Genomic DNA, 72,089 nt, shown 5'->3' with positions numbered 1-72,089 from the left:
AGTGCAACTGTAACATTCCTGACTGCCCGACAGACGGTAGCCTTGGAAACGTGCTCAGCGTCACCAATATTATACAGAAAGCTCCCGTTTGCAAAAAACCGAAGTGCAATACAAATAATATGTACAGAACTGAGAGGATGTCCGCGATGTGTCACATGAGCAATATTAGGCCTGAGGATGTTATTCACATAACTTATAGATTGTGCTGAGAAACGGTAACGTTCGCACAGAAAATCATCAGGAAATGATAAAATGTCCAAACGCGCTCTAATCACTCTCTCCCGGCGGTGATCTCTGCGGAGAATTTGGGCTTCACGATCTACTGGCTCTTCAAGGAAGTGGCACGCCATGTCCGACACTTCCTACTGTCAGGTTTCCGACAAAGAGGCGGGGACAGTCAGGGTTAGTTGTAGTAAACCTGCTAGGGGGCAGGTTAGCTTCACGGCGTGTGTCGTCATAGTGACTTGTAACGTTGGGTTGTGTTGTGTGGTTGAGAAGAGGCGGCAAAACACCTAGCAGGCTAGGCGGAAGGATACACACCCACGCTGGTATCAGTAATCCACGGTGGTTCTTTAATACGCATTCTTCAGCAACCGTATAAAAGCCCGGCTGAACGGCTGCGGCTCAACAACAAAATGCCCAGCGTTCATACAACCCAAGCGTTGCAAACAAAACAAAAAAAAGGGTCTGGAAAAGAAAACATAAGTCCGTCCCTCGTTAAGCACGAGCGTGAAGGCACGTGTCCTCATAATCCCAGAGCGAGAGAGAGAGCAGTGGCACACACTGATGACACCATCAACCCTCGACTTGGGTGTCTTAAAGGGACACCACACCATAGTGGCTGTTACATATTCCCCCCGGGTTAAACAAAGGCTGTCCCCAGCCGAACACAGCAAAGGTACAGTTCAAACTTAACCAGCCTCCATACATGGTCAGCAGGATAAGACGTTAAAACCAAAATAGGGGAATGTACAGTCCAAAATTGACAAACTGGCATACATGACAGTGTCCCACATGGTGAATGCCCATTCAAATAAATGTCAAAGAAAGAAAATAAACTTAGGATAGCCAGGACAATGACAGAATGAAATTCCCTCTTATTGGTACATTGCGTTTCCACCGTTTTCCCAAAAATTGCAACAGTAAGCATGAACAAATCACCACAACATGAAAACAGTGCCAACATGAATCGTAGAAAACTCAAACAACGGTCCTGTGACAACAGTAGACCACATGAAACACATCAGAAAGCAAACAAGGTCACTTTATGTCAAATCTGTCAGTATGAAAAGGGTTGGTCCACCTATTGACTGACCAGTCAGCGGTGACCCTAGGAACTCGTCTTGGTCTGAGGTCATAAGAACCTCTAACAGCACACCCATCGGCAGCAGGAGGTGAACTGTTAACCTCTGTCTCCAGAGCAACATCAGCAGTCTCTTGGAAAGAGTTCTGGTCCATGACAAGCGGGGCAGCGTCAGCACAGTCAAAGTCAGTCTCAGCAGGGGCGTTGCTAAAGACCGCGGGAGTTGCGTCAACCGCGTCACAGTCAATGCGGCCCGGGACTGAAAGAGCAGGAGGCAAACTGCTGTCCGGGACACTGAGATCCAAAGCTGCTGTAACATTTAGCTTCGCACGCTGGCTAGACAAAGCTGAGTCCCAGGTATGGAATGGTTGCATGTTCGCAACATGAAAAACTCCCACTCTCTCCCCAGTGTCCACTGTGGTGAGAGAGTAATTCACATCCGACATCCTCTTGGAGATGCGGTAGGGACCCGTGTAAAGCGGGGCCAACTTAGCAGAGAAGTTGGACGATGCATCTGATTTTGGGTGTGACTTTACCCTGACGAGGTCCCCAACTTCATAAGAAACCGTGCGACGTCTCAGATCATAGTAGCGCTTTTGCCTTTCATGACTCTCTCCGAGCACCAAGCGAGCATGTTCGTGAGCATCCCGAAGCGAAGCTCTCAGGTTATCTGAGTGGGACGTTTCCGGGTCGCTCAGTCCCTCCCAGGAGGGTTGAGTGACAAGGTCCAAGGGCGTGTCCAACTCTCGCCCATACAGCATCATGGACGGGCTCAGGCCTGTGCTCTCGTGAGGCGCAGTGCGCAGTGCAAAACAGATCTGGGGAAGATACTTGTCCCAAGAGGTGTGTTTATCCCCAACATAGGCTCGAATGGCTGTTTTCAAAGTGCGATTTACACGCTCAGTTGCATTCGTTTGAGGATGGTATGCAGTTGTTAGTCTGTGTTCAGTCCCAAGAGTCAACAAAACATGCTCAAAGAGTTCACTGACGAAAGGCGTTCCCCTATCAGAAATAAGGTGGGAGGGAGAACCATGTCGGGCAAAAATGTCAGTAATGAACTTGTTCGCAGCAACTTGAGCAGTGGCTTCTCTCACAGCACTCACCTCGACCCATTTTGAGAAATAGTCCACAAAAACAAGGATATAAGCATTCCCTCTTTGTGTGCGGGGCAGCGGGCCAACATAGTCCACCCCTGCGTACTCCCATGGTCTTTGTGGCTGGATAGGGACCATAAGGCCTGCTGTTTTTCTTTGACTCGGCTTAGTGGTTTGACATGAACAACATGAGACCACATACTTTTTCACGTCAGAGTTCATGTGTGGCCAGAAGAATCTGAGACGCAAGCGTGCCAGCGTTTTTGCAATGCCCAGGTGTCCAGCTGTGGGATGATCGTGGTAATATTTGAGCAGATAACCACGGAGGGCAGTAGGAGCAAACAGTTTAAGCTGCTTGAGTGGGTGGAGACCACACTTTGTCTTTGGGTCGAGGAAATAGAGGAGACTGTCATGGACAACGTACTGTTCCAGATCTTGATTATTCTCCCCCGTTTGTTGGTCAGTTTCCAGTTGATTGAGCAACGGGCCTGTGACCGGGTCCTCAAGCTGCAGCTGACGAACATGCAGGCGGTCCGAAACAATCACAGAAGGTAGAGCACGAAGGTCCATGCTCCCAATCACGGCATAGGGAGGGAGAAGATCAATGGGGGCATCCACATCAGGTAGAGGATTACGGGAAAGGGCATCGGGCACCTTATTACGTTCTCCAGGTTTGTGGATGATGCTGAAGTCAAAGTCTTGAAGGCGCAGAGACCACCGAGCAAGCCTGCCAGAGGGATTCGGTCGAGACATCAACCACTTGAGGCTGCTGTGGTCGGTGTAAATGGTTACATGCAAGCCTTCGACATAGGGTCGGAAATGTTCCAAGGCCCAGATCACGGCCAGAAACTCCTTCTCTGGAGTTGAGTAGGGCTTTTCCGATTTGTGCATAGCCCGGCTAGCAAATGCTACAGCAACGTCTTTGTCATCCTCATCTTTTTGCATTAATGCTGCCCCAAGACCAGCATCGCATGCATCAGTGTGAATGAAGAATGGACGCGAAAAATCTGGGAACCTGAGGACCGGCGCTGAGGTTATTGAATGTTTCAGAAAGTCCACAGCTGCCTGGCACTTGTCATCCCAGTGAAACTGCACGTCCTTTTTAGTGAGGGCGAAGAGTGGCTCTGCATGGCGGGCATAGTCCTGCACAAAGCGGCGATAGTAGCCAGTCAGGCCAAGGAACTGTCGCACCTGCTTTGTTGTGGTCGGCACTCTGAAGTCAGTCACAGCTCTCACCTTGTCAGGGTCAGGATGAATGCCAGCCGGCGTAACCCGATAACCAAGGAAGGTGAGTTCTGAAAGGCAGAATTGGCATTTGCTCAGCTTTAAAGAGAGGCCAGCGGACTGAAGCCTACCAAGGACCTCTTTTAAGTCAAGCAGGTGTTGCTCAAAGGTCGGTGATGCGACAACAATGTCATCTAGATACACCGCGCAGGACTTATAAATCAGGCCAGCTAGAACATTGTTCATAAGCCGCTGAAAAGTCGCAGGGGCGTTACACAGGCCGAAAGGAAGGACTCTGAACTGAAACAGGCCACAGTGCGTGATAAAAGCAGTCTTTGGTTTAGCTTCTTCAGCAATGGGGACCTGCCAGTAACCTCGAGCGAGGTCTAGTGTTGTGAGAAACTTCCCTCTCGACAGAAAGTCCAGTGATTCATCCACTCGCGGGAGTGGGTAAGAATCCTTCACGGTCAGCTGATTCAGACCACGGAAGTCAACACAGAACCGTGGTTCGCGGGGGGGTTTGTTCACAATGACCACGGGGGCTGCCCATGGTCCTGATGCAGGTTCGATGATGTTATCCTGTAGCATTTTTTCCACTTGCTCTTCTATGATTTGCTTTTTAGCTGGTGAGGTGCGGTATGGTGGCAAGTTAACAGGCTTTGCATCCCCAGTTACAATGACATGTTCTGCCAGAGAAGTGCGACCAAGGTGGCCATCAAACAGGTCACCAAAACTATTTAATAACTCCAACAGATCTTCCCGTTCCTCAGAATCCAAGTTAGCTTCTCCAGCCTTATCATGGAGCTGCGGGGTGTTCTGCAGGGTCATAGTTCCACACTCAAGATCAGCTTCCACAAAGCCATTTTCAAAGAGTTCATCAAGACATGGGGGATTATCATCCATAATTACAGTTCTTGTTGGGACATGTATTGTCAGTGAAGTGCGAGTCATGAAGTCCATCCCAAGAACAAAGGGGGATGACAGGTCCTGCACTATCACAAACCGCTGATAGACTCGCTTGCCCATAAATCCAATGGTCAGCCAGGTTATTCCTAATGGACTGCAGTTGGTGCCATTGGCCAGTCTTATTGGGGGAGAATCCCACGGATTCTCTAATGACTGGTTTCGGTGTCTCTTAGATAACAGGTCTGCATTTACTGCTGAAAGAGATGCTCCTGTATCTAGTGTGGCATCCAGAGCCGCCCCATTAAAGTTCACTTTAACTCTGAGAGGGGTGTTCCACGATGCTTGCGAAGTTCCATCTTCAACGTGATTGAGCACTGGTGGCACACTTTGATTTGACAAAGGCGATGAGGGCTGAGTTATTGGTTGGGGGGAGGGTTGCCCCTGTGAAACACTCTCCCCCCCCTGAAGTTTCCCGGCCTCCTGCCCGTTGCTCTCGTCTCCCTGACCCCGCCAGTTTCATCTGGATCCGCAGGCTGAGTTACTGGATGTTGGTCAGGAGACAGCGTTTGGGGAAGCTCCGGAGCCATCCTGGGAGAGTGTCGAGCTCCCTGAAAATCAGTGGAACAGTTAGGGCACGAACGAGAGGTAACACCAGGCATGGCACATTTGAAACAGCGGGGTCCTCCCTCAGCTCTGTTTTTCGGCTGAGCTCGGGAGGGCCGTGAAAGGTTAGTACCAAGAACAGAATGCAGCTCGTGGGCACGCAGCACTAGATCAATTACTGACTTTACAGGCGTTCCGTACAGTGCTACTCTGTACTTCTCCACTGCGTGTTTACAGATGAGCTCAATTTGCTCCAGTTCAGATGGTGGGTTCCTCAGTCTCCTAAATTCACTGAGCATGTGGGCAACAAACGTTGGCAGAGGTTCTTCGGGGTGCTGGAAACAGTCCAGGATGCCTCTCAAAATCTGCTCCTGGTTGTCAGCAGGCAAGAAGACGGTTCTGAAAAGTTCACAAAACTTAGCCCATGTAGATACGTGAGGAATGAGCACATTAGACCACTTTCTTGGTTCCTTAGCTAGGAAGTGTGGCAGCTCTCTGAGGATTTGGGCGTCTGTTAGGTCTAAGGAGGTTTTATAAGCAGCAACAGACTGCAGCCATTCTTCTGGGTGAAGGCTGCCATCATTAGCGAACACCTTGGGCTCCAATTTAGCTTGGTGCAATGCCGCAGCAAGGACTCTGGTTGTATTAATTAGCTCCAGTGAATCTGAGTGAGATTGTGACAAGGCTCTGGCGGGCTGTGTGGGGCCAGGTGTTGAGATAGATTGCTGCGTTTTCCTGGTTGGCAGGCCTGGCACATATGGGGTAGAGGAGGCCTGAGGAAAAGGGTGAGTAATCTGGGCAGCTGGCACTTTTGGGACTGGTCGTTTTTGTTGAGTCCACTGCTCCAGAATATTCCTCTGGAGGTCCAAAGAGTCATGAAGACACTGCTGAAGCATATCAACCTCTGCTTGCAGACTTTGCACTTTATGCCCAAGGTCAGCAGTACTATGTCTGGCAGTAAGTCGGTTGGGGTGTAATATAAAGTCTATATCATCACACATGTCATTCAAGTCAGGATGAGTAGCCATAATACACACTTATCAAAGACCCAAATCTATACAAGGTAGCAGTTAAGCAGAAATCAACTTCAGTTCTGGTCACACAAAAATATATGAAACGTGAATTCTGAAGTTTAGCTACACAGCTGACTTTGAAACCTGGAAGTAGAAGGAGTAAACACCCCGGATCAAAAGCATTTAGGTGTAAAATAGATCCAAACTTACGAGTAGCTGTGTATGAGTAACACTTTTTCAAGTCAAATGCACTTAAAACAGCATCTCAATAAGAACAGTTAAGCCAGTGAGAATCAATAGCAAATCAGTTTGAAATATAGGCAGCGTTTTTTTTTTTTTTTTTTTTTTTTTTTTTTTAAAATATACACTCACAACATCAGTCGATTTTCCAGAGGACTCCAAACTTGTCCAGTCCTGACACGGCATAGAGGTTTGTCCCGTGGAAAAGTTCCCACTTGCAGAGACCGTACGAACGAAGCAAAGTCTGCAGCGTGAGCTCAGCTGGTGAGGAAGAAAAATCCGGTGCTCTTCACTTCGCATACATGCACTTCAGAAACTATGAAGAAGCGGCATCCGTCTCACGTCCAAGTAGCGTGAATCCACGTTAATCCAAAAATGTCGCAGTAAAGGCGTTCAGCAGATGACGATAATACATCCCGAAAACAGCGCTGCGGCGGCTTCACTCGTTGCCGTGGAAACACACCTCCATGATCCGGCGAATCGGACGTCCGCGTCGAGGCCAGCCTGGTCTGTTTCCGCGAAGTATGGCGGGCTACTACTAGATCTACTTTGCCGCGATGTACCTTTTAGTGTATCAATCATCAGCTGCTCAAAGATACTGCATACTGAGGTCCAAGAGAAGATGTTCGGGCGCCATTTTGTAACGTTGGGTTGTGTTGTGTGGTTGAGAAGAGGCGGCAAAACACCTAGCAGGCTAGGCGGAAGGATACACACCCACGCTGGTATCAGTAATCCACGGTGGTTCTTTAATACGCATTCTTCAGCAACCGTATAAAAGCCCGGCTGAACGGCTGCGGCTCAACAACAAAATGCCCAGCGTTCATACAACCCAAGCGTTGCAAACAAAACAAAAAAAAGGGTCTGGAAAAGAAAACATAAGTCCGTCCCTCGTTAAGCACGAGCGTGAAGGCACGTGTCCTCATAATCCCAGAGCGAGAGAGAGAGCAGTGGCACACACTGATGACACCATCAACCCTCGACTTGGGTGTCTTAAAGGGACACCACACCATAGTGGCTGTTACAGACTCACTCAGGCTTCAGCTGAACTCGCTTTGTGAAACCGAAAACCCAGAGTTTTCGTTAACTCAGGGTATACTTACTCAGTTTTTCCACTAAACCGGCTTCCTGAAATAGGGCCCTGACCTTTGTCGGTAGTTTTCCCCTTTTAGGCAACAGAACATGTCCCACTTGAGTTTCTGTAGTTTGGCAGAGGCTTAAAGTCATTTTTACTCTTGTAGAAGGAAACACTGTTTTATTCCTACAGAGAAATGTGTAGTGGACTCCGCCACCACTTGCCGATACTTATTAGGGTGTGACCCTAACTTGTGAACAGGGATATTCCTGCTGTGGTAAACTGTTCAGTGTAAGTGATGTCCTGTTTTCATTTACAGATTGTCAAGCTGCAGCTTTGCTTTGCCTGGATGGATTTTTGGCTGCAGGCCGAGGTCCCGAAACACCAGTGCTTGTTTTAATTTGTTTTAGACTGGTTTAACTCGACTGCAAAGAGCTGAAGATTATTGTGACAGCTGTGGCTGTCGATGTTGTTTTGTTTATTTGTTTGTTGTTTTTCTTCATTGTATCAGTAGGCACCAATGTGTGTACTGATTGTAGTTGAGAGTGGTTTACTTTCTTCTTTTTTTTTTTAAAAAATATCGTTGCAGACAGCAAAGGCACTCCAAGGAAACGTTTCTTTTTCTTGCCGCTTTTGCATGCACCGTGGTGGTGAGCTTGGGTGGAGACGGCAATGATGAATTTCCTTTTTATAGTGTTTTGCCCAGTTGGGGGAAGTGACTATATACTTACAGCTCCATCCTATTGAAATAGGTACCTCCCTCAAGTCACATATTTTATTTAACTTTAGCAACATATGAGGAAATCAGGGGCAGCTCAAGACTTAAAAACCTGAACTACATGCTGGCCTTAAACTCGCTGCTTTATCAGCATCAAGGCGTTTATTTCTTTTCAGGGTTTTACTCCTGCTAAACAATAATCTCACAGATGAACTCAAACTGCACTGATTGTTTCAGTACGACTGTGAAAAACAGCCAAACACACCTGACTGCAGTCTTTAGCTGATGCCCAGTGTCTGATATTTTACACAAATTAGAGTCCGAAATTAAATTAATCACCAAGGTAACAGCTTTCTGCTCCCAGCTAACATCAGAGAAATCCCGGAGACGCTGACGAGCTTTCATGTCTTCATCAACAGAGAGGAACCTGAGCTCAGCACACATGTCCGTACCTGAGCCGTGTGAGTGTGTGTCGGGTCTCCGGCTGATATCCAGCAGTCTGCGCTGACGCTGGATCTCCTCCTCATACTGGAGGATGGTTTTCTGAACCTCGCAGAAGATTTGTTGACAGACAGCAGCCAGCCTCTCCTGTATGAACTCTCTCAGAGACTCAGCTGAACACATGGCTGCTTCAGCTGCGGCGGGTGTGTAGTAGTGACAGTTAGTGACGGTAGTGACAGTTGCTACTCTGCTGAGGTTTGCTGTAAGCGGTCACGTGGGGCGCTCATATCCTACGGATCTCCGCATGGGACATTAAAGCAAAAGAAATGAGGGGGTGTTTTGTGGGATTCCGCAAACGTTTTAAATTATTTCCAGTTTAGTGATGTTATTTCACAGGGAACAGAACCGGTTATTTTCTAAACCTAAAACCTGGGGTTAGGTTAATTGGTCATTCTAAATTGCCCATAGGTGTGAATGGTTGTTCATCTTTATGTTTTAAACCACCGGTGTCGAACTCTAGGCCTCGAGGGCCGGTGTCCTGCAGGTTTTAGATGTGTCCTTGATATAATACAGCTAATTTAAAGGTAAATAACCGACCTCAACATGTCTTCAAGTTCTCCAGAAGCCTGGTAATGAACTAATCATTTGATTCAGGTCTGTTGACCCAGGGTGTACCATGCATCTCACCCCATGGTAGCTGGGTTCATCGTCGGTTCAAGATGGCGCCGAGTATGGCAGCCTCGTCGCGAGCTCCCCCAAGCAACGGCTTTCTTCTGTGTTTTATTTTACTTTTCCTTTATTTTTTCACGAGCAGCACTTGTCTCCTTGTGTACGACCGACAAACCTTACTGGACATAAAAGACGGTCTTTCTAATAACTTTCCGGAGTTCAAGTTTTGCAACACGGACGCTCCGTTTGCAGACCCCCCATTCATCTCACCTGAGACGCCTTTGTTCTCTGGCCCTGGAGGCCGCAAACGCCGACGCAGAGGGAGAAGATCTGGCGTTCTGGTTCGACTGAGACGGCGCACTTACAGACCACCGTTACCCAGTTTATTACTGGCTAATATGCAGTCTCTGGAGAACAAGCTGTGCGAGCTTCGGGCACGGATCTCATTCCAGCGAGAGATGCGGGACTGCTGCGTGATCTGCCTCACAGAAACCTGGCTATCGGACAAAGTACCGGACTCCGCAATACAACTGCCGGGGTTCTCTGTGCACCGCGCGGACAGGTCACAGGATCTTACTGGGAAAAGCAGAGGCGGTGGTGTGTGTTTCATGATCAACAACAGCTGGTGTGATTATGCGAACGTGCACCCGGTCAAATCCTTCTGCTCACCGGACCTGGAGTACCTGATGATTAAGTGCCGGCCATTCTGGCTACCGAGGGAATTTACAGCAGTGATTATTACGGCTGTTTACATACCCCCACAAGCCGACACTGACCGTGCACTCAGGGAACTGTACAGCGCGATCAGCAGCGAGGAAACCGCACACCCAGAGGCAGCGTTTATCACAGCCGGAGACTTTAATAAGGGAGACCTGAAGAAAGTCTCACCAAAACTCCATCAACACATCCTTTTCAACACACGTGGAAACCGGCTACTCGACCACTGTTACACCTCTTTCCGGGATGCGTACAAAGCCCTCCCCCGCGCCCCATTCGGCCAATCAGATCACTGCTCCATCCTGCTCCTGCCCGCCTACAGGCAGAAGCTGAAACGGGAAGCTCCAACCCGGAGGGCGGTGCACTGTTGGACGGACCAATCGGAGTCTGCGCTGCGGGACTGTTTTGATCACGCGGACTGGGAAATGTTTCACGTGGCCGCCAGAGACACTGATGAATACACAGACTCAGTCTGTGGATTTATCAGGAAATGCGTGGAAGATGTCGTCCCATCCAGAACAGTCAAATCCTTCCCAAATCAAAAACCCTGGATTAACGGAGATGTTCGCGCGGCACGGAACACCGCCTTTGCCTCCGCGAACACATCGGACTACAAACACGCACATTACCAACTCCGGAAGACGATCAAAGCAGCCAAACGTGAGTACAGGGACAGGGTGGAGCAACAGTTTGACAACCCTCGGAGTATGTGGCAGGGACTAAACACGATCACAGACTTTAGAGGGAAAACCAGCACACCGCAGACCACGGCCTCTCTATGTGAGGATCTAAACGTATTCTACGCTAGATTCGACACAGCGAACACCATGAGACCGGACAGTGTGCGCACCGCGGATGACGTCAGTGCGCACACTGTGTCTGAGGAGGATGTGCGGAAGTGCTTCAGGAAGGTGAACGCACGCAAAGCTACTGGTCCGGACGGGATTCCCGGCCGCGTCCTCAGGTCATGCGCGGCTCAGCTGGCTGGAGTGTTCACGCACATCTTCAACCTTTCCCTCTCTCTGTCTGTAGTCCCAGCCTGCTTCAAAATGGCCACCATCGTCCCTGTATCCAAATCCTCCACCATCTCCTCATTGAACGACTGGCGACCTGTAGCCCTGACCCCCATCGTAAGCAAATGCTTCGAGAAGCTGGTCAGGGACTTCATCTGCTCTGCACTACCCGACTCACTGGACCCTCTACAGTTTGCATACCGCCACAACAGGTCCACTGATGATGCCATAGCCCTGACACTACACACTGCCCTGTCACACCTGGAGAAGAGAGACACGTATGTGAGAATGCTGTTTGTAGATTACAGCTCAGCATTCAATACCATCGTTCCCTCGAAGCTGGACAGGAAACTGCAGGATCTAGGACTGAGCAGCTCCCTCTGCAGCTGGATCCTTAGCTTCCTGTCTGACAGACGCCAGGTGGTCAGACTGGGCAGCATCACCTCATCCCCCATCACACTGAACACTGGTGCTCCACAGGGGTGTGTACTGAGCCCTCTCCTGTACTCACTCTACACCTACGACTGCACAGCCACTAACAGCTCCAACATCATTGTGAAGTTTGCGGACGACACTACAGTGGTGGGTCTTATCACCAACGGTGATGAGACGGCTTACAGGGAGGAGGTCAGCGCCCTGACCCACTGGTGTCAAGACAACCATCTCACCCTCAACGTCGCAAAGACAAAGGAGTTGATAGTGGACTTCCGGAGGTGCAGAGAAGTACACACCCCCATCACCATCAACGGCGCTGCTGTGGAGAGAGTGAGCAGCTTCCGGTTCCTTGGTGTACATCTGGCTGAGGATCTTACGTGGTCAGTACACACAAACAAAACAGTGAAGAAGGCGCAGCAGCGCCTCTTCTTTCTCAGGAGACTGAAAAGATTCGGCATGAGCCCCCGCATCCTCAGGACCTTCTATCACTGTGCCATTGAGAGCATCCTCACTGGATGCATCACCACCTGGTTTGGCAACAGCACCGCCTACAACCGCAAAGCTCTCCAGCGAGTAGTGCGGTGCTCTGAACGGATAATTGGAGGTGAGCTTCCCTCCCTCCAAGACATCTACAGGAAGCGCTGCCTGAGGAAAGCGGGGAGGATCATCAAGGACTCCAGTCACCCCAGCCATAAACTGTTCAGACTGCTTCCATCAGGAAGGAGGTTCTGCAGCATCCGGTCCCGTACCAGCAGACTGAGAGACAGCTTTTTCCATCAGGCCATCAGACTGCTGAACACGTCATAGACACCTCAGCTTCACTACTGGAACTTCAACATTCAACATCACTTGTTTTGCACATATTCAACTCTGTATATTTTATATATTTTATTATTATTATTATTATTATTATTATTATTTTTTTTTAACTATTTAATTTGTAAAAATGTGCATACACACACACGCACACACACACACACACACACACACACACACACACACACACACACACACACACACACACACACGTAGGAAAATATTTAGTATACACATCCAGAAATGCATACACTATTATATATTGTACATATATTTATTAGTTTCAGGTTGGCCATTCTTGTATTTTGCTCGTTTGTGTTGTTGTTTTTGCACATCTCTGTTGCTTGTGGGGCTCGCACACAAGAATTTCACTCGCATGTGCTGTGCCAGTGTGCCTGCACATGTGATGTGACAATAAAAGTGATTTGATTTGATTTGGGATACACTCCAGCCACACCTTCTTTACCTAACACAAAGAGAAAGATCACATGCGTCCTCATTACGAGAGGGATTTGTTGGTGTGTAGTAAAAGCGCAACACTGATGAATATTCTCATAACTAACATATAACTTAAGGCCCTTTACATTTGAATGCCTTTTGACATGGACCTCAAACTTACACAGACGGACACAAAACTAAAGAAACAAAAAAGCTTCAGTGTCAAACTAGCTTTACTTTCATGGATCTGTAGCAATTTCACCTGATTTATCACTCAGAGTCAAAACACACAAATGACTCATTCATTTATTAACAGAAAAGTACAATCAAGTTACCTACACCACAAATTAAGTTCACATGAATAAAATGAAATTATTTTCATGGGTTTACTCCAGCTAAGCTAATGAAACAAACAAAGATGTCAATATTGGCAAAATATAAATTTGTTGAAGTCAAATTATATTATTAAATAAGAAATTAATCTATGAAAGGCAATAAATAATGGTTCAACCATTCTGTTTACTTATTATTTTAATATATCTCTCTCGTTTTGTATTACTTTTTCTATACCTGTCTACATGGATTTATCATTTTCAAACACACAAAAACACGACTTAAACCACAGAACACATTAAAACCCTTTCAAATATATCATGAAGAAAGCTGAAAGCTACAAAAACAAAAAGTAGAGAAACATGTCAACACAGGTGAAAATACAAGTCAAAACTAAGACCACAACAGTAACTATGGCAACACCAGCACAAACTTTACCCACCACCTGCAGTTCTTACTAGAGTGACTGTGACTTTGTCTGTGCCTCCAAAGTGACAGTCAAGTTAAAGTGTCAGATACGAGGACATCCAGCATGTTTTGCAACTGCTCTCCATTGAAAACAATGATCCACATTTATATCAGGTAAGGTTTGGGACTGTTATGGTCTCATTGATAGCTGTTAATTGTTCAATCAGTTGTTTAATCTCTGCCTCTCTTCCACAGCATGTCTTTATCCTGTTTTCCTTCTCTCACCCCAACCGGTCGCAGCAGATGGCCCCGCCCCTCCCTGAGCCTGGTTCTGCCAGAGGTTTATTCCTGTTAAAAGGGAGTTTTTCCTTCCCACTGTCGCCAAAGTGCTTGCTAATAGGGGGTCATATGATTGTTGGTTTTTTTCTTTTTTCTCTGAATTTGTTATTGTAGAGTCTACCTTACAATATAAAGCACCTCGATGTGACTTATTTTGGTGCTATATATGTAAAATTGAATTGAGATGAATTGAACTGAATTCATGGCTGTTACAGTTATTAAACAGTAGAAGTAGAAACAGGACATAAACCGTACAATGTTTTGTTCTCCCCCCTGACCTCCTCACTTTCTTCTCCATCATTTGTGTAAGTCAGCAGAGGTTGCTGTCAGATGAAACAGAACTATGGATCCTAATAAACTGCACACAGACAAAGCCTGTGCAGTGACGTCCACAGAAGGACAGTGTCTAAAGTGTTGAAAGAGACGCTGCAAATCAAAACAAGAGACTAGAGCCTATCAGGAAAACTAGTGAGTGGACCTCTGATTAAAGAATTTCTACCAAACTACAACTGCAGCTGAACAAATGAGCTGTTGGTGGAACTTTACACTCTGAAATATTGAAAGATTCAAAGGATGAGACAGCTCAGCACAGCATGTTATTAACTTCACACATGAAGTGGTTCAGTCAAGTCAGACTTCAGTTTTGCAGCCACCGTCCACATCCTGCTTCTTCAACTGGTCGTCACGGTAACTCTGGACTTTCCTCCAACGAATCCTGAAGTCTGTCAGTCCTTCTGACAGCATGAGGCCTGACAGCTGGACAAAATGTGCAGATGATGAAAAACATGAAGCATAGTTTGAACTTGTGTCAAGTTTGTGTTGGTGACTGAACTGCTGACCTGCTGTGAAACCTGCTGCTGGATCTCTGTGCTGTGCATGTCTGCCTCTGACTGAAGCTTCATTTTCACCACTGTTTGCTTTGTCACTGCTAAAAATGAACCACATATAACAACACAAACATTAGTGTTTTACATGATGACAGGATCTTACAGTGTTTGCATTCTGGACCTCACCTGTGAAACAGAAAAAACTGAATCTGGTGGTGCAGGGGCCATCTTCCCATGTCCCGGTCTTTAAATAAAATGCTCCACAGTACTCAGTGTGATAATAGTTTCTAGGCTCAAAAGGCGCCCAGTTAGTGAATGTGGAGGTGGTGTTGTCAGACCAGAAGGACCAGGGATCCCTGTAGAGGCCAATCCACACATACTGAGCCCCTGATCCATTCAAAGTGAGCGTGATGTTGGATTTCTCCTCTTTGCTTCTTATACTGGTCAGGTCTGTGTGGTATGTCCTGCAGTACGACTGAGCCGCTGACCAGGAGCGGCTCTCCATCACTAAGATGTAACTTGTATTTTTGGCTGTGAAATTAAAAAAAAAAGGATTAATTTTGAAACACACAGACTATGAATCTCATAAATTAGTAGGACAACTATGCCAACAAATCTTTTTCCTACCATTGTAACACAGGAAAGGGTAAGAATCTCCACAGGGTCTATCATTCATCTGTGTTTGTCCCTGAAGAGCCACACAGTATTCCTTTGCATTTACACAGTCTGGTTGGCCGTTAGCCCAGATCAGAAATTCATGTGTGCTGCCAACATAAAAAAGTTTTCCCTCCATGGACCACTTCCAGCTGTAAGGATCATCATAGAGTCCTATCCAAACCCAAGCATTGATCCTTGGTGAAATTGAGAAAAGCAGTTGGTTGATGTTGCTGTTGTAGATGGTGACCAAGTCAGTGAAGTGTTCTCTGCAGTAACTCTGAGCTTCAGTCCAGGTCTTCAGCTGGTTCACATAGTGGTATTCTCTGGAGTGGGGAGGAAGAGTGGAAAGTCCTCCTGAGAAAAATAAAAAGTTTTTATTGTGGAAACTGGGCTGTTAGACAAACCACTGAAAAAGACTGAAAAATTTAAACCCTTTAAATAGTTATACTGTTCTTTGAGTTTAAATGGAGAAAACTATAACACACAAAAGAAAGTCCTGCTGGTGAATGAGCAATATTTTTTAATTCTGTTTATTTTTCTTTTCTTTTTATTCAAACTGCAATAACTATGTGTAGCGCAATCATGTACAATTAATATTATTAATAGTATTAATAATGTTACAGCATTTTTATAACATAACCTAAATAGAATGAGTACAACAGAGTAACTTTTTCTGTTTAGCAAAACTCAATAGTTTTTTCTTTACTTTTGTAATCTTTTTAATTACACAAAAGTCAAATAACTGGATATTAAAATCTCAAAAAACATGTCAGACTGTCAGGGTCCTGGGCCTGAGCGACCAAGGATCCATGGGCAGTCATGGACTTGTGTTATTTTATGTATTTTTGGTGTTGCTGCCCCTCTTCTCCCTCTTTGCGCACGTGTGTGTGTGTATATGTGTTTCTGCGGGCACCTTCAGGCCTGGTGGGTGTGGCCCTGCTGGCGAACTGGCCACACCCGAAGCCACACACCTGCTGCTGATCAGGCCTCGTCGGGGGAGCTACTTAAGAGAGTCTTGGAGCTCCCACCGACGCGGGATCATTGCGTGAGACTTCCCGTCAGTTCTCCAGCTGGTCTGTTTGTGAGTGTGAACTTACCAAGTGTAATTAAGGGTGCTAACTACTGCCTCTATTTTTCCAGGAGGATTGCTGGATGAGAGGGCAGCAGGCACAGTCTACACGGGCACAAGGGAGCAGACACATGGAGCACAAACACTGGGAGAAGACACGGAGTGGAAGTCGGGGAAAGCACGGGGATTTATTGTTCTTATTTCCACACACTTTAAATAAACGCACTGTTTATACACAGAGCACTGCGCCTGGGTCCTCCTTCCCCACATCCCCACGGTCTGCCACGCCAAACCGTGACACAGACAAAATGTAAAAATCTTAACGTAGCTGATTACCCAGTTGCACAGATTGCTGCTTAATTTAAAACCTTAAGTAGATTTCATCAGTTCAACAGTATCGTCACGGTCCTGGGTCACTGACCCAGTCTTTTGGATTTGTTGCATTATTATTATTATTATTATTCTGTGACTTCATGGTTTTTGATTACTTTTGTTTTGGTTTCTGTGTTAGCGCTCTAGTCCTTTTTTGCTTTGTTAATTCCTAGTTCCTAGATTTTGTTCTGGTGCCCCCATGTTTAGTGTCGGTTTAGTTCTGTCCTCGTGTTTGTGTTGTTCCCCAGTCAGTAATGTCTCATGTTGCTCCTGTCTCTGTACTCTGTTCAGTGTCTAGTGTGGGTCTCTGTCAGTCGTGTACTTCCTGTTTTATTTTGACAGTTCTGCTCTACGTTCAGCCTCTGTTCCCCATCTCCTCTGTGTAATTAGTACCAGCTGTGTTTCCCTTCTGTCTCCCATTTCCTGATTACTAAGTCATGTATTTTAGTCCTCTTTCATCCCCTGCTTGTTGCTGTGTCATCCCTTTTGCTGTGTGCTTTCCTGTGTGTCTCTCCATGAGTTTAGTTCATATTATCTCAGTATCATTTTTGTATTGTTTTTCTTTTGAGTCAGCAATAAAGCTGCTTTTGAGTACTTGTTTTTGAGTAATTAAAATTGCAATCCTAAATAGGGATGCAACGAAACCAATTTTTTCAAACCGATACGATACCGATACTTGGATCTGAGTACTTGCCGATACAGAGTACATAAACCGCTACTTCTACCACACACACACACACACACACACACACACACACACACACACACACACACACACACAAATACAATTAATTGGAAGACAGGTTTTATTATATTCCCTGCCGATAAAAAATAAAATCTTAATAAAAATGACCACAAAAAATTTTCAAGTGAAAAATAAGCACTTCTGTTAAATTATTGCAGAGTCTCCACATTGTAATTTTACAAAATATCACTGAACTATTGGCACTGTCTCGAGCTTTCAGAATAATAAATAAACACTTATGTTTGGAATAAAATAAATACAAATAAGGTTTGAGAATAAAATAAACTTTTAAATTATTGCAGTGTCCATATTGTAAACAAACAAACAAAATAACGAAAGTATTTGGCATTGACGAACAAACTCCTCATCAGTCCACTGTGCCGTTAAACTGAGGACTGACATCGCGCACACACTGCTTGTCTTTACCCCTTCAGAAAGTTTTGGCACCACTATCTCCCTGATGTATGGGCGGTTGGGAATTTCATATGGCATCTCGAGTATGCTGAGAAGATGGTGCAATCCTATGTTTTCCATGACCGGCATTGGCTGGTCATCCAGAGCGATAAAATGAGTCAGAGCCTCTGCTATTTAAACTGCCCGTGGATTTTCTCTTGACATTTTTCATCACTTTTCCAAAACCTGAGTTAAAGTTGGCTGTTCCAGTCCACACTGCTGACATTTTGTTTAGTCTAGCTACAGCAGCCTCCAGTTTCTCTTTTTTATCTGGAGTCGTCAGTCTCACTCCCCTAACCCTGTGCCTGTTTAGCGCGGGATGTCCCCCTAGTGGCCAATCTAAAAAACTACAACAGAAATGACAAGCCACCCTCTGATTAATGAAATAAGTTGGTATCGGTTAACTTTTACGAGTATGAGTACACACACATTTTACAGTATCGGCCCAGATACCCGATACCAGTATCGGTGCTTCCCTAATCCTAAATACAAACTTAACAATGTGGTATATGTAGTGTATAGTGTATGCTGTACAGTGCAGCGAGGAATGCTCAGACCTCTACATTGGAGAGACCAAACAGCCACTTCACAAGCGCATGGCACAACACAGAAGAGCCACCTCCACCGGACAAGACTCAGCAGTCCATCTGCATCTTTCGAGGATGCCAATGTTCACATTTTGGACAGAAAGAACAGATGGTTTGAAAGAGGAGTAAAAGAAGCCATTTATGTCCACTGTGAGCGACCATCTTTGAACAGAGGCGGTGGCTTACGACACCAACTGTCTGCCATCTATAATCCAGTTTTGAGATCCCTTCCCAGATGCCTTAACGCCCACTCACATCCTGGGCCATCTGACCTCAGGACATCACATCATAGGGTGGGGCCAGGTTTCACAATGAACTCACCTGAAACCCTGGTTGATTGTGACCCACACCCAGTTTCACACCTTGACTCATGTGATTAGGTAGATGATCATCAGGGGGTCCTTTTGTCCCTCTGTGGGGGGAAACTCCCACTAGGTTTATATCTGGGACTCTCCACCATTTGACCTTAGAACTGAAGAAGCTTCTCGGGTGACAGGTGAAACGTCTTCAAGCAACTTAAAGAAGTCCAGACGCTTTTCTTTACAAGCTCTTTAGACAGATTGTTGATTGAGCATTTTTATACACCGAGTGTTGTTCTTCCTTCAGCCCAAAGATCAAAGAATTGGGATATTTAACAGAACATTTCAAGTTTCTACACATCAATACAACCGTTATAGCCCATTTTTAAAAAATATGTATGCATTAAGTGCATAGTAACTACATAAATTGCAAAAAAAAGAATAATAAACTACAAAAAAACTGAAAATAATTTTTGTTTTGTTTTTTACATATATTTCTACTTAGAGAAATTTAAGAGGTTTATCCCTCAAAACTGTAAATACCAAAAAGTTGCACAAAATAGTTTCCCACCACAGGAAATTTATTTTGAGTGCCTTCATAGACTTATTTTTGAAATACACCAATTTATGATATTGGTACCGGACATAAAAAAGTGGTATCATGCCATCTCTAGTTGTAACCAATGACAAGCCTCTTGTTTACAGTCACTCATGGATTAATACCATGAACTCTCAACTGGCAAGCATATATGAACTGAGTAGGACATAGTGTGTACCATTTCTACGGTTCTGTGACACAGAAATGGAAGGTCAGCATCATGGAAGAGGGGTGAGGATGCGGGGGGAACAAAACAGGGGAAGACGCCACATACATAGGCAGATTCCTAATGAAATTGGGGCAACACTTGTTGTCCATGTTGTCAATTGCGGCCTCAAAGTGGATGAGGCTTGTCGGAGGGTGCAACCAAATGTTGGAAGAACCACTGTGAATTCAATCATTCAAACATTTCATAGGCAGAACAGGTATGTATAGTATGGGACAGTAATCCAACATCTCATAATATCTCATGTTTAGTGTGCATTACTGTAGTTTTACTGTAATTTGCACCACAAAGGATTGAAAGACAGGCTCACAGAGGTGGAAGACAGCCCCCTTTTACCCAGCAGTAAGAGGAAACTATTTGTGCAATGGTGATTGCAAACAATGCAATAAAGTTGAAAGAAATTCAAAGCGCTGTCATAGAGGATAACGGTGTATTTGGTAATATTGGATCTGTGTCAATTGCAATAATGGACAGAGTGCTCAAGAGAAAAGTAATGTGCATGAAACAATTGTACAAAGTGCCATTTGAACGGAAAAGTTAAAGAGTGAAGGAGATCGGTCACCAGTATGTACAGGTAAAACATGTCTTCTATGTATACTCTAATGTTTAGCACTGTAAACTCTTTTACTTTGTGTAGTTTCATGTAGTAGACTAGCAATTCTGTTTCTATATTCACAGAACATGCAAAATGCATTATGTTACACTGGATAGGGAACCACTGCACACATTCATATATGTTGATGAGGCGGGTTTCAATCTGGCCAAAGGCAGAAGGCGTGGAAGAGATCGCTTTGGACAGACAGCAACCACTGATGTCCCAGGTTGGCACGGAGGGAATGTTACAATATGTGCAGCCAACTCAGACAATGGCATCCTCACCCATATTCCCTTTTTGTTCCATATAAACACAACATCTCCTGACTTTTCAGACACTCTTTACAGGGACATAGTCCCTGAGAATGAGAGGGGTGGAGGCCAACTCAACATGAATGTTGTTGTGTGGGATAATGACCGTTTTCACCACTCACATCTGGTCATAAAGTGGTTTGCAGCACATGACACAATGCTGGTTTAACTTCTCCCTCCCTGCTCCCCATTCCTTAATCCAAAAGAGGAGATTTTCTCTGCCTGGAGGTGGAAGGCCCTGCTAGCAGCCATGGATGCAGCATGAGACGACATTACAGAGTCATGCAGAGGGTGGATTCGCCACTCCAGGAGATACTTTCCTCGTTGCATCACAAGGGATGATATCCGTTGTGATGTAGATGAAATTATGTGGCCAGACAGACAGGAATGTCTGGATGTGCCACAAAACCCTAGAACTGAGGAAGCTTCTTAGATGAGAGGTGAAGTGCCTTCAAGCAACTTAAAGAAGTCCAGACGCTTTTCTTTCCAAGCTCCTTTAATAACTTAAGTATCATTTCCTGTAACTGGAGCTATATCAGCACATGAACTGTGTAAAGATGAATGATGAATTAATAAGAACCCCTGTTTTGTTCACTGGTAAGTCATTTGAGGAACTTTTTCCACTATAGTTTTGAAGTGCAACATCACTCTCAACCCAACTGTATATATATAAAACCCTATTTATTGGACATTACTTTTTAAAACTGGTTTGTATATTTGTACATTTCTCTTTTCTTTGCTTTAACCATCTTGTGACTCTTATCTAACAATTGCATTTTTTTAAATCTTTACTGTGACCGAAAATTTCCTCACTAGCTTTTTATTAGAGAAATGCATTTAAAGCATTGAAAAGCTAAATAAAGAAAAGTCAGTTGAGTCTTTTTAAAGATTGCAGTTGATACATGCTTCATTTTAATGCTCCAGTAAATTCATTATTTTTTTCATGAATTGTTTTTAAAATCATTATGCCATGTTTCAAAACAGAAGTAAAAACAACGACATCAAAAACTATTTGTTAAACTTTGTGCATAATGTTAATGCAAGAACCTGAGAGCAATTGATAAAAGACAAGGACATTTTACTTTTACTCGAGTTCCTTTTCTCAGAAAAGTCTTTTATGTTTGTGGTCAAATTGACCCCAGGAATCGAAACCTTTCAAAGATGACCTCCATATAATAGAAATAAATAAGTCAAACTTAATGATATTTTTAAGTAGCAGATTACTACTAAGTTGATCAGAAATAATACATTAAACTAAGTCAAATAAAAGAAAATGTTAGATGAACTTAATTTAATTTAGCAGCACTATTTTCTTTTAATTACACTTACAATTCCTAATTTATTTAATATCAATACCAATGTATGTACATTCATTATCTGCAGCCAGTTCTTTCCCTTTACAGTCATAGTCCCTATATTTAAAATCCTTACTCTTACACACCACACTGCCTTTACCTCTCTCTATTTACACATATTTCCCTGTCCTCCTCCTTTGTCTAAGCCCAGCAGTTTGTAATGGCGCTGTTATTAGCAAGTGTTAACTCAGGGCACATCCAGTATGGAAATTCTATTCTTATCCACATTTTATTTGGCAGTGATTTGACGTCAGGTGTCAATAATGATGCAACTCACAGCATTTTGTCTGGGCTTGGGACAAACTATAGGTTTACGCTGGCTTGTTGTTAATAACAGTAATAATAAGAATGAGGAGGAAAAGAAGTGAAGAGAAAAAATATTTATTCCCAAAGCTGTAGAATTGCCACGAATCAACAGCCAAAGTTTAAAAATCTATTTGGTTCAATAGATATCATTATAAACAACAACAAAACAACAAAATATTAACAAAGGAAGATAATTTTACATTAATGCAGGTGTTGTGGTAGGAGGAGATAAAGATTTTCTGACTGTTCTTGTGGTTGATGTGTTAATAAAAAAAAAACTGTACATGTAATCTGATTACCCAAATGACATCAGTCTGCCTCTGTGTGTTTATAGGCTACATTTCAAATGTTTAAGATATTAATATTACTGACCTGAGAGCAGCAGGATGAGCAGTAAACAGGTTTCTTCCATTCTTCTGTTTAATAGATACTCATCATGATTATTATTGTACTGTAATTATTATCAAGTGTTTATCATTTAAGGTTTCTCTTCTCCAGTCTAATAAGTATATAGTTTATATGCATATCCAAAATAATTCTATTCAATACTTTTTAAATATTTCAAAACTATCATGTCTTAAAAACGGTTTAAATCATCATTTCTAAGTTTTAGAATAATGGATATAATATAAACATATCCAAGAATATAACTTTAGGATTAATGATGCATATCTTACCTGACAGCTTATCTTCTCCTCTGTTGACTGAAGCTGACTTTTAAGAAAGTCTTTGTTTGTTCTTTTCATATATTTTACTGTCAAATGAGGAAAGCAGAAGGGAGTGACCTCTCTGTAGAAACACACTTTTACCTAAACTATTAAATTCAAATTCAAATTCAAATTTTATTTGTCACGTACACAGTCATACACAGTACGATATGTAGTGAAATGCTTGGACAACTGCTCGTGACCTAAAGAAAACAAAAAAGGAAAAGGCTATGAATAAGATAGGAAATAAATATGAAAAATTAAAAAGGGTAAATTTAACTAGGAAGGAATAAAATATAAATTAAGGTTAAAAATGAAATAACTGTACAACACAAATTAGAATGAAGGGTAAATTTAACTGGGAAGAATAAGATAAAATATATAAATTAAAGTTGAAAATAAAATAACTGTACAACAAAATACACAATATAGAACTATATAAGAATGTATGAAGAAATCTAAATATAAATAAATATATACACAATAACAGCAGCTGTACAAGTATTAACTGGAAATGAAGAATATAGTGACCAGTGTTGTGCAAAACCAAAGTCCAGAAAGTCCAGTGTGTGTGTAAGAACTATATGTGTGGGTCAGTACTGTGTGGTGGTGTGATTGAGAGACCGTATCGCCTGCGGGAAGAAGCTCCTCCTCAGTCTCTCTGTGTTGGTCTTCAGGGAGCGGAATCGCTTTCCTGACCTCAACAGAGAGAACAGTCTGTTGTTGGGATGGCTGAGGTCCTTCACGATCTTCCTGGCCTTGGTCCAGCACCGCCTGCTGTAGATTGAGTGCAGGTCAGGGAGCTCGGAGCGGATGGTGCGCTCAGCTGACCGCACAACCCTCTGTAGAGCTCGTCTGTCCTGCATGGTGCTGTTCCCGAACCAGGTTAAGATGTTTCCCGCCAGGATGCTCTCTATGGTGCACGAGTAAAAGTTCCTGAGCACCTTGGAGGGCAGTTGGAAGTCTCTCAAGCGTCTGAGGTGGTAGAGACGCTGTCGGGCCTCTTTCACCACAGTGTTGATGTGACAGGACCATGACAGGTCCTGCGTGATGTGAACTCCGAGGTATTTGAAGCTGTCCACTCTCTCCACTGGGCACTCGTTGATGACGGGGGTCTGGTAGTTCCTCTCCTGCTTAGTGCTGAAGTCCACTATCAGCTCCTTTGTCTTACTGACGTTTAGAAGGAGGTTGTTCCTCTGGCACCAGTTCTCCAGATTCCTAATCTCCTTCAGGTAGGCCGTCTCGTTGTTATCAGAGATCAGGCCCACCACGACGGTGTCGTCAGCAAACTTGATGATGGTGGTGGAGCTGGTAGTGGCCACACAGTCATATGTGTACAAAGAGTACAGCAGGGGGCTCAGAACACACCCCTGGGGGGCTCCAGTGCTGAGAGTGGTGGAGGCTGAGACATGTCCGCCCATCCTTACTGCCTGTGGTCTGCCAGTTAGGAAGTTGGAGATCCACTGACACATAGATGAGCTGAGTCCCAGATGCTCCAGCTTGGTGGTGAGTGTGGAGGGAATTATGGTATTAAATGCAGAGCTGTAGTCTATGAAGAGCATTTTAACATAATTCCCCCTTCTAGTGTCCAAGTGAGTGAGTGATGTGTGGAGGAGATGAGAGATGGCATCGTCTGTGGAACGATTTGGACGGTATTATTGTATGTTCTGAGCTCTGACCAGTTTATTGATTATCCCCTTAGCTTCTCTAATTGGAGATCTTACGAAAAATTGTTAAACATGAAAATGTTTCAATTTAATGCTTCAAACTGAATACTGTATATGTAAATGTTTGATATCTTCAAGTGGGCCTATCTGTAATTTTCAGAAAGGTAACACGTGGACATGCAGGTATGTTCTATAAAACCTTTGAGGCAACAAGTTTTCTGTACAGTCTATACAGTCATCAAATGTTTTTGCAGTGGCACCAAAGTGTTAAACTTTTATTTAACATGTTTCAAGGCATTTTATAATGCTCATGTTTCAAAGACGTTTATTGACAATAAAACAACTACATGCAGCTGGAAGTGGTGTCACTCCCAAAACTAAATATTATGGTATTTTTGGCCATGTGACCATACCTGTGCTTTTTTAAAACCAGGAATTCTGTAAATGACGTACCTCAGTGATTAAAGAAACATACGCAAGGTTACGCTAAAATGATTCTGCTTCACCAACATGCAAACCATTAGGAAAATCAAGCTGTTAAATATGAAAAAAAGCAAATAAGCTCAGACGTCATTCTCGGAACAGACATAGTTGTTAGGAGGAACAAGTGGGGAAGGATTATGGAGTCTGTGTCTCCATGATTCAGTTTGTTAGTGAACCTAAGGGATGGGAATGCTTAGGCCTCTAAATCCTAACCAGTCGCTGGCTTTAGACAGGAAACAACATCTGTAAAACCTGAAAAACTGAAAGCAGCGACTCTGTGCTTTTCAGTAAGATTTGGGTGAACCATATACTTATTTTGATTTTCAATTTTTCATCTTTAAACTATGAAAGGGGGAATGTACTGACATCATTGATAGTCACCTGCTAGTCTCGTTCTGTCCCATCATTAATTTTATGGAAACATGCAAGTAAGAAAAGTCACAGAACATTTGAAGCTGTTGCTTTGTTTCCTGTTTTGGTGCATTAATGGCCTGATCATGTTGAGTACTCAGGTAAGGGCAACAGAGAATGGAGTTGATAATCCACAGGAGGACAGGAATCTAGGGAAGAATTTCCAGTCATTTTTCCAGGAGATTCACCTGGAGACCGACGAGAAGGCCGAGAAACTAACAGAGCAGGATGCAAGAAAATGGAGTAAGAAACAGGGAGCTTGATCATGATCACGAAGGTGAAAAGAATCAGAGGCACGAGCTGGTGACTGGAATAAGAAATGGTTGTTAGGATTGAACCAGGAAAATTTGCCCCAAAGGGGGAGCAGCAAGGGAAAGATGGTCCACCTTATTACTTATTAGTACTACATGGGTAAGATTAAAGCTTAAATAATCGAAGCAACTCAACATGACTGCTCTTGTAAACTGGCACCATATAAATGTATTTAATTCATTTACTGGTTTGATAGTTTCTAGAGCCTCAGTTATAGACATGTGGGGGTCATACCATTACTTCCTGTACTTCTTGTTCTTCTTTACACTGAAGATAGTTCTTAATGACTTTGGCTTTGGGTTTTGGGTTGTTGTCCTGCTGCTGAATACATTTGGTGCCAATAAACAATCATTTATATATTTATATTCTTTCTTTACAACAATTTTTTTAAACCTGCCTAAAATGTTTAATAATAATAATGGATTGGATTCATATAGCGCGAGGATCTCTATGGGGAACTGGTCGTTCACGCTGAAGTCCGTTCCTTTTAATTCCCTGCCGCGGCTTTTCACTTGTTCCTTTTGTTTGAAGTGGCTGAATTTGGCCACAATAGGTCTCCTTGTCGCAGCCCGCATGGGGCCGAGGCGATGTACCCTATCGAAGATATATGTATTTTTTTTGTCTGCTTATTTAGTTGGTTTTTGGTTTTTTGCCCTTTATCCTCATCCCTCGTCTCCGCTGTTTTTTCCCCCTCTTCCTTTCTCCCTTTTCTTTTCCTCATTCATGTCCCGTATCTAGCAAGTGAAAATAAAATAAAATAAAATAAAATAAACAATAAAAGGTGAATCAAATAGACCACTACGGCAAGGCTGGGATGGTCAATTTGGTAAAGTAAATCCGTTGGGCATCTTTCCTCACCTTTGGACAATAATTCTGATGGCAAAAGAAACAAACGAGACAGGCAAAAAAAAAAAAGGATTTATATAGTTCTTTTCAAGGCACCCAAAGCGCTTTACAATGCCACTATTCATTCACTCTCGCATTCACACACTGGTGGAGGCAGCTACAGTTGTAGCCACAGCTGCCCTGGGGCAGACTGACAGAAGTGCAATAATGTAGGTTTAAATATAAATATAAATATTAATACAAAAGGACAAGTATGTGTGCAAACATGTGTTGTGGTGTACAAAAGTGACAGGATGCATTGAGGTGATTAATTCTCTTCCACATGTGTGGACTTGACCCAAAAGGATAAATTAAAGAGTCTAATAGCAGCTGGAAGGAACGACCTCCTGTAACATTCCCTCAGACAGCGAGGTGGAAGGAATCTGCAGCTGAAACTGCTCTTCAGATTGTCCAGTGTGTTATGGAGTGGGTGGGAGGCATTGTCCATGATTACCAGCATTCTGTCACTGATCACCTCCTCCAGGGTGCTGAGCTTTATGCAGACAACAGACTCAGCCTTCCTGATGAGCTTGTTCAGTCTGTTTGCGTCCTTTGCTTTGATGCTTGCACCCCAGCACGCCACAGCGAAGAAGACGGTGCTCACAACAGCAGATAAAACATATAGAGCAGCCTGAAATCAGTTTTCATTACCCACTGAAGGAGTCTCAACTCACTAAGTGTCTGACTACAAAACTGTGGCATTTATCACAGTGCATGTTTTACACCTGAAATACTGAGCTCTTTGCTGGTTGCACATCATGAGTCTAACTCATTATTCATCAACTTCAAAAATACAAAAGATGATGTTTAACCTGAGATTCTTGCGTTTCTGGCAAAATAAATTTATATTTAAATGTTGATTCAGGATTTAATGAACCAACATCACATTATTTAAACTAAAATTTAATAGGTGAAATTGATTTTTTAAACTCACCCCTACCTACAAGGCTTTAAATGGTCTGACACCTTCATATCTCCCTTACCTTTTCCACCTCTATGTTTCACTCCATGCTCTGATCTCAGGATACTGGCCTTCTGAAAGTTCCTAAAACCAGAACAAAACTATTGAAGCGTCCCTTTTCTTTTAATGCCCCGTCTTTGTGGAACAACCTCCCTCAAAATATTAGGCAGACATGCTCCGTGGAGGTTTTCAAAGCTAAATTAAAACCCCACTTGTTCATCCTATCCGACGTGTCTTTATTCCATGCCTAAAGTTTTTACTGGTTCTGTTTGTTGTTGTTTTATCTGTTTTTAAACTGTATTGTTTTTATTTATTTATCCTCTTTACCTTCAAATAGCAGTTCAGCACTCTGAAAGCATTTGATAATACAATTATTATTTGTATTGCAAATGTGGAAGACATGAAGAAGTATCCCATGCTATAATGTTTAACTCCCACCACTGGATTTTTGCATAATGAACGATTTGTTTAACCTGAGAAATCAGTGGCTGAAAGTCTATAAGCCTCTGAATCTACAAACACATGAAGTTTTGGTAGAGTTTTCCACATCTTAACATCCCACTGTTGGTCTCTCATTAATCCCCTGTAGCACTACAATGATTTCATGAGTAATTGACTGATAATCCAAATGAACATCTACATAGTCTCCAACCTGTGACATTGTTGAAGGACTGTGGCTGTGATGCATTACAGCTCAGTGAATAATACATATATCATCTCTAAGGCAGTTATATGTGTATTGTTTATGACTTCTCATGTCCATATGGAATATGTTTTCTACTCTTTGATATCGCTGCGCTCCATCAGTGGCCTGTTCTTTCTCTGTTACTCTCCTATAGCCACCATCAGCATTGCGTGTCCATCACTGGTAACTCACTGGTGTCATAATCCAACCAATGTAGGATTATGCATTTGTATTGGGAGAGGTAAGTAGTCAGTTACTGCAATCTACTAAAACCTAGGTGATGTCATTTAAGTCAACTAGCTAACATATTTGCCATTTTCACCTTGTGTGTTAGTTTTCAATAAACAATAGCTTTTCTATTACTTGTAGCACACAAAAACATGTGTAACGCGGTTAAAGGACCAGGGCACCTGACTGCAGCCTCATAGACAATGAGCTATCAGAATAAGATTCGCCTATGGAGCCTGAGGGTGTGAATAAAACACAGGAAACAAAAGTAGAGCTCAAAATATATATATTATGTTTGTTATGAGAAGTGTATAGACGGATGTACAAAAGCAATAAAAACATCTGCATATATATCACAAACAAAAATAATGTTGACAATACAAAACAGCTTATTAGGTTCCAAAAGGACGTGGGATGAGTAGTCCTGTATGTGATTTAGTTTAGTTCCATGGACCTGTGATAGGTCATGCGTCAACAGTTTGTGATTCAGTCCATAGGTTCACAATTCCTACCGCAACGTAGCGGTGGTCGGGTGGCTCGCCATCTCGCGCCGATCAGGGCGTTGATCGCGGGAGAGGGAAAAAAAAAAAAAAAAAAAAAAAAAAAAAAACCTGACCTAAACAAGGTCAAAAACATAAATTATCATTCACAAAAGAAAATGAAACAGCATTCTACTGCTGTGACAAAATAAATACATAAATAACAAAGACAAGTAATTAATGCCATGTTTCATACAATAATCAACAAACCATCATTTCTTATAATGAATTTCATTCAACATACTATTATAGAAAAACATTCTCATGGGTCCCATCACAGTACAGTATATCAGCCATCAAGCTAATAACCATTATCCAAAGTTAATCAAATATATTTACAAAACTCCTTTAATCACAGGTGTTTGCGCAACAGATTCAATAATCTAAATGAAATTTTACTCAATACAAAATCTCATAGGCCGTTTTGGCATTTCATCAGAAAAGTAACAAAAAACATCCAAAACGGACAAAACTACAAAAATCAAATCACTTGCTCAACGCTAGATACATTAAGTCACCATTCGGCCATAATGGAATAAAAATAAAAACAACAATATTCAATAAATAAAACTAGTAATTGCACTTACTGTCGCTAGCCTAGCATTAGCTTACCGGCGTTTTAGGATGTGCAATCGCGGCTCCGCATTTACATTAATTGTGACAAAACAAAACAAACAACTCACCGTTGAGTCGATTGTGAGGTAGTGTAAAGATGAATGAATCGGCTGGGTTATTGCACGCTGTCAACTGGTCTGTAGTGTAAAATTTGTCGATATCTGACAAATACGCCAACCACAGGGACAACAGCAGCCAGAGGCGCAGGGACATGCAACTGATTGACCCGGAACTTATATAGGATTCATTCCCGCCACAATAAAGGGACTGGCGGAAGTGGGGTCAGAAGTTACCGTGGTTACACATGACTTATTAAACCACAGAAAACATGAAAACCCTTTAATATATAACATTGAAGAAAGCTGAAAGCTACAAAAACAAAAATAGAAAAAAATGACAACAAAGGAGAAAATACAAGTTAAAAACTAAGATCACAACAGTAACTATGGCAACACCAGCACAAACGTTACCCACCAACTGCTCTGCTTACTACAGTTAGGTCTCTGTGACTTTGTCTGCTCCTCCAAAGTAACAGACAAGTTAAAGTGTCAGATACGAGGACATCCAGCATGCTTTGCAGCTGCACTCCATTGAAAACGATGATCCACATTTATATCAGGTAAGGTTTGGGACTGTTATGGTCTCATTGATAGCTGTTAATTGTTCAATCAGTTGTTTAATTCTTTCTCTCTTCCACAGCATGTCTTTATCCCATTTTCATTCTCTCACCCCAACCGGTCGCAGCATGAGGCTCCGCCCCTCCCTGAGCCTGGTTCTACCGGAGGTTTCTTATTGTTAAAAGGGAGTTTTTCCTTCCCACTGTCGCCAAAGTGCTTGCTCATAGGGGGTCATATGTTTGTTGGGTTTTTTTTCTCTGAATTTATTATTGTAGGGTCTACCTTACAATATAAAGCACCTTGAGGTGACTGCTGTTGTGTTTTGGTGCTATATAAGTAAAATTTAATTGACTTGAATTGAATTGAACTGAATTCATGGCTGTTACAGTTATTAAACAGTAGAAGTAATGGTAAAATGGTAAATGGCCTGCATTTGTATAGCGCTTTTCTAGTCCCTAAGGACCCCAAAGCGCTTCACACTACATTCAGTCATTCACCCATTCACACACACATTCACACACTGGCGATGGCAAGCTACATTGTAGCCACAGCTGCCCTGGGGCGCACTGACAGAGGCGAGGCCGCCGGACACTGGCGCCACCGGGCCCTCTGACCACCACCAGTAGGCAAACATGGGGTTAGTATCTTGCCCAAGGATATTTGGCATGCAGCCAGGAGGCAGCCTGGGATCGAACCACCGACCTTCTGATTAGTGGCTGACCTGCTCTGCCACCTGAGCTACAGTCACCCAGGTGTTTATGTCACCAAGTAGAAACAGGACATAAACAGTACAATGTTTTGTTGTCCCCCCTGACCTCCTCAAGCAGATCTCTGGCTCTCCTCACTTTCTTCTCCATCATTTGTGTAAGTCAGCAGAGGCTGCTGTCAGATGAAACAGAACTATGGATCCTAATAAACTACACACAGACAAAGCCTGTGCAGTGACGTCCACAGAAGGACAGTGCTGAAAGTGTTGAAAGACACAGTGAAAAACAAAACAAGGGACTAGAGCCTATCAGGAAAACTAGTGAGTGGACCTCTGATTAAAGAATTTCTACCAAACTACAACTGCAGCTGAACAAATGAGCTGTTGGTGGAACTTTACACTCTGAAATATTGAAAGATTTAAAGGATGAGACAGCTCAGCACAGCATGTTATTAACTTCACACATGAAGTGGTTCAGTCCAGTCAGACTTCAGTTTTGCAGCTACCGTCCACATCCTGCTTCTTTGACTATGCTAGATTCGAGACAGCGAACACCATGAGACCGGACAGTGTGCGCAGGAGTGTCTGAGGAGGATGTGTGGAAGTGCTTCAGGAAGGTGAACACACGCAAAGCTACTGGTCCGGACGGGATTCCCGGCCGCGTCCTCAAGTCATGCGCGGCTCAGCTGGCTGGAGTGTTCACGCACATCTTCAACCTTTCCCTCTCTCTGTCTGTAGTCCCAGCCTGCTTCAAAATGGCCACCATCGTCCCTGTACCCAAATCCTCCACCATCTCATTGAACGACTGGCGACCTGTAGCCCTGAACCCCATCCACAGCAAATGCTTCGAAAAGCTGATCAGGGACTACATCTGCTCTGCACTACCCGACTCACTGGACCCTCTACAGTTCGCATACCGCCACAACAGGTCCACTGATGACGCCATAGCCCTGACACTACATACTGCCCTGTCACACCTGGAGAAGAGAGACACGTATGTGAGAATGCTGTTTGTAGATTACAGCTCAGCATTCAATACCATCGTTCCCTCGAAGCTGGACAGGAAACTGCAGGATCTAGGACTGAGCAGCTCCCTCTGCAGCTGGATCCTTAGCTTCCTGTCTGACAGACGCCAAGTGGTCAGACTGGGCAGCATCATCTCATCCCCCGTCACACTGAACACTGGTGCTCCACAGGGGTGTGTACTGAGCCCTCTCCTGTACTCACTCTACACCTACGACTGCACGGTGTTACCTCTGAACAGTTTCTCCCGGTTCGTAGATTCCTCAGGCCTCCAGAAAGAACACCGGGGACTCAGTAGTCAATTCACAACACTTTTATTAATCTACACTCATTGATCACACTTATCGATTACACCTTCTAGAAGGGAGATGTACAGGACCCCGGAATTCCTCTGCAGATCTCAACTCCTTTGTCTGTTACATGCAGTTTTGTATCAGTGACCCCCTTCTAAACCCTCTACAAGGTGCCATAAAACTAAGTACTATGTTTACCTACTTTCACTTGTGTGTGTGCGAGCCTGTGAATGCCTACATGTGCGCGTTCCTGCGTGTCTATGCGAGTGCTCGTGTGTGACTGTGTACACATAGCTGTGTGTATGTGTGAGTGCACATGAGTGAGTGTGCGTGTGGATGTGTGTGCGTGACAGTTAAAACACTGTGGGGGTAGGTGACTCCCTAGAGGTCATAAAAGTCCATCTCCCTTCCAGATCACAGTTATCCAATTACAATGTTGAGACCCCCACCCAAAACATCCGCTGGGGAATTTCCACTCAGCATTAACTCCTCTCTGTTTTACTTTCACAGTTCAAGTGGGGGAGGGGTCTCCTACAATCTATTCCTAAGTTCGTGACACTATCAGGCCTTTATTTTTGAGGGCAGTGTCAGTGTCTCCACAATAATTCTAGATTCTATGTTAACACATTTCTAAACTCTAAAATAAGCTAAACATTTCTACAACGGCCACTAACAACTCCAACATCATTGTGAGCTGGAAGCATGTAAATATAATAATAGCCACTGCAGCCAAGAAGAGTGCCTGACGAGCCCAGTTGTAAGTAAGCTATTAAGACTCGACTGTACACCGTGTATTTTTTTTTCCTCCGGAAAAAATTAGTTCTGTTGGAGCAGCCTTTCAACGCCTGTCTCTGTCTCTGACAAGCAAAATTAACCCAGACAACAAAGTAAAGCTATTTTTTGACTACCAGCCCGACACGAACCCAACGTATTAGCCAGAGGTCGCTTTACTACGGTTCGGAGCCGCAGACCTTTAGTAATTGTAATAACTTAAACAGCAATAGTACATTCATGTAGTTGTAAAAAGCATGATAATATATTAAGTAATCCAATGTATTCAGAACATGTTACTCTCATTGAGTAACGTAATGGAATACGTTGCAAAATACATTTTGGGGCATGTATTCTGTAATCTGTAGTGGAATACGTTTTAAAAGTAACCTTCCCAACACCACCAACAGCATCACTGAAGTGACACTTTAATGTACTGCTGATGTTTCACATCAGCAGTACATTAAATCTTTACAATAGAAAAACAGGTTCTCTCGTTAACAGATGTTTGTGCTGTCACTTGTCATTAAAATGGACGGAGCCTGGGTTCAAGCTTCCTCTCCTTCCTTCCTCTTTATTAATTACCAAATATGATAATCTCTTGCTCTAACCATCTTCTTCTATCTATCTAAAGGTTTTATTGCCTCCAGCGCTGTGGAAGGTCAAACACAGTCAGTGCTGTATGAGTCATCTGAAGTGAATTTCACTCTAAAGTGATTTCCATGCATTTTGTTCATAATCTCTCTGTGGTTTTTCTTTTCTTTTTCTTTTTTTGGGGGGGAGGGGGTTGCTTTCACTCAATCAAAGATACATGATTACACATTCATACAATAAGCAAGGCTTCTATAAAAATTACACCCAGTGTAAGAAAAACATTAACATGTTCCTGTTCTTTGATGATCATATTACATTTGTCATATTTGAAAACACATAACATACTTGGAAAAGTGTTCACAAAACACTTTAAGAGAACTTACACACCTTTACTTTTTCCACAGTGCCTGTATGAGCCACTGTATCCAGACACAATGAAGATGAAACTGTCATGGTTCAGGGTCAACGGACTCAGTATTTTGAGTATAGTATAGTGTTGGGTCTTCAGTGTGTCAGCCTGTCATTCCCCCTGTGTTAAAGTCTCCCTCTCCTTTGTTTTTCCCAGTTACGTCTTTGTGTCTTGTCTCCATTTTCTGTCCTCCTTGCGTTTCATTCCATGTTTTCCCAGCCCGTCACGTCTGATGGGAAATTCGACTTAGCCCTCACATTTAGATAGAATTTGGATATGGATAGAATTTCACTGTATGTTTTTTGTGTAACCTTTTCATGCTTAGATAAGGTATGTGTATGTGTCAGTATGACCTCGTGAAATAAAAAACAGCTTAGCTAGGCCTAACAATGTTTCACTTTGTTATCTGCTAGCCGCTTTGCTCAGAAGGATGAAGCTCAGAGCCAGCGCCAGGTGCTGCCCTGGGAAAAGATAGTGGGAGTCTGTTCAGCAACAGCGCGGGTTGGAAAAAAGACTGTTGTAACTGAAAGATACACAGAGTTTGTGCGATGTTATAAAAGGTGTACTGCGATGCCCCAGGTCAGAGTGCTAATAACTTAGACCTGTGATGTTTTGATGTGTGTATCCCTTTTCCTGCGCACAGTAATAAATAGCTTGACCACAGCCAACAATCATATGACCCCCTATGAGCAAGCACTTTGGCGACAGTGGGAAGGAAAAACTCCCTTTTAACAGGAAGAAACCTTCGGCAGAACCAGACTCAGGGAGGGGCGGGGCCATCTGCTGCGACCGGTTGGGGTGAGAGAAGGAAGACAGGATAAAGACATGCTGTGGAAGAGAGACAGAGGTTAATAACAGATATGATTCAATGCAGAGAGGTCTGTTAATACATAGTGAGTGAGAAAGGTGACTGGAAAGGAAAAACTCAATGCATCATGGGAATCCCCCGGCAGCCTACATCTATTGCAGCATAACTAAGGGAGGATCCAGGGTCACCTGGTCCAGCCCTAACTATATGCTTTAGCAAAAAGGAAAGTTTGAAGCCTAATCTTAAAAGTAGAGATAGTGTCTGTCTCCCGAATCCAAACTGGAAGCTGGTTCCACAGAAGAGGGGCCTGGAAACTGAAGGCTCTGCCTCCCATTCTACTTTTAAATACTCTAGGAACAACAAGTAGGCCTGCAGAGCGAGAGCGGAGCGCTCTAATAGGGTGATATGGTACTACAAGGTCATTAAGATAAGACTGATTATTTAAGACCTTGTATGTGAGGAGCAGGATTTTGAATTCAATTCTGGATTTAACAGGAAGCCAATGAAGGGAAGCCAAAACAGGAGAAATCTGCTCTCTCTTTCTAGTCCCTGTCAGGACTCTTGCTGCAGCATTTTGGATCAGCTGAAGGCTTTTCAGGGAGTTTTTTGGACATCCTGATAATAAAGAATTACAGTCGTCCAGCCTGGAAGTAATAGAAAGTGTGTACTTTATTGTGCCCCGTGGGGAAATTGCTCTCTGCATTTAACCCATTCACTTAGTGAAGCAGTGGGCAGCCATTGGGCGCCCGGGGAGCAGTGTGTAGGGACGGTACCTTGCTCAGGGGTACCTCAGGGTAGCTGTTAAGGGGAATCGAACCCCCGACCTTCCGATCATGGGGCAACCACTCTACCTACTGAGCTATCCCTGCCCCAGAGCACATGGTTGTTGTTCAATAATAATTCAACAATAATTCCTCAAAAATACAACTTGCCTAATAATGACAGTCGTCCAGCCTGGAAGTAATAAATGCATGAACTAGTTTTTCAGCGTCACTCTGAGACAGGATATTTCTAATTTTAGAGATGTTGCGCAAATGGAAGAAAGCAGTCTTACATATTTGTTTAATATGTGCGTTGAAGGACATGTCCTGGTCAAAAATGGGAGGAAGTAGCGCCAGACGGTATGTTTGCAAGATGGCAGCTGTTGATCTAACTCTCTCTTGAAGAGAGAGTCTTGTGGTTGTCACAATGGAGAGTAATTCTTCAGATTAGCAGTAGGTGGATTACAGCTTCCCGATTTCAATTAAAGTCAAAAACACAAAAATCACAGGAGAGCACAGAGAGTGCACTGTGGTCACGCCAGAATCGAATCCATCAAAGTTACATGGTTTATTAAAATAATCAAATTACAGCATTTAGATTTATGTTACACTACTTAACTGCTTAAGCCCACTTACGATGAAAATGTAAAAAAAATCTTGTTCATGACCTGTGTAGTATGTTAACACTATTGGAAGTAAAATTAACTTGAACTCCAATTTTGAAAACACAACTTTCTTTCTTTTTAAAGCTGACTTGTATTATGAGTATGAGTCTGCGGTCTGGGAGAGAGTCCTGTAACTCTCTGTCTGAAAAATACAGTAAATAATGTCCAATGTTGAGCAATTAATTATATAGTTACTTCTTCAAAAAAGTTACTGAGTTATGCAAACAACAAAGTTTTTTGCAGCTGTTTATCTAAAAATAGAGCCAAGTCGTTTTTTTTAAAATAAACATTTCAAACTATTTACAGAACAATCAGCTGCTCTGCATGAAATCTGATGCCACACAAATTATTTGTGCCACTCCAAAAAATTATTTCTGTCCACTATGAAATAAAGGAGAACAACAGCCTAATACCTGCAGGCCTGACAACAGGAGACGTATCACTGCTGTAACCCCTGTAACATTCAGCAGTCGCCTCATTCTTCTGACACGCACAACAAAACTATATTGACTACACTACACACTAACTACACAAGATTTGCGCTAAATGTTGCAAATCTCTCACATCTCAGAACAACGCTATCATTCCTAAAACTTCAGTTTCTTAACAACTAGATGCCACGTTGCCATATCATTTTTGATTGGTCGACATGGTACATTTTTCCACCAATAGGAAAGGGTGGGGGGGGTTTTGGTTCTGTTTTTGCTCACAGGCGGAGGGTGCTTTTGAGCGCTTTCCTCATAAAACGCCGTTTTTACCGTTTCTTTCCGCAGTAAATATAAACAACGACAGTATTCAGGAAGAAACCCAAACATTGCATATATTTTTATCACAACTCTGGTTTTACGTGGCCTATCAACACAATTTAAAAACTGGTATAAAGTCCACACTGTTTCCGTCAATTGCTCACATCTCCAATGGTTGTACACGTTGTCATTAACTCACTTCACTCCACATCAGCCACACTGCTTTGCTAGCTAAAACACCGGTGTCGGCACATAAGGACACTGTCAGCTGCTGTGTCCTAAAACGTCGGCTGCATCCTCCGCAGGCCGCATTTGAAAGCCGATTATGTCACAGCCATGCGACGAAGGCTGTCCCAATTCATCGACTCCTTCAAATGCGGCCGACAAATGCGTCCTTCATTTCCCCGAATTTGAAGGATGGGTTGGGTGTGTCCTTCGTGGCCCACCATATCCCAGAATTCATAGCGCGGCCCAGCCAAATTTCAGCTGCCAACAACTGCTACTAAGTTTTAAAATTAGTCTTATTAATCTTTCTGGGTCACAAAATAAACTTTTAACATATTTTCAGGCGAGAAAGTATCTGTGTAAACATCAAATATCTGCTTGGTTTATCAAGACATCGCATATTTGCAAAAGTGCGCCGACATTTTCGGAGATGTCTGTTACCCACCCGCTCGATAGCAAGCCGGGGGGGGGTGGGTTTCAATGGTCACTCCAGCCGGCGAGAGCAGTGGACTCCCGGCTTCATCATTTTCAGACCCCCGCTTTCGCTACTCAGGTTAAACATGATATATAACTCACTTAAAATTTTAATTGTTTGCCTATTTTCTGTGTTTTATTTGTTCCGGAGTAAATCGGTTTGGCTGAGATCGGAGTTATTAGATTATCAGATTAAATAAAACTTTATTAATCCATCGGGTGGGTTCCTCCGGGATTTTCACACAGCTGAATAAACGTCAAACAGAAAACTGATTAAACCGAAGTGTGAGATGGTCGATAATTTACGCCAGTGTCCTGTTATATTTTAGATAGCAAGGAGCAGATGGCCGTGTTTATTAAACTCAACCGAGACAGCGGTGACGCAAATCTGAAGGCTAGACCGTCCCATTTCACAGCGTCGCACTTCCGGCCTTCTCTGTCTTTGAAGAACCCGGCCCACGTAGAGCGCGAAGGCCGGGTCCTCTGAAGGATGCAGCTGACGTTTTGGGACACAGCTATAGCCTGTCGGCTACGTTGATTAGCTGCGTATATACGAATGTGAATCGCTTCATTGGCTGGACTATGGGATAAGGTGGCATCGTTCTAATCCCATACGGGAGCAGCCAGTAGTGATGTGCGATACCACTGATTTCCTTTCCGATCCTATACCAAGTGTAAGAGCCAATTAAAGGTTAATTTTATTGGTACTGGTAAAATGATTAGAGGAGAAATATATATGTTTGATGTTAAGAATATAATTCTAGTTGATTTTAAAATACTGTTTGTTAAATGTATAGAATAGAGAAGTGCAACATTCTAAAGCGCTTTTTAGTATTTTGAGCTTCCAGGGCACTGTAGTTACGTAGTTGAGGAGTTGGATAAGCTGGAAGCGACACAGTTTTTTGACCGAGTCTTGCCATGTAAACTAAAAGTGTCAATAAACATATTGTTTGCAAGAAGGATACTTGGACTTGCTCGCGTTTCAATGCATGTTGCCGGACTGACTCCTAACGGCGGTACAGAAGAGTGAAATAGGGACGGAGTGCTGCCGCTACATAAGTCAAAAAACTGAGCTTCACCGACATGTGGAGGATCGGCTGCACGGCGCTCGGACGGAAGGGAGCAACCTAACGGAAAGTAAGAGGCACTGCTTAAGGATGCTGGCACCGAACCGGATAATTCTTTGGATTATTCTGTAGAAGAAGGTAACAAACTCTCTTAGTACTTCGTGCAGTAAGAAGAAAAAGACGTTTTTTGGAGGCTTGTTAAGTCTGGTGGAAAACGAAAGTGAAACTTAACTGCGTGCTATCGTCAAACCCGATCTCTTTTTTCTTTCTTTGTCTGTGGGACTGCATGTTGTAAAACAAGATTTGATGCGGTCTATGCGGAGTTTTTGGCATGTTATGAAGATGGTTTACACTATGTCTATTAAAGATTCTAAGCAGAAGACAAATAGTGCATGCTAATTGAGCCAATAAACCCCTGCAACTTATAAGATGGCGGAGGAAAGAGAGGTGGGAAGAACATGCAAGTTAACAGAGAAAGCTTTGGAAGAAAAATTACACAGATGGATTGCCTTAAGAAGACGAACATTAGGAACAATCACAGGCAAAATAAAGGAGATAAAGATAATGATGAGTGATGCTCAGAACCTTCAAAATGTGAAAGAAATAATGGAAAGTGACTTTGCATTGGCTCTGAATGAGTTTCACAGTCACAATAACCAGGTTATGAGCCTTTTGTCTGAAGAAGAAAAAATATTTGACCAGGACAATTGGTTTGAGCCCAAAATGGCATCTATAAGAGAGTTTATGCAAACAACAAAGAAATGGATCGCAGAGGATCATAAGCATATGATTCCAAATGAAGCTGAGCAGCAGGAGCACATTACAGATGACTTGGAAGAAGCTGTTAACCCAGATGACAGCGCATCACAGGTTGGAGCTAGAAAGGATGCAGTTCATAGCTCGCGTGGGTCTCAAGTCAGCCGAGCATCTACAACATCTAGAGTTTCCTCCACTCAGGAGGCAGAACACGCAGCCTTGCTGGAACGAGCCGCAGCATTGAAGAAAAGGCAAGAACTTGAGTTGGAGTTGGCCAGGATTAGGCAACATCTTGAGCTGGAAACAGCAAGAGTCAAAGCGGAAAAGGAAGAGTTAGAGTTGGAGACTGCACTAGCGGAAAGTCAAGCAAAATTAAAGGTGCTCAAAGAATATGAAAGATCTGAAGATGGTCTGAGCAGTTATGTGTCAATACAAAGATCGCAAGGTCGAGAAGTTAAAAAGGAAAGAGTTGGCATAATGCTCCCACAACAAGCTGATGTGAGTAGTCACGCTAATTCACAAGTGCAAAACTCACAGGTACCACAACTGTCTCATCCAGTCTCCACTCATGGGCTTAATGCTCACGTTGACAGAAGTGATGATCTATTGTCAGTCATGCAGAAACAGAATGTAATCACTGAGTTACTTGTGAAACAGCAGCAGTTGGCTCAGTTGCCATCAAAGGACATTCCGTTTTTTTTTTTTGTTTTGTTTTTTTTTTTTTTATAAATAGGACAGGGGGAATGAATGAGAGAAAGAGGGGGAGAGAAAGAAAGAAAACCAAAGGGGAGAAGAGACGGTGAGAGGGGGGGGGGGGGGGGGGAAGAGAGAGAAAAAAAAAAAAAAAAGAACTCCTGGGTCACCTGTATGGAGAAAAAAAAAAAAAAAAAAAAAACAAACAGAGGAGACAGCAAACAACAAAGAGCAACATAATAATAGAGAAAACAAAGCACCATCACAATAAACTAGCTAGTCATAGATATCAATATTTACTAAATAATAAACGATATTGTGCAGCACGCAAGATAGACAGCGCACAGTGTGCTTTGAGGCAGCAGCCAAGAAAGCTTTAGTCCGCGTCTGTGAATACCCATGTGTGCATACCTGTGTGGATCAGCATGCTTGCATTCCAAAGGTTTCTCCATGTAATGATCTGCTAGGGAGTGTGGGGGGGCCACAGCCCCGTCCTCCAGGGTGTGAAGCGGGTATGGAGGAGATCAAAACTCCAGACATCCAGATGCCCCCAGAACACAAGAGACCATGGAAGACCAACAGAGGGGCAGCCGCGCCACTGTTCCAGTAAGAGCTGAGGAGAGTCCCAGATGAGGGCTCGCCCAGCAGCCGCGGAGCAGAAGTCAGGGGGAGTTGCAGTGACGCACCCGTGAGCTCCGCCGGCCCCCAGCTGTGCCTGAGTGACCGAGCCCCAGGCCGAGACATTCCGGTTTTTAAAGGTGATGCACTACAGTATAAGGCCTTCATAAGAGCCTTCGAACATGCAGTAGAGCAAAAGACTGATAACGAGCAAGATAAGCTGTATTTTTTGGAACAGTTCACTGCTGGCGAACCACAGGAGCTAATTCGCAGTTGTGTACACATGACTCCTAGCAAAGGTTACCGTGAGGCCAGACGGTTGCTACATAAGCACTATGGAGATGAGCTAAGGATCGCAAGCGCATTCATTGAGAAAGCACTCAAATGGCCGCAAGTGAAAAATGACGATGCAAAGGCATTAAATGCCTATGCTATGTTCCTGACTGGCTGTCGCAACACCATGGAGGATGTTGAATTTTTGGAAGAGATGGATAATCCAACCAATCTACGCACAGTGATATCCAAGCTGCCCTACAAAACCAGAGAACGTTGGCGCGTAGAAGCATTTGAACTCCAAGAAAAGAGGGGCAAAAGAGCAAGATTTGCAGATTTGGTGAACTTTATAGACCGCCAGGCTAAAATAGCTATGGATCCACTCTTTGGTAATATCCCAGACAACCGTGCAGCGACAAGTGGAAAGACTGACCAAAAGGAAAAATATCCAGCAAAGAAGGAGTTTCGAGGAAGCAGTTTTGCCACCAACATTTCCGCCGAGAACAAAAGACTGCAAAAAACAAACGTTAAAACTGAAAATTCAATCAAGACAGCAAGTGCCTTTGAGAAGCCATGTTTGTATTGTCAGCAGCCTCACACTCTTGCTTCTTGTGGAAAGATTAAGAATCAACCACACAAAGAACGTGTGGATTTCTTGAAGTCAAAGGGACTCTGTTTTGGATGTTTAGTTTATGGGCATCTCAGCAAGTTCTGCAAGCGCAGAATGGAATGTAAAGAGTGTTCACTAAAGCACCCAGACATTCTGCACATGGGGAAAAAAGAAAGTTCTGTGGAAACAGAAAGGGAGGATGTTACTGATGGTAATGAGGCACCTTTTGCTCAAGTTCCTGTCAGTCAAGAGACTTGTGGGCTTACAGGGGCCGGAGAAGAGGAGTGTGTGCTCTCTATAGTACCAGTCAGGATCAAATCTAAAATGAGTGATAAATATATAGAGACATATGCCTTTTTGGACCCGGGAAGCACGGCAACATTCTGCACGGAAGATCTACAAAGGAAACTGAATGTTAAAGGAAAGCCTACACGGATACTTCTAAGTACCATGAGTCAAGAAAAACCAGGAGAACAGAAACTCATGAACAGTTTTGTTATATCAGACCTGGAAGTGTGTGGGTTGGAAGATTCCAAGTTCGTTGACTTACCCAAGGTGTTCACTCACACTAGTATACCTGTGAGTAGTGGAAACATACCCAAGCAGTCAGACATCCAGAAGTGGCCTTATCTACATGAAGTGAGGCTACCAGAGATAGAGGCTAATGTAGACCTGCTTATAGGAGCCAACTGTGCAAAAGCAATGGAGCCATGGCGTGTCATTAATGGACAAAATGGAGGTCCTTATGCAGTGAAGACCACCATTGGTTGGGTTGTGAATGGACCCATAAGAAAAGAACTAAATGACTCAGAAAACAAAGAACCGCATTTCTCAGTGAGCCGAATCTCCTTAGTGGAAGTTGAGAAGCTACTGGTCCAACAGTATAACATCGATTTTTCAGAACGTAATTATGATGACAAAGAGGAAATGTCACAAGAAGACAAACAGTTTCTACGAGCGGTAGAAAAGACAACGACCTTCGAAAATGGACACTATAACATTGGATTGCCACTTAAGAATGAGAATCTTCAAATGCCAAACAACCATTGTGTTGCGGAGCAGCGGATAGCATGTTTGTTCAGAAAGTTTAAGAAGAATCCTCAGTTTTTTGAAGATTATAAGTGCTTCATGGAAAACATCATCACCAAGGGCTATGCAGTTCCAGTGCCAGACCACCAGTTGAGCCGTGACGACAACAGAGTGTTCTATATACCACACCATGGGGTGTATCACCCGAAGAAGAGAAAGTTACGGGTCGTGTTCGACTGTACGGCTTCATACCAGGATATGTCTCTAAACAAGGAGTTACTGCAGGGACCGGATCTGACTAACACACTGGTGGGTGTTCTTTTAAGATTCCGTGAAGAGCCAGTAGCGCTGATGGCAGACATTGAATCAATGTTTTACCAAGTCAACGTACCAGAAAGAGATGCTGATCTTCTTCGTTTTCTCTGGTGGCCAGATGGCAAGCTGGATGAGCCCATGAAGGAATATAGGATGATGGTGCACCTCTTTGGAGCTACTTCCTCACCAAGTGTCGCCTCATATGCGCTAAGAAGAACGGCAGAAGATCACAAGGAAGAAGCATCGCCAGAAGCTGTTCAGACAGTCCTGTGCAACTTCTACGTAGATGACTGTCTTAAAAGTGTAGCTACAGAAGAGGCTGCAGTGAAATTAGTCAGTGATCTTTGTGCTCTGTGTACCAGTGGAGGGTTTACATTAACAAAACGGACAAGTAACAGTAGGAAAGTGTTGATGTCAATTCCTGAAGAACACAGAGCCAACGAGGTGAAAGATCTGGATCTTAGGCATGACACTTTGCCAGTTGAGAGAACTCTAGGTGTACAGTGGAACACAGAAACAGATAACTTCACTTACACTATAAGGTTGCAAGACAAGCCAATGACACGAAGAGGCATTTTGTCAGTCATTAATTCAATTTATGACCCTCTTGGCTTTCTAGCACCAGTCATCTTGCCTGCAAAGCTTTTGTTGAAAGATCCCTGTAAAGAGCAGCATGGTTGGGACAAAGAGATCAATGAAAAGCATGCAAAAATTTGGAAAAAATGGAAAGAAGACATTGTACTCCTCTCCAACTTCCATGTGAGTAGATGCCTAAAGCCTACAGGTTTCGGATGCACTGTTGTTGCGCAGTTGCACCATTTTTCCGATGCTTCAGATTACGCATATGGAACTGTCTCTTACCTGTTGATGGAAAATAGACAAGGCAAGAGACATTGTGCCTTTCTCATTGGGAAATCCAGAGTTTCTCCGCTCAAGCAAGTCACAATTCCTAGGCTTGAGCTGACTGCAGCAGTGATTTCAGTGAGGATGGACAGATTACTGCGACAAGAACTTCAAGTTCCTCTGCAACAATCAGTCTTTTGGACGGACAGCACAACTGTGCTTAGATACATTGATAGCGAAACATCTCGCTTCAAAACATTTGTTGCAAATAGAGTTTCACTGATTCGAGAAGCAACCAAGCCATCGCAATGGAAGTATGTGACATCGGCAGAAAATCCTGCAGATCAAGCAAGCAGAGGCTTAAAGGCAAAAGATCTGTTGGAAGGAGGTTCATGGATTCACGGGCCGAACTATCTTCTAGATGAAAACGAATGGCCAGAACAGCCAGTGAGAAAGAAGGAAAACCTTCAAAATGATCCAGAAGTCAAGACTTCAGCAACGGTTAATATACTGACAGTTGAGGAAGGCATGGAACCAATGAAACGTGTGATAGACTACTATTCAGACTGGAATAAACTGAAAAGAGCAGTAGCCTGGATAATGAAGCTAAGGAAGGTGCTGTGGATGTTAAAAGAAGAAAGAAAACAGTACTCAAAAATAGTACAGAAAAATGAAAATGATTCTGAAAAGCAAAAGTTAAAGTTGCAAGTGCACATGAGGACATTTAAATCTGCAATGGGAAAGAAAGCGCTTGCTTTGGAGGATCTTGAGGCTGCCGAATCAGTAATCGTTCGTTTCAGCCAGAAACAGCATCATGGAGAGGAGATCAAAATCCTACAGGAGGGAGGACAGCTCAGTTGTAGCAGCCAGCTGTTCAAATTAGACCCAGTTCTTCGGGATGGGATGCTGAGAGTTGGCGGCAGACTCAATAAATCAGGCTTGCCAGAAAATGCTAAACAACCAGCAATTCTTTCTAAACACAGCAAAATCTCTGAAATCATTTTGAGAGACATCCATCAACGAACTGGTCACTGCGGTCGCAATTATGTGCTGGCGCAATTGCGATGCAGATATTGGATTCCTCAAGCCAATTCGGCAGTTAGAAAGATAATCAACAAATGTCAAACTTGCCGTAGGATTTCTGGAAGGGTTGGTGAGCAGAAGATGGCAGACTTACCTGAAGACCGTCTTCTACCAGACAAACCTCCGTTTACAAACACTGGTGTCAACTACTTTGGCCCATTTGATGTCAAGCGGGGCCGGGGTACTGTCAAAAGATATGGTGTCATGTTTACCTGCCTCATTCTCAGAGCTGTGCATATTGAAGTTGCAGACAGTCTTGACACAGACTCCTGTATCAACGCGATTCGACGTTTCATCTGCAGAAGAGGTCAAGTTACCATCATGAGGTCAGATAATGGCACAAACTTTGTGGCAGCGGAAAGGGAGTTGAGGGAAGCCATTCAAAGACTGGATAACGACAAAATAGAAAGAGTCCTACAACCAAAAGGTATAAAGTGGATTTTTAACAGCCCGGCTGCTTCACATCAAGGTGGAGTTTGGGAGAGACAAATTCGAACAGTGCGTCGAATTCTCAGCGCTCTCTTGAAGGAACAAGTGCCAAATGAAGATTGTCTTCATACAATAATGTGTGAGATTGAAAGCATCATTAATGGCAGACCTCTCACAAGCGTCTCAGATGACATAAATGACGTTGAAGCTTTAACGCCGAGCCATCTGTTGCTGCTTAAGTCACAGCCCCTCATGCCTCCAGGTGTCTTTAACAAAAATGATGCATACACCAGAAAAAGATGGAGACAGGTTCAATATCTAGCAGATTTGTTTTGGACCAGATGGACTCGTGAATATCTTCCACTTCTGCAAGAGCGCCAGAAGTGGCTGAAACTAAGAAGAAACTTCGTGGTCAGAGATCTTGTGCTGCTGGTGGACAGTTCTTCTCCACGCAACTCCTGGCTCATGGGGAGAGTGGTTGAGACGTTGCCAGACTCAAGTGGAACAGTCCGAAGATTGAAAGTAAAAACTAAAAGCAACATCCTGGAAAGACCTGTTAACAAGTTGTGTCTTTTGGAGGAGGCTTCATCTGAGCGATGAAGAGAAGGAATGTTTGTTCATGGACATTACGATTAGGTTGGCTCTTAATGATTGATGTGTAAGTTAGTAATTGTTTAGTTCTCTCGCCTAACCAATTAGGGGCCGGATGATGTAAGAGCCAATTAAAGGTTAATTTTATTGGTACTGGTAAAATGATTAGAGGAGAAATATATATGTTTGATGTTAAGAATATAATTCTAGTTGATTTTAAAATACTGTTTGTTAAATGTATAGAATAGAGAAGTGCAACATTCTAAAGCGCTTTTTAGTATTTTGAGCTTCCGGCGCACTGTAGTTACGTAGTTGAGGAGTTGGATAAGCTGGAAGCGACACAGTTTTTTGACCGAGTCTTGCCATGTAAAAGTGTCAATAAACATATTGTTTGCAAGAAGGATACTTGGACTTGCTCGCGTTTCAATGCATGTTGCCGGACTGACTCCTAACGGCGGTACAGAAGAGTGAAATAGGGACGGAGTGCCGCCGCTACACCAAGTAATATTCATGGTGGTATCGACGATACTGATCCGATACCGATTTGGATGCACACAAACGGTGAGAGAGAGTCCAGCGTTGAAACACTCTCATTTCTAACAGTCCAAGTGGTACTACAGCGATCATAGATGAAATCAAGCCCAACAAGCTTCATATCGTCTGGAAACGCAGTCTGCGTTCCAGCTGAAACTGAGCGAGGGAGCGATGAAATGCAGCCACTCTGTGCTCTGACAAACGTGCGCGGCTGGAAAGCGAGCATATTTCCAAACCGAGAAAAGTAATCTGCTCCCTTGGGATTACCCTCCTCCCCCTTTTGCGAGTGTGGACGCTTCAAATAAATTAGCGAGCTCTTTTGAAAGTTCACAGAGAATCTGATCAGAATCAGAATACTTTATTGATCCCTAGGGGAAATTTTTTTTTTTTTACTGTGCTCCATTAAATACAAGTCAGAAAATAAAGAATACGTAAGAAAACAGAGTTAATCTAAGAGAAAAAGCAGGAGCGACTGCAACAGGCTGCATGCTGGTTGGCACATGCGCACTGAACCCCAGTGTCTGAATATGTGACAGAACCAGTGACAGCTGTGTCTCCACCTGCTCTCTGGAGCAAGCTACAAGAGCCCAGTCATCTAGGTAGGGTAAGATGCGGATGCCTGTCTCTCTCAGGGGTGCTAGCGCTGCCTTGGTACATATCGTAAAGGTGAGGAGCGAGCGACAGCCTGAACGGCAGCACTAGGTATTCGTAGGCTACGCCCTCGAATGCAAACCTCAGAAACTGCCTGTGTTTCGGGTGTATAGCTACATGAAAATAAGCATCTGCAAGATCGATTGTTGCAAACCAATCTCCCGGGCTGACCGCATTCAAGAGCTGTCTGAGTGTTAGCATCATGAACCTGTACGTTCGTAGATACGTGTTCAAGACTCGCAGGTCGAGGACGGGACGATGCCCTGCCCCTTTTTTCGGAACAACAAAATAACGGCTGTACCAACCTTTGTCTGTCTCCGAAGCGGGGACCACTCGTATTGCTCTTTTCTGCAATAGCGCCTTTATTTCCTCTCTGAGTATCATGGCCACCTCGGTGTTGAAAGTCGTCTTTACGACTCTTTGGAAACGAGGTGGATTGACCTGGAACTGCAACCAGTGACCCATGGCAATGGTTCGCAGCACACACGGAGAGGGTGCGCGAGTGCACCACTGAGGGAAGTGAGCAGCGTGCCGGCTGACCTGCAGCACCGTCGGCGGGGCGTTGTCTCCCTCCAGTGTGTCTGCAGGGGACAGCATCACCTGCCTGACCTAACTCATTCTGCCTGCAGCCTGAGCATTTGTGACTGTTTGAGAATAAAAAACACTCTTTATCGATTGTAACATGGAAACATGTTGTCATGCGCCGTGCCGCGCGTGCACAAAAGGATCCAGACGCAGACTCAGCGCTAACAGAAAAAGACATTTTATTATAATAACGAAAGGCGACCAACTAGGGAGCAAAACGAGGAACTAAAAACCCGGGGAAACAATGACATGAGGAAGCCGGGATCGGGACCGTGAGAGGCTGCAATAGAAAGGGGAGAGGATTACTAGAGAGTCGGGAAGTGGGGAAAACACATCAGGACTGAGTCAGAGTAGGGGGGCTTACGATAGAGCAGGACCGTGGGAGCTCGGGAGGGAAGTGTGGCAGTCCGTGAGCAGGAAGTCCGTGGGAATAGCGAATGGGCCAGATGATGCACCGAGTGATCCAGTTGAGCCGGAGGACAGGCAGGTGGCAGACGCCGGACGCCAGGTCGAAACCTGGACACAAGTAGGCGGATTAAACACAGTTCCAACCAGAAGTGAACGCACGCTTTCGTGGAAGTCTAGTTACCACTGTGAGGTGAGTAACGGACTGGCGTGGAGCATCCGTCAGCGCCGGGTCAAGTAGCTCTTCATGTAACCACCGCGATGGAGAGCAGGTTTATGGCCCAGCCCGGGGGTGTGGCTACCCGAGCATCATGCATTCCACAGGCACAGGACCACGGACCATGACAGTGGCCCCCCCTCAAGGGTCGCCCCCAGGCGACCGACCGGACTGCGGCCTGCAGAGAGAAGCACGGAAGTCAGCGACGAGGGACGGATCCAGAATGAAGGAACGCGGAACCCAGAGGCGGTACTCAGGACCGTACCCCTCCCAGTCCACTAGGAACTGCCACCCCCGCCCACGCCGGCGCTCAGCCATGATCCGCCGGACCGTATAGGCCGGGTGACCGGCGATAAGCCGGGCGGGAGGAGGGGACTCGGACGGAGGGCACAACGGGCTGCGGCGGACAGGTTTGACCTGGGAAACGTGGAACGTGGGATGTATGCGCCAGGAAACAGGGAGCTTGAGCCGAACTGCCGCTGAGTTAACAACCGCATCAACTTCATATGGGCCGATGAAGCGGGGGGCCAGTTTTCGGGATGTCACGCGCAGCGAAACGTTTTTGGCAGCTAGCCAGACCCTCTGCCCCGACCGATATTCGGGGGGTGGGGGTTCGACAGCGGTTGGCATGGCGTGTGTGCTGTTCCTTCGTCCGCAGGAGAGCTTGGCGGACCCTGAGCCAGACCCGCTGGCAGCGCCGGAGATGATGCCATGCAGAGGGGACTGCAAGATCGAGTTCATTTTCAGGGAAAAGTGGAGGCTGGTAACCGAGGGAAGCTTCGAACGGGGACAAACCAGTGGCAGACGAGGTAAGTGAGTTATGTGCGTATTCCACCCAGGGTAGATAGGTGACCCAGGAGGTGGGGTTTTGGGACGCTACGCAGCGTAGCGCAGCCTCAAGCTCCTGGTTAAGCCGCTCAGTCTGGCCATTAGATTGCGGATGGAAACCCGAGCTTAAACTAACTCTTGCGCCCAGAATGGAACAAAAGGTCCTCCATACTTGTGAAGTAAACTGCGGGCCTCGGTCTGAGACGATGTCAAGGGGAATACCATGGAGCCGGAACACGTTCTCAATTAGGGCTTGGGCTGTGTCAGAGGCGGAGGGTAGTTTTGTTAGCGGGACGAAGTGAGCGGCTTTGGAGAACCGGTCGATGATGGTGAGGATGACGCTCTTTCCCGAGGAACGAGGAAGACACGTAACGAAATCTAATGAAATATGAGACCAAGGCCGGTGAGGAGTGCTGAGCGGGTGGAGCAGGCCCGCTGGGTGCTTAGTGGATAGTTTATTGCGGGCGCAAACAGCGCAGGCAGCCACGTACTCCCTCGCAGCTTTTCTTAAAGTCTTCCACCAGAAATATCGTTTGAGGAGATCAATGGTTCTACTCACGCCAGGGTGACATGAAAATCGTGCAGTGTGGATCCAATGAATTACCGCTCCACGGGCGGCAACGGGGACAAAACGCCATCCAGGCGGTCCGGTACCTGGGTCATGGTCGCCCGGGAGGACCTGGGGGATAACCTCCTCAACATCCCAGGAGAGGGCGCCCACCACACAGGTTGGGGGGAGAATGGTGGTTGGTGACGATGTTTCCGTGTCTGGGGAGTACTGACGGGAGAGCGCATCTGGCTTGACATTCCGTGAACCTGGGCGATACGAGAGAGTGAAGTTAAAGCGGGTAAAAAACAGAGACCAGCGGGCTTGTCGGAAGTTTAACCTTTTAGCAGTCCTCAGAAAAATCAGATTCTTATGGTTCGTCCATATGAGAAAAGGCTCCCTCCAGCCAGTGGCGCCACTCCTCCAAAGCAAGTTTTATGGCCAAGAGCTCCCTATTGCCTTTGTCACGATTTCTTTCAGTAGGAGTGAGCCGGCGAGAGAAGTAGGCGCACGGCTGGAGCTTACCTTGAGGCCCAGACCGCTGAGAGAGAACAGCCTCGACTCTCATGTCGGACGCGTCCACCTCAACGATGAATTGTTTGGTGGTGTCGGGGTGGAGTAGAATGGGTGCCGAAGTAAACAATTCTTTTAATTTAGTGAATGCTGTGTGGGCCTCTGGGGGCCAGGTGAAAGTTACCTTAGAAGAAGTGAGGCGAGTGAGGGGCGCGGCGACGTGGCTGTAGTTTCGGATGAAGCGTCGGTAGAAGTTTGCAAACCTGAGAAAGCCTTGAAGCTTCTTCCGCGAATCCGGGACTGGCCACTCCAGAACTGCCTTGATCTTAGCTGGGTCCGTCTTCACCTGCCCTCCTGCTAAGATATAGCCCAAAAAGGAAACTGATGAGGCTTGGAAGTCGCATTTCTCTGCTTTGGCAAACAGTCTGTTCTCCAGTAACCGTTGCAGGACGCTCCGGACGTGAATGCGATGCTCCTCCATGGTCCTGGAAAAAACGAGGATGTCATCCAAGTATACAAAAACAAACACGTTCAGGAAGTCTCGGAGCACACTAGAGTTTGAAAAACTGCAGGGGCATTTGTTAAGCCGAATGGCATAACCAAATACTCAAAGTGGCCCAGTGGTGTGTTAAAAGCGGTCTTCCACTCGTTCCCCTCCCTTATCCGGACCAGATGGTACGCGTTTCGCAGATCCAGTTTCGTGAAAACGGTGGCTTCCTGGAGAGATCCAAAAGCAGAGTTAATCAGCGGAAGAGGGTATTTGTTCTTTACAGTGATGTCATTTAAGCCCCGGTAATCAATGCATGGCCGCAACGAACCGTCCTTTTTCCCCACGAAGAAGAAGCCTGCAGTTACAGGGGAAGAAGAGGGTCGAATAATACTGGCCGCGAGTGATAATTGGATATAGTTTTCCATCGACACCCTCTCAGGGCGAGACAGGTTGTACAACCGGCTGGAGGGCAGCGGGGCACCAGGTAGCAGGTCAATGGCGCAGTCATAGGGGCGGTGAGGTGGCAGAGAGCAAGCCTTGTCCTTGTTAAACACTTCCTGTAAGTCATGGTACTTGGGTGGGATGGAGGAAAGGTCATGTGCTTGTGTAACAAGTGGGGTCAGGTTAGCTGGTGCAGCAGGAACTGCTGATCTCAGGCAATTAGCTAGGCAGAACAAACTCCAACTGGCGATCTTGCTCCCTGCCCAATCAATGTGGGGATTATGTCTTTGCAGCCACGGGTAACCTAACACGAGCGCGGTGTCGGGAGACGGGAAGGTAAAGAATGAAAGTGATTCGTTATGATTCCTGGAAGTGATTACTTTCACAGGCGCAGTCTGATGGGTGATGTAAGCAAACACTTGTTTATTCAGCGCTGACGCAGGGAGGGGAGGTTCCAACAGAGTGAGTGGTACTTCCAGCTCTTTAGCCAGCTTCTCATCTATGAGATTTTGCTCCGCCCCAGAATCCACTAATGCGCTGCATGTAACAGTCTTTTTGTTGGTTACTATGGCAACGGACACAACTAATCGGGGTCTAATAGCATTTAATGTGCTGCCCACCCGTATCCCCGAACCTACCGGTGAGCTGGTCCATTTGGGCGAACCGGGCAGCTGGCGATGCGGTGTCCCGGCTTCCCACAGTATAAGCAGTCCCCGGCCCGAAAACGGCGTTCCCTTTCCTCCGGCGAGAGCTGAGAGCGCCCGATCTGCATCGGCTCCGGCGGAGACAGTGAGCGAGCGCACGCCGCTGGAGAGCTAAATGGGGGCAGGGGGGGGTGACACGCGAAGTTCTGGGTACAATACGGGTTTCGGTGGCTTGGACTGCCGTTCAGCCTCTCTCTCCCGTAGACGCTTATCAATTCTACGGGCGAGTGACACCAAATCCTTGAATGATTTAGCTGCCTCGTGAAACGCGAGCTGATCTTTCATCTGATCGTTCAGGGAGCGTAGGAAAATGCCCCTTAGGGCCGAATCGGGCCAGCCAACAGCGGCTGCCACTGTGCGAAACTCCACTAAATACTCCGCAACACTACACCGGCCCTGGCAGAGCGCCACTAGCTTTTGAGCAGCATCATCCTCGGAAACTGGCGGGGAGAAAGTTGCTTTGAATTCTTCGAGGAAGTCATCGAAGTCGCAACTCTGTATCGGGTTAAAAGATACATAGGCTTCAGCCCACGCCAACGCCCTTCCACCCAGCAGTCCCACAAAGTGGGAAATCTTGGCCGCGTCAGTGGGGAAGGCGAGTGGCGAGCGACTGAAGAAAAGGGTACACTGAAAAAGGAAACCCCACACTGGTCCAATTCGCCGTGGAAACACAACGTCACACAACGGTATGCCGGGGTCGGGCTGTTTAGCGTGCATTTCTCCCCGTTTCCCGCTAAGCTCTTGATACTGATCCTGAAGTAAGAGAAGCAACTGATCGTGTTGGCCGAGCATGGCACCCTGCTTATTAATAGCTGAACGTATTGGGTCTGCTGGATCCATTCTGGCCAGTCCGTACTGTCATGCGCCGCACCGCGCGTGCACAAAAGGATCCAGTCGCAGACTCAGTGCTAACAGAAAAAGACACTTTATTATAATAACGAAAGGCGACCCGGGAAAACTAGGGAGCAAAACGAGGAACTAAAAACCCGGGGAAAAAAATGACACGAGGAAGCCGGGATCGGGACCGTGGGAGGCTGCAATAGAAAGGGGAGAGGATTAGTAGGGAGCCGGGAAGCGGGGAAAACACATCAGGACTGAGTCAGAGTAGGGGGGCTTACGATAGAGCAGGACAGTGGGAGCTCGGGAGGGAAGTGTGGCAGTCCGTGAGCAGGAAGTCCGTGGGAATAGCGAATGGGCCAGATGATGCACCGAGTGATCCAGTTGAGCCGGAGGACAGGCAGGTGGCAGACGCCGGATGCCGGGTCGAAACCTGGGCACAAGTAGGCGGATTAAACACAGTTCCAACCAGAAGTGAACGCACGCTTTCGGGGAAGTCTAGTTACCACTGTGAGGTGAGTAACGGACTGGCGTGGAGCATCCGTCAGCGCCGGGTTAAGCAGCTCTTCATGTAATCACCGCGATGGAGAGCAGATGTGTCGGTGATGGCCCAGCCCGGGGGTGTGGCTACCCGAGCATCACGCATTCCGCAGGCACAGGACCACGGACCATGACACATGTACATTCATACATTTTGTTGGAGGCACCTTTTCTGGGACACAACAATGAAAAACAGCGGGAACACTCGATGTGGTCACCTGAACATTTAGCACACCTGAACAGAGGGTTACCTGAGGCATTTTGTGTGCAGATGTTTTGTGCTTGGGAGACATTGTTAGGAAAGTGCAACACCTTCTGGGGCTGACAACCTGAACAGAACTTAAGCGGCACCTCTTGTGCGGCAACAGAGGGGTAAAAACAGCGTCTCCCTGCTGCTAGACCCCCTCTCCACTCTAAGCCACAGCTAGGAGGGCTGAAGCTTCTTCCTCCTGGACGACAGGTCCCGCCGGGGGCCCGAGGGTGGGCCTTTGCTCCAGGCTGACTGGCGTGGAGCTCGGGCCGGAGGATGTGCTCTCGCTGGTGGCACACCCACTTCAGCAGTGGGCGCTGGTCTCTTGCCAGTCATTAGAGGAGTGGCGGGCCTGTGAGAGCTGGCTGCGGGCTTGGGCTGACGTCTGGGGATGATGTCGCGCAGAGCTTCCATCTGCTGAAGCCCGTCAGCGCTCCTGCATGGTTCCGGCTCGTCATCGGCTAACCCGTCAACATATTCCATGTGGTCAGCCCAGCTAATTGCAGGGACATCGACCGGAAAATCCTCGTCTTTGGACTCAGAGAAAGCTGGGGCTCCAGACTCGGAAAGGTGAGGGTCTTGCCTTGCGACAGCCGAGCGTCCCTGCACTTTTTCCACAAATGTCACCCGTCTTTCCAGGGTCGAGCGCCGGAACTGGCGACAAAACGCACAGGCTTCGGGCTCCGTCAACGCTCTCCGAGCATTGACGATCCCCAGGCAGACAGGGCAGGCATTGTGCTAGTTGCTGTCGTGCAAAGAGAAAGGGCATCCCTGAGGACAGGGGCGATCAGAAGATTTCTGCTTTGCTCGCTTCGGTTTGAAGTCCATAACAAAACACAAAGCAAAACACTGCACGGGAAAAACTTGAAATAAGCGCTCCACGGGCAGCCTACACACCAACTGCGCGGTGGAGGCTAACACCAACAGGGGCAGTTAAGCAAAGTTCAAGTCTGCAGACAACGGAGCTAACTAGCAGCAGTTAGCTAGCCCAACTCAGCAGAGGTGTTCTCGGCGAGTTGAAGAGCGTAAGAACTGAGGGATGACTGTGATGACAGTGGCTATATGTGTCATCACACGTCATCTGCCTTAAAGGCGTGAATAAAGGTTTCTTCAGCCAGGACACGTGAAGGAGCGTGATATCCCATATATATTAGAGATGGCACGATACCACTTTTTATGTCCGATACCGATATCATAAATTTGGATATCTGCTTCCAATACCGATATGAATCCGATGTAGTGTTTTTTAATCAACAAAACTGTTTTTTTAAATATCTTGCTGCATTTTGTATAAGTTGTATAAGTTTAAAACAACAACACTACACTAAAGCTATTCTGTTATACCTGTATGCAAAAAAATATATTTCATAGTTCAGCAATACTGATCAATCTAATAAACTTAAACCATCCTCCCTAGTATATATATTAGACTTAATAGTTACTATATACAGTAATTGACTTCTATTCATTTTACATCAAATTAAAACTTTGGGTGTCAGATAATTATTTATTAAAAGCTCGACATTTTAAATGAGAATAGGAAATAAAAGTATGTCTTTGTGCCCCCTTTTCCCTGTTAATATCTATCGGCCCCCCTGGCTAAACTTTGCTAGATCCGCCCCTGCACAGTTACCAGCGTCAGCTATGTAGAAAAAGATCCTGGTGTAGAAAGTAATATTAAATACATTCTAACAACAGCTTATCAAGCTTAAACGTGCTGCTGTTTTTTTATCCACTGGTTTCCTCTTTCTGGTGCAAAGTGGACCAAAAACCAACAAGAGAGACGGACAGCCGATCAGCTGATCATTAAGCAGTTTCATGATTGAAGTAGCAGCAAGAAGAGGTAGTGCTTGTTAAGCTTAACGCAGGAATGCTTTACAAACATTCAGAGATGGACTTACACACTTGCTTTACTTCTCTCGGGTATGATTTTGTCGGAGATGAAATGCCGGTTTGCTAACGAAGCTCCAAAACTATCCAGACCACCGACAGGCCACAGCCGCTCTATCACGTGATGCATACTGCTCCGACGTGCTAACGTTCTGAGGTGAGTTACGGCGTGTTGCAAGTTTTGTGAGGTGCTTTCATGATATTTAATGGATCGGATTACTTTTTTTTTTTTTCTCTGATATCCGATCCAGTAATTTAGGTTAGTATCGGACCGATACGTAATATCGGATCGGTCCATCTCTATTATTTATGTGTTATACCGAGTGAATCGACTGAAAGGTAACTGTCTGAACAAAGCTTTGTTATGTTACTTTTGCACTATGATGCACATGTTGTTATTACATGACTTAATAGAGCTCCAGATATTCCAAATATTCCTTCATCACATCTTCTTTAATGTTAATATTTCATGTTTAATAGTAACAAACAACATTTCTGACTAAAATAATCAATGAATGAATGAAAGTGTGTTTCAGAGAATAAAGAGGAGGACTTAAAATCAAAGGATAAATTCCATCTAGAAGTGTTGTTTGTATCAGACAGAATTTGATGTTGGTGTTGGTCTGATGGAAAAGTAGCTGCTGTTACAGTAACTCGGGCATGGGGAAACTCCAGGCCTTGAGGGCCGGTGTCCTGTAGATTTTAGATGCGTCCTTGATCCAATACAGCTGATTTACATGGCTAAATTACCTCCTCACCATGTCTTGAAGTTCTCCAGAGTAAATCCAACTGTGTTTGTGTGACTGCATTACACTCCCACTGCTAGGGTACCTGAACAATAACCAGAACAAAGTCTGAAATAAAAACTGCCAAGCAGCTGCACCACTGAGTCACAGTTTATTTTCTACGCTTAAGAAAAGGTTTCGTTTCTGATCTGCAACAAACGTCTGCACTCTGCTGTCACACTCACGCTGAATGATGTTCCGGCCTCTATGTCACTGAAATGCTACAAACCAGGAAACAGGATGTTGTTCTTCTTCAGTGCAGAGAGACGCACAGACGATCAGACTGAACTCAGACCAAACTAGCAGCTTCCTCTGAGTGAGTCCAGCTACAGGAGAGAAAAGTGGAAAACTCCAACGCTGCTGCTTCAAGCTGCTGACGCTCCACACACTGAATGTGAGTTTGAGCAAAAACACGACTCAAAGCAAGTTTCAGTGAAGGTGGTAGAGGAGGGAGGGGAGCCAGGACTGACTGTACTTCCTGTCTGCTGCTTTCAGCTTCACTCACAGACTCAATGGCTTCCAGATCAGAGGAGGATCTCTGCTGTCCGGTCTGTCAGGAGGTCTTCAGAGATCCTGTTCTTCTGTCATGTAGCCACAGCTTCTGTAAAGTCTGTCTGAAGAGACAGTGGAAAGAGACACCAACACGCGAGTGTCCAGTTTGTAAGAGAAGATCTTCACGGTCAAAACCACCTTCAAATCTGGCTTTAAAGAACCTGTGTGAGTCGTTCTTACAGGAGAGAGATCAGAGAGCTTCAGAGGCTCTCTGCAGTCTGCACTCTGAGAAACTCAGACTCTTCTGTCTGGACCATCAGCAGCCAGTGTGTGTCATCTGCAGAGACTCAGAAAAACACACCAATCACAGATTCAGACCCATCGATGAAGCTGCACAACAACACAAGAAGGAACTTCAGGAAACTCTGGAGCCCTTAAAGAAGAAGTTAAAGGTTTGTGAAGAAGTTCAAGTGAAGTTTGATCAAACAGCAGAACACATTAAGGTCCAGGCCCGACACACAGAGAGGCAGATTAAGGAGCAGTTTAAGAAGCTTCACCAGTTTCTAGCAGAGGAAGAGGAGGCCAGGCTGGCTGCACTGAGGGAGGAAGAGGAGCAGAAGAGTGGGATGATGAAGGAGAAGATGGAGGCTCTGAGCAGAGAGATAGCAGCTCTTTCAGACACAGTCAGAGCCACAGAGGAGGAGCTGAGAGCTGAAGACATCTCATTCCTGCACAACTACAAGGCTGCAGTGGAAAGAGTCCAGCGCTGCCCCCTGCTGGATGATCCACAGCTGCCCTCAGGAGCTCTGATAGACCAGGCCAAACACCTGGGCAACCTGACCTTCAACATCTGGAACAACATGAAGGACATGGTCTCCTACACTCCTCTCATTCTGGACCCAAACACTGCTCATCCAAAACTCATCCTGTCTGAAGATCTGACCAGTGTGAGACGAGGAGATGAACAGCAGCTTCCTGATAATCCAGAGAGGTTTGATTATTCCTGCTGTGTCCTGGGCTCTGAGGGCTTTAACTCAGGGACTCACAGCTGGGATGTCGAGGTTGGAGACAGTACATGGTGGGCTCTGGGGGTGCTAGCAGAGTCTGTGCAGAGGAAGGGATACATTGAGTCTGGATTATGGAGATTATGGTTTTCTACAGGTAAATACTCAGCACGCTCACCATCATGTGAAACTGCTCTCTCAGTAGAGAAGAAGCTCCAGAGGATCAGAGTGAATCTGGACTGGAACAGAGGAAAGCTGTCGTTCTCTGATCCTGATACTAACACACACATACACACCTTCACACACACTTTCACTCACAGGATGTTTCCAATCATTAACACTGGTGATAAAGTGAAGGTGTTGCCGTTGAAGGTGTCAGTGTCAGTGCAGCAGATGAGTTGAGGATGATGATGTTTCTAATGTTGTTTCCTGTCAGTGAGTTGAAGCTGTTAAACTGCAGCTGTCCTCCTGCTGCCTCGTTGTTCCAAAGCTCTTTGTTTCTCTTTTAGTTTTCACTGTTTCTTTCTGTTTCTGCTGTCCACCTTTTCACATGGAAAATCATTTCACTGTTTCTCACTGAATGACTCCCCAAACTAGATTTGAAATTCTATCAAGTTTCTAATCATTACCAGTGTTGGGAAGGTTACTTTTAAAATGTATTCCATTATAGAATACAGAATGCATGCCCCAAAATGTATCCGGTTGTTCAGTCTGACGTCACTAGCCGTGTCTGGGTCTAAACTCTGCTGCAGGTCCATATATCAAACGATCACTATGGCATTACTGAGAGTTGAAAAACTGTCTAAAGTCTTTCATCTTTAATAAAATGATCAGCGTTCTGCTCTACCAGGTGTAACAATTGAGTTTAACATCCAGGCACCCATGAAAACGGAATTTATGACATTTAACGGAGTTAGAAGTTAGCAGGGAGTTAGCTCGCTAGCTTCTATCTAAATACAATATAGCATGTCCTGACTGCGGGGTTTTGGAAACAAATTAAAACGTACAGCTCTGTTATCACTTCCAGCATAAATGAAGACAGAAAATTAAACAGCAGTGACGTTTTTAGAGTTACTGAAGTTGGGCTAGCTGGTATATAATGATGTGCTACATGACCGCTAGCGACACATCTATGTTAGCATAATATAAACAAGCTAACTTTTTTTCCACTCGATAAAAGTTAACGTGAGTGTTCTCGGTGGTCAGGAACAAATGTAATCGCTGTAAAAGGACCAAACTTCAGCCAGGAGAACAACTGAGATAATCCATCCACAATACGAGGTTAGTCATTCATATACTGCTGCATGGGCTGGGCTGTAGTTACATCCTAAGGTTTTAAAAACTGAGCTTAAATAAATGATTAGCGGTAATAAAAGCCGAGGGAGGTCAACAGTGATCATTGACTGTTTTAGGAGGTTTTTGAGATCAAATAGAAGAAAATACATAACATTAAGCATGTTAATAACACAAAAGCCATATTAAACGCAGACTACTTTAGACCCGGAAGTAGGATTCATCGCGTCATCACTGAACAACCGGATTCTGTAACGTATTCCGTTATGTTACTCAATGACAGTAACGTATTCTGAATACTTTGGATTACTTAATATATTATCATGCTTTTTACAACAACGTGAATGTACTATTGCTGTGTGATTTATTACTATTACTGAAGGTCCGCGACTCTGAACTGTAGTAAAGGGACCTCTGACTAATACGGCGGGGTCCCTGTCGGCTCGTAGCCGAAAAATAGCTTTACTTTGTTGTGTGGGTCAACTTTTCTTGCGAGAGACAGAGAGAGGCGTTGAAAGACTGCTCCAACGGAACTTATTGTTTTCGGAGGAAAACACGAACACGGTGTACAGTCGAGTCTTAATAGCTTACTTACAACTGGGCTCGTCAGGCACTCTTCTTGGCTGAAGTGGTTATTATTATATTTACATGCTTCTAGCTCCCATTTTTCCTCGACGACAACTCGTACCTTTCCACTCCCCTTTTTCTCCCTCCTCGAGCTCACAGACCCATAACGTGTATGGCAGTCCATTCTCCCTGCAGCACTGACTACACTGCCCATGATGCTACATTCTTTAGAGCTATGCTTGTAGCATTCTGCCTGTTAGCTTAGCACAACAACAACAACAACAACGAAAAGGCGCTCTCTCACCCAGGAAACACACAGTCGCAGAGAGAGAGAGAGAGAGAGAGCGTCGTAACCATGGCAACCGTAACGCTGCCGCCTGGAACAACAGAACGTAGCTGTCAAACAAAACCCAAACAGTCCTGACCCGCGACAACATGAAACAGGAAAGTACCGCAGTGTAATCCATTTATTTCAACAAAGTAACTGTATTCTGAATACCAGCTTTTTAAACGGTAACTGTAACGGAATACAGTTACTCATATTTTGTATTTTAAATACGTAACGGCGGTACATGTATTCCGTTACTCCCCAACACTGATCATTACAAGTGATTCATGTTTCTATTTGATGTGTAAATGGAGATGATTTAGTTTGCTGGGCTATGGACTGACATGTGTTAATGGGAGGAGCAGTTTGTTGTTGTCTTCTTGTCTGTTTATGACAACAATAAATATGTTGTTGAAACAATGATTCATGTTTAACTCCATATATGAAATGTTTCTGATCTTTGAATTCTGTTTGATTAAAGACTTTCTTCATGACACAAATGAGATTTCAGTGTATTAATAGAACTAAATAAGCTCAGAGTTGAAAGGCTGGAGTATTATGTACGTGCTTCACTGTCAGGATCTTCAGGGGGATTCAAAGGGAAACATCAAACTGCTGTAATGAGATAAACTAGTTGGGCTGAACACACTTATCTGTAGTTTGTCTCCATCCAGGATCATCAGAATATAATGAACATGTGTGAAGAGCCACAAAATGCTGCTGCCCTCTCAGCATGATGAGCTCCAGCCTTTGTTAGCAGGACAACAGGAAACATGAGACAACTTTCAGAGACAGTAACCAACTGTGGCCACAAGATGGCAGCAGCTGATCTGAGATCCTTTATTGGACAGAAGGACTCTGCTCTGTGACGTCATCAGAGAGACGGCCTTCACTCTGATAGATCTGACGTCATGTCTGCACTGCGATGATGAAAGCTGATAAACACATTGTTATTGATCCATGAAATCACCTCTGTCCTCTCAAGTGTAGCTGTTTACAGAGCTGAAGAAGTCCTTCATCATCAAAACAGACAAACATGTATTTCCTGTATTAAGTGACGTCATCCTCACTCTGACCTCTTACATACATTCTGTTCAGTTTTCCTGCTGCAGCAAAAAATGCTGCTGTTTGTCGATTCATTTCATTTATCTAAACTTTCAGCCACTAATTTTGCAGATTAAACAAACAGTTTCATTTAGTATGAACAAATCCTAATTTATAACAATAATAATGACAATAATAATGATAGTTTTATAAAGCACTTTCAATGTAGCAGTAGTAGTAAGTAATAAGGTAATAACTTCTTAAAGATCTAATCAAGACATTATTAAATGAACAACAAGAAACTTGTTTAGAGTGTGAATGTTACACAGAAAGCATTTAAACAAAAAATAAAACTGAACAAGGTATGTTATATAAAGTGTTGTGAAGGCTCAGATAGAAAAGAACCAGCCCAGTTAAAACATTCTTAAGTAACAACCTGAGTAGAAGGTGGAGAAGTAACAGCTGTGGTTTTCAAAAGATGATTATTTCCTGGTGTCACAGAAGAAAAAGGCTAAGCAGCTGAATCTTGGACCTTTAAATCTAATAGTGTCATAGTCCTGGCTGGCCTGGAGTGTTCTTCCTTCTTTCTGTCTCTCTCCACCTCTTCACTCTTTCTATCTTTTTACTCTCAGGTGAAGTTGTGAACCATCTTTCTCTTGTTGGTCACACATGGCTCTTACAAGCTAGGTCCCTAACTTTTGCTAGCTGTTGAAGTTGTGGTATATCAGTGGTTAGAAATGCTATTATTGCTTTAGGGTTAGTTTAACACAAAGTCAGGACTGACCCAGGACCATTGCTGTGAGTCACACTACGCAGGGTAAAGGCCCTTTCACAGCGGACGTAGCATGCACTGCGCTCACCACTAAGAGCTGAGGATCCAAAATTTGTAGTGCTGGCTACGCTCTATGCTCTGTCATTTCTTTGTGTGGCAGCTCTGTGTGTACTAGATATGCCTGAATCTTGTTTTTGGAGTTTTACATTTGGGATTGACATGAACCATCAGCTGAAAGGAAGAAAAAATTGGGTAACAAAAACCAAAACAAAAAAACAATTGGGTCGTACTGGCAAGTTGAAACTCACACACAGCCAGGCAATTTGATTGCGGAGTTTTACAGGTAGGGTTTTGCTTTGTATATTTAATCAGGCCTTAAGAAAACAAAATGTAACTTCTTTTTATCTATAGATGCACAAACATAAAACCTTCGGACATTTTGGTTTGCAAGGTTAAAAAAGTTCACAACAACGCATTTGATTTATAAGTACAAAATATTTTTTACCATAACAAAGCCTGTTATTTCCTGGAAAAATGACTCAACATTCTTCCTTGGATTTCTGTGCTTCTGTGGATGATCAGCTCAATTCTCTGCTGCCCTTACCTGCCCAAACCCCGTGAAAGTTGATTAAAACACTCAAAAACAGGTGATCATCACTTTTATATGTTTAAGTGCATAGTGTGGATGATATCATAAGGCCTTGAGGCAATCAGATGTAAAACACAGTATTTATGATTTTTAAGTTGTAATGATTTCACCCGAACGCGACGGAAAGGTTCGAGAATTCAAATTCAATATGTGGTTAATTTTTTGTTACAGAAGCAGGAATTTTTTTGTCCTGCATGTGGAGAAATCTGCCGTTAAATCAGAACACATGAACACATCTGTACAGGACAGGCTGCATTCAAACCCATATTACTGTGTATCATGTGTCACTGTGTATAGCGCTTTATGACTGACTGTCTATGAAAACACTTTGCATGTTCTCCCCGTCTCCTCTGGTACTCGGCTTCCTCCCACAGTCCAAAGACTTGCACTTAGTGGGGATACGTTAACTGATCAATCTACATTGCCCATAGGCGTGAATGAAGAAGTAAATGTGAGTACGCAATGTTGTCTGACGCTGTGTGTTAGTATTAACCCCGATTCTTTTGTCCCCATGATAGAACAGAGAAAACTGACTCAGTGTGTTAAAGCATTTCTATTTCTTTTTATTCAATCATCTTCCGGAAGAGAGACACCCCTGCACAGCCCAAACGCCAGTTGCAGGATCTCTAACATTACAAGCTCAACATGTGTCTTATATGGTGTTATTTCTGTACTTTACACGTCACGCAGTTTCGATACCAACATTGCTTATATGGCAAAGGTCCTCTTTTCTGCGTCTTATCTATTAATATGCCTGTGCACTAAAACTTCCTGTGCAGCTTGTAATAACTTGCAATAACTCTACAAAAAACATGCAGTTTCCTGTCAGCCTGTGACCTAGTCTCAAAGCTGGCCTTCTTTTATACATAAAACAATCTAATGAGCGGATACGCATTAAAAATATTTCTCTATTTCTTAGCAACAGACTGGCGACCTGTCCAGGGTGTACCACGCCTCTCGCCCTATGACAGCTGGGATAGGCTCCAGCGACCTCCACTACCCTGAAGAGGATAAGAGGAAGCAAACAGATAGATGGAACATATTTATTTATCATTTTTTGTATTTTTTGTCTTTTAACTTCGACTTAGTCTCAGTATACAGGGAGTGCAGAATTATTAGGCAAGTTGTATTTTTGAGGAATAATTTTATTATTGAACAACAACCATGTTCTCAATGAACCCAAAAAACTCATTAATATCAAAGCTGAATGTTTTTGGAAGTAGTTTTTAGTTTGTTTTTAGTTTTAGCTATTTTAGGGGGATATCTGTGTGTGCAGGTGACTATTACTGTGCATAATTATTAGGCAACTTAACAAAAAACAAATATATACCCATTCAATTATTTATTTTTACCAGTGAAACCAATATAACATCTCCACATTCACAAATATACATTTCTGACATTCAAAAACAAAACAAAAACAAATCAGCGACCAATATAGCCACCAAACGTAAAAATAATCTTAATTCAAACCAATATAGAAATTATCTATTAGATTACATTAGTCTTGATACAGCCTCTGCCACCACATCAGATCAATTGCTCTGGGCTCCTTTGATCAGCTCCATCACCTAGTGGGGGTGGGGGTCATAGTTTGGTCCCGCCTTCACTGTTGTGATTGGTGTGGGGGTAGGGACAGGCTTAGGGCATCGGGGGGTTCCCCGGAGGCATCTTCCTTGGAGGGCTCAACCTGGGGTAGCGGTCATGGCCTATTAAGGGCTCTGTTGGCTCTTAGGTGACGGTTTCCTCGTGGCTGCGTGCAGCGGGGCTAGGGGACGGTCTGTGCTGACTGACGTGGGTTACTGACCTGGTAGCCTGGCTGCCCCGTGGTGGGTCCGTACGGGCGTGGGGTTGTGGGGGTGCTCCGTCTTCGGGCCGGGCATCCCCCCCCCCACCCCCTGTCCCCTTCTGGCTGCCTGTGCCTCAGTTTTATCTCACAACTTAGACATTCACATTACTCACACCATCCCTCTTCTCAGCTGTTTTTTTCCCTCTTTCTTTCTCCCTTCTTTTCTTTTCCTCATTCAAGTCTGTCCAGTATTTAACAAGTGAAGATGAAAAATAAAATAAACAATAAAAGTTGAATCAAATAGAAGAAGAAAGTGTGTACATTATTGTACTTTATTGAGCCCCGTGGGGAAATTGCTCTCTGCATTTAACCCATTCACTCAGTGAAGCAGTGGGCAGCCATTGGGCGCCCGGGGAGCAGTGTGTAGGGACGGTACCTTGCTCAGGGGTACCTCAGGGTAGCTGTTAAGGGGAATCGAACCCCCGACCTTCCGATCATGTGGCAACCACTCTACCTACTGAGCTATCCCTGACCATTACGGCAAGGCTGGGATGGTCCATTTGGTAAAGTAAATCCGTTGGGCATCTTTCTTTGCCTTTAGACAATAATTCTGATGGCAAAAGAGCCAAACGGGACAGGCAAAAAAAAAAAGAAAAAAAAAACCAACTTTCCCATGCGCCCAGGTCAAGTACGGGCGCCTAAGGGATTAAGTGTTAAGTTAAGACACCCTTAGGTTAACCTAAGGGTGTCCCTTTGGGCAGGGCCCTCAGCCAGAGCCCTGCCCGAACCCTGGCCTGTACTTTTTCAAGGTTTAATGCAAATGTATGGGACATTTATTTATTCTTCAGTGCACATTTGCATTCTAACATGCAGAGCTGGGTGATGGCTACACAAGCTCATGGCTGGAGTGCATGTGTGAAATTCATCTGCAAAGATAATGACAGCTTTATTTTATTTGATTATAGATGTTCTTCGATATATTTCTGTGATGTTAGTCGATATTAAAAAAAGGAAAAGAGAGAGATGAAACTTGTGTTTCTTTTCATATTAATCACACTCAATCATATCAGCTTTCCGTAACAACTTTCATGATTTTTATTTTATCTGGTAATTAACGTCACCCTGTGTGGAAAAAGTGACTCTTATTCTACTGGGATTATGTATTATTCATCGAGTGTATTACATCACTGTGTATGTCAGTTTATAATTTAGAGTCAATGAAGTCTTCTCCCAGGTCAATCATCATTCTCACTGCGCTCAGGATCAAAGTGTCAACATCGTCATTCAGTTCTGTTTCTTCACTGTAGTTCTTCACAGGAAGGATGAAGTTAAGCGGGATCCCCAGTTTTGAGCTCAGATCTCCCATCTGGTTTTTACAGAAACAAATGAATTACTGTAAGATCTGAGTTCAGGTTTGCAATGTTTCATTTACCCAGCCAGTATTGTTGTAATGTTAATTTTTTCCAGCCAAAATTCACCTTTCTCTTCACGAGCTTGCTTTTGTACACATTCTTCAGGTCCTTCTCAGTTTCAGGACAGGCCTCATCAAATTTGGTAAGAACAGCTAACTGGGGAATACCTGCAATATGAGATATTTTCTGATAAGTCTGGGGTTAACTTGACAAGAACTTTGACTATGCATACAATATGAACAAATACCACTCAAAAGCCTGTGAATCATTCAGTGAAATGTCTTCCAGCAGAGACCGTCCATATTTAACCAGGTATAGTTATAAAACTTCTCTTATCAGATGTTTTAAGACAAACAAGTCTAATGCAGAACTTCAGCTGTGTTTTTCATGCACATGTATTTGTTTTCTTTTACAAGTAAAGTGTTAGAATAAATAGCCAAGATGTTCTTTAAATGCACTGTAAGTCTGTTACACACTTAATCCCCTCTTACCCAAGTCGCTGGCTGCCTCTCTGATGATTTTCATCTTCTGTAACACTGAGCTGTTAATTTCTGTTGCGTTACCAGTGTGGACACAAACCAGAACATGAACTCTGTCCTCTGGAGAAGGTGAAGGGTTGTAGCCAGAATCAGAAGTGGACAATGGAGAAGCAGGGTTTAACTGCAATATGTTACAAAGATCCAGTGAACCCACACTCATTGTATAGTATAACAAGAATCTCATTAACAACATGAATGAAAGAAGACTGTGCAAATCTGTATTTTAAAAAAAAAAACCTTCAATAAATTAATCAATATATGATTTACTTTTTCTCTCACAAAATAACTTGAAGAAAATTTGAGAGTTTTACTTAAAGAATAAACAAAGTTCACAGTTTGATGATTGTACCTTATAACCCTCCTTCACATGTCCCATCATGGCCAGTTTGATGTCTTCCACTCTCACTCCTCGTCCACTCCCATCTTCCAAACCCATCAGGTCATTGAAGACAAATGGGTAAAACTGCCCTGTGTCTTTCTTAATGTTGTGGGTTTCATACTGAATGACAAAAGTTTACAAACAACTTGGAAGGAGATACGATTTGTTTTGAACATGATGAAAATGTTTTAATTACTTATTAAATCTTTAACATGGTGTGTAGGCTAATATTTTACCATATGTTACAGTTTCACTTGTTAAATTTCCATACATCGAGTCAGTGTAACTAAAAGGAAGTTACTTTTTTGGTGAAACTTCCTTCCTCCTCATTTGTTGCGTTGGTCAAAGCTGGACAGGTTATTCTTCTCCGTAAGACATTGCTGACAGAATTGATGAAGCTGGACTTCCCGGCACCGACTGGGCCATAGAGCAAAACTCTGACATGTGTCACTTTGTCATTTTGAAGCTGAAAATTCTTCACATACTGCAGATCTGCCTGGTTCCTGTAAAATGGGGTTAAAAAAGTTTAATATATTGTAGATGTAGTTTTAACATGACTGATGAGGTTAAAACATTCCAACAGCTCTGTGAGGCTGCTTTTTAAACACAGCAGTTCAATCAGGAAAATGCTAGTTATGGGATGTTTTCTGTGACGTTTGATAATGCCTGTTATCAGAAAAGCATGATAACATTTTCTGAATTGGACATAAGGGATAGTAAAAATCGTCAGTTTTCCAATGCAAGTTAAATTTTGACCTCATGATGGAGCTATATGAAAAAAGTTAGATGATTACGGAAGCCACAGTAATTCATCCTGAGGAAAAACTGCATGTTTGAACTACATTTTTGTATATTACATTTTTAACAAGAGCATTAACATCCAGTGTAAGATCAAAGAATGCTTAAGGCACTTCAGCAGACCCAGCGAAAGACACATTATTAACTAAAAATGCACGTATAGAAATTGTGTATGAGATGTGGCTAACAATAATAGGGCTGTGGTTGGCTGAGCAATGTTTGCAACATCTGATAAGCTTTTCTGTTCATGTGAGAAAATCAAACATCTCTTTTGCATTTTTCATAAAATAAAATGGTCGGTGAAGGGAACCCTTTTTTTATTACTTATTAGTACAGCCTTCCAAATGTATTGCAGTAGTTAGAGTTAAACAGAAGAAAATTGGTCTAAGTCAGCAACTGATATTCTCAGTCCTGTTCACAAGACTGGAAACTGTAGATTTACCCCCAAGATACTTGTCTCCACGGAGTTTTCAAAGCTGAAAATTGAATTGAAAAGCATTTTAGAACGTAAAAAAGATGAACTCTATTTGTAAACAGGAGAAATCAGTTTTGTTCAAAATAATCTGCAAATAACAGTAACCAATGTTCTAAAATGAAACTTACTAGGAGAAGGTGGAGGTGCTAGAAAAAAAAACAAACAACATGAAACACGCATTAGACAGGTATGTGCAAATTAATTGTAGAATTTATGTTGTTAAATTTATGATATAACTTACTAGGAAGATGTGGTGGAGCTGGAGATGTTACAAAGTAAAACATAGAGAAAGTAAAATACAATTTCAGTTTCCATTAATATTTCTGATTTTTTTGCAGTGGGAATATAACTGTGCAACAAAGACTAAAATTGCATTCTAATATGCAGCTCTTGCCTTATTCTGCAACAGAGAACAATTTCTTCACTATATACTACTTACGTGTAGGAGAAGAAGAGCCACCTCCCATTGCTAAAACTGAAGAAGTAAAGATAAAGTTAATATCAATCAGTAACACACAAATATTTCAATGATCAGGTGCCCACACCCGAAAAAAGAAAAAGTTTATAAAATAATTATAAAGTTAAACTAAATCAGTTTAAAGCTTAAACGTAAAACCACAGTCGTTGCACAAATGTTGCCTTCTACAATAAATTCATTAAGGGAAGGAGGGAAAAATGCAACATTTTAGAGAGTAAGACTTAAAGTGTAGTGGCAATGATTTTACAGCATATGGTCTGCAGACTGAACTTTCCACTCACTAGTGTGGGATTTCCAAACTCCTGAGCAATGAGAAAAGTAAGAAAACATAATAAAAATGAACTGGTATGAATCACTAAGGCTCATTTTTAACCTGATAACATACATGGTAAAGAATTCTTACCTGTATTGTGATGCAGCTGCAGAGGCAAAGATCAAGTGAAACTGTTGAATGGAACAAAGTCGGTCTTATATAGACTGATCAGATCTTATACTTTCACTTTCTTAATGACAAAGTGAAAGTATAAAAAGGTACTTCCCAGAGTCCCTTCTGGGAAGTACCTTACCTGATGTTTTTCTTTCCTGCTACTTTTTGATGCAAACCTCATCTGACCTTTCTCTTACTTAACTTTTGCAATAATTAGAAAAGATAAAACTGAAATATGTATTTAGCTTTTAAAAAGTGAAACTGAAACTGAGTGATGAGACAAAATGATGAGATGTGAATCACAAGATTTTCCTCTTTAATAATAATAGATGATCCCCGTGGGTAAATTACTTTCTTTGAATTTGTTAGGGGCAGCCACTAAGCAGGTGACCGGGGAGCAATGTGTAGGGATGGTGCCTTGCTCAGGGGTATCTCAGCATAGCAGTTAAGTGGATTTGAACCACCGACCACTCTACCTACTGAGCTATCCCTGCCACCTTTGCATTCTTTATAAGTGTTTGCAGGCTATAATTTATCATTACTGATGAACAAATAAACTAAAAAAATGCTTGTTCACATTATTTATATTTAGTCTTTTTATTGTTTTATCTCTGCAACCAGCAGACTGCTCACTTATTATTTTTCTGCAAAAAGTTGTCAGGTGCTAAAACATAAAGCTCAGGGGAATTAAGAGGATTTCCAAGACACAGGGGGTTGATTTCTTATAAACCACATGCTTTATCATAAAATAAAACAGAAAGTGAAAGTGGGCATGCTACTGTATAAAAGACCAAGTGCTCTCTTTGAGTAGTTTCACTGCATCCTCCTCGCTGCACCAGTCACAGCAGCAGCACAAGGTAGGAAACCAGACTGATGTTGTTTTATATGTTTTGGTATTTTAATTTCATTTTCCCGGTCTGGTTGGTTTTGTTTTCTAGTTTGTCTGATGTTTGAGAACATGGGTTACACAGAACAGCTTCTCACTTTTCTTATTTTTTTATATTTTTGGTTACACTATTAAACCTGATTGTTTAGACTGATGATCTGTCCAAAGTGTAGCCCCTTGTAAAGTATGTTAGGATACACTTAACATAGTGGAGTTTGACATCTGTTACCTGTTGCTTCTGAGTTTTGTCTTTCTTTCCTTCAGGTCTTCAGATTTGATCATGGACCCTAAGAGTAAGGGACAAATTGTTTAATGGCAATATCTAACGGAGTCACTGCAGTGCTTTCATGTTGCTGTTAATGGCATTGATATAATTCTTATGATGATAATAATCATAATACCTTATTTTAATAATAGTGCTGAAACATTATTAATGTGCTCACGTTATGCCTGCTATGCAGAGTCAGTAATATTATTTCACATTTAAATCCCTCACTCTCAACTGTTTCAGACATTATGTTTCTATACACAACACCAGGGGTACCCAGGTCCAGTCCTCGAGAGCCACTGTCCTGCAGCTTTTAGATGCATCCCTACTCCAACACAGCTGAATCAAATGGTCTGATTACGTCTTCAGCATGGCTTCAAGTTTGGCAAAGGCCCGGTAATAAGCCATTCATTTGATTCCAGTGTGTCGGGACAAGGATGCATTTAAAAGCAGCAGTAGCTCTCGAGGACTGGGCATCCCTGAACTACACACACAATCATAGCACAGGATGGAAAAGGCCATACAAATCTCAGCTAACTGATCTTTTCTTTACTTTGTGTGAAATATAATGCAAGTCAAAATAATATAACAATTTTTAACAACACTCTTTGATTTGTTAAATATTTTTTCCTCAGATTCACCTTCAGCTACTCCAACACCACAAGTACAGGTTAGCAAACCTCCTTGGTCACTCACATCACAACTAACATAAAACATACACACGCAGAACTCACTTTATAACAGGAGCTATCATGATGGAGCTAAGAAAAACACTTTTTCATTAACTTTAAGAGCAATGTGCAGTACTCTGGCCACAAAAATACAAGGTTAGATAATGGCATGATTTTTGGGTAACACTTTATAATAACTACAATGAGCTATCAAAAATTATTAAGTTATTATAAATTACATAAATCATCATTTTTGTAATCGCACAGTTGTAAATGCTTGCAATGTATGTAATGTAAATGTCTTTAGTGAGTTCACATATAACAATATTTTTGACACAAGTGTTTTCATACTTAATTACTGAATTATGGATTCAACAGAAAGTACAAACCAGTTATTTATAAGCTGTTAATGGTTCATGGCAGCATTCGCAAAATCTAAGTACATAATTAACATTACATATAAACACAGTATGTAGATGCACATGTATACATACAATATTAATAGAGGTTTTATAAATAATTGTTAATTATTGCCATTCATGGTACAGTTGTTAAGTATTTTATGTGACCTCATCTAAAAGGAGGACTATCTATGATTATAATATGAAGCATTTACACATGAAAATAAAAGACAAGGTGGACATTTAGAATCAAAGCAAGTTTCTGCTATCTTTAAAATACAAAAAGAAAATAGACAAAGTACAAAGTTATGCGGTACATACAGGACGGAAAAATAATGAAGTTTACAGAAAACAGTAATGTAAGTTGGACGAGAGTTCAAACAATCAGAAATCACAAAGTTTTTCACAGCGCATCAAGAGCAGGTATTTATGTCAAAAACAAGAGTGCCAATTATATTGCATATGTATGTATGTTGACAGAATGCTGGCAATCATGAACAATGAACCCCCCATAACACACTGCACAATCTAAAGAGAAGTTTCAGCAACAGGTTCCTTCAACCTTGCTGTCTGAGGGAATGTTGCAGGAGGTTGTTCCTTCGTTATTAATGTTCTTTGGTCAGGTCCACACATGTGAAACGGAATTATTAAACCTCAGTGCACAGGGTGCATTTTTGTACTCCATGACATATATTTGTAGACGTACTTGCCCTTTTATATTTATATACATGTTTATATTTATATTTATACCTATATCTCTAGATTTATCTATTTATCTTAATCTCCAAAAGTTGACTCTGTTCATCTGGACGTAGCGTTTTGTAGGAGAAACATTTCCGCACTCATCCAAGTGACTTCTTCAGTCTCAGCTTCAGTCTCAGCTGACTGCAAGTTTCCCCAAACCTTATAACCAGTATGTCTGTGAAGGTTCTCAGTCATCCAGGCCATCGTAGACTAAGGAGCTTGGAAAGAAAAGTGTCTGGACTTCTTGAGTTGCTTGAGTTGCAGAAAAGAAGATCAGACACCAGCGAGGGAGGATAAGAAGGACAGACGCAACAACATTGTCATCCCCTATGTAGCCGGTGTATCAGAGAAACTCAGGAGAGTTTTCTCCAAGCATGACATC

The 72,089-nt window shown here is 43.6% G+C and overlaps 3 protein-coding genes across 3 annotated transcripts; 1 reads left to right on the top strand and 2 right to left on the bottom strand.

The window, feature by feature from the left end:
- Positions 1-14,412: 14,412 nt before the first annotated feature.
- LOC146634893 (lectin-like) lies at positions 14,413-15,285 on the bottom strand. Its single transcript, XM_085343502.1, has 4 exons — positions 15,237-15,285; positions 14,796-15,140; positions 14,622-14,710; positions 14,413-14,538 (listed from the first exon to the last, which is right to left on the bottom strand). Exons 1-4 carry the CDS (start codon positions 15,283-15,285, stop codon positions 14,413-14,415), a joined length of 609 nt encoding a protein of 202 aa, XP_085199628.1.
- A 41,497-nt stretch (positions 15,286-56,782) lies between these two features.
- On the top strand, positions 56,783-58,189 carry LOC146634892 (nuclear factor 7, ovary-like). The gene has a single exon (XM_085343255.1). It carries the CDS (start codon positions 56,804-56,806, stop codon positions 58,187-58,189), a length of 1,386 nt encoding a protein of 461 aa, XP_085199381.1. The 5' UTR covers positions 56,783-56,803.
- A 7,216-nt stretch (positions 58,190-65,405) lies between these two features.
- On the bottom strand, positions 65,406-70,138 carry LOC146634891 (interferon-induced protein 44-like). The gene is made up of 11 exons (XM_085349990.1): positions 70,120-70,138; positions 69,853-69,910; positions 68,714-68,729; positions 68,558-68,612; positions 67,961-67,978; positions 67,800-67,833; positions 66,861-67,062; positions 66,530-66,679; positions 66,133-66,301; positions 65,708-65,808; positions 65,406-65,595 (listed from the first exon to the last, which is right to left on the bottom strand). Exons 1-11 carry the CDS (start codon positions 70,136-70,138, stop codon positions 65,431-65,433), a joined length of 987 nt encoding a protein of 328 aa, XP_085206116.1. The 3' UTR covers positions 65,406-65,430.
- Between the last annotated feature and the right edge of the window lie 1,951 nt (positions 70,139-72,089).

This window comes from Diplotaxodon limnothrissa, linkage group LG3, assembly GCF_057381915.1.
Source record: "Diplotaxodon limnothrissa isolate DT_005_m linkage group LG3, D_limnothrissa_male_GT1.1, whole genome shotgun sequence".
Classification (NCBI taxonomy): Eukaryota; Metazoa; Chordata; class Actinopteri; order Cichliformes; family Cichlidae; genus Diplotaxodon; species Diplotaxodon limnothrissa.
Note: the sequence above shows the minus strand (reverse complement) of the source record. Positions and strands in the feature narration are given on the sequence as shown.

What these genes read in the sequence shown, in the direction of transcription:
- LOC146634893 (XM_085343502.1), bottom strand. Translation starts at nt 15,285, where the DNA reads ATGAATGATAGACCCTGTGGAGATTCTTACCCTTTCCTGTGTTACAAT. An exon ending in CCCTTTCCTGTGTTACAATG is followed by an intron (nt 15,141 to 15,236) that starts GTAGGAAAAAGA and finishes TTAATTTCACAG; the next exon opens with CCAAAAATACAAGTTACATC. An exon ending in CAGTTTTTTCTGTTTCACAG is followed by an intron (nt 14,711 to 14,795) that starts GTGAGGTCCAGA and finishes GTTCATTTTTAG; the next exon opens with CAGTGACAAAGCAAACAGTG.
- LOC146634891 (XM_085349990.1), bottom strand. An exon ending in AAGGAAGTTTCACCAAAAAA is followed by an intron (nt 66,680 to 66,860) that starts GTAACTTCCTTT and finishes TTTGTCATTCAG; the next exon opens with TATGAAACCCACAACATTAA. An exon ending in GCAAGCTCGTGAAGAGAAAG is followed by an intron (nt 65,596 to 65,707) that starts GTGAATTTTGGC and finishes TGTAAAAACCAG; the next exon opens with ATGGGAGATCTGAGCTCAAA.
- LOC146634892 (XM_085343255.1), top strand. Translation starts at nt 56,804, where the DNA reads ATGGCTTCCAGATCAGAGGAGGATCTCTGCTGTCCGGTCTGTCAGGAG.